This window comes from Rutidosis leptorrhynchoides, chromosome 4 (assembly GCF_046630445.1).
Source record: "Rutidosis leptorrhynchoides isolate AG116_Rl617_1_P2 chromosome 4, CSIRO_AGI_Rlap_v1, whole genome shotgun sequence".
Taxonomy (NCBI): domain Eukaryota; kingdom Viridiplantae; phylum Streptophyta; class Magnoliopsida; order Asterales; family Asteraceae; genus Rutidosis; species Rutidosis leptorrhynchoides.
Genome location: NC_092336.1, coordinates 86,257,988 through 86,330,076, shown reverse-complemented (window position 1 = coordinate 86,330,076; position 72,089 = coordinate 86,257,988). Strand labels below are relative to the sequence as shown.

Here is a 72,089-nt window from a genome sequence, read left to right as displayed (position 1 = left end):
TGAAAAGCCATTTACAATCAACTAGCCTTGAGCCAGCAGGTTGTGTAACAAGTTCCCAAACTTGGTTGTCATACATGGATTGCATCTCAGCGTTCATGGCTTCCTGCCATTTATCTTTATCAATCCTTGATAAAGCATCTTGGTAGTTTATTGGTTCATCCAAATCAACCACATAGCAACCATCCATGAGAAACCCATATCTCTCAGGAGGATTGCTAATCCTACCAGATCTACGAATGCCTTGTGTATTTTGATCATTCATTTGATCACTATCAACATTTTCATGTTGAGTGCTAGTGTCAACCAATTGTGTATCATCTACTTGATCTTGAACCTCTTCAAGATCTATCTTCCTTTCACTATTTCCTTCCATTAGGAACTTAGTTTCAAGGAATTCCGCCTTTCGAGCAACAAATACATTCTGCTCGTATGGATCATAGAAATAGTATCCCATATCATCCTTGGGATATCCTATGAAGATACACTTCGTGGATCGAGCATTCAACTTATTAGGGACGTAACGCTTAGGATAAGCTTCACATCCCCATACCTTTAAGTATGATAGAGAAGGAGGTTTTCCAAACCACATCTCATGAGGAGTTCGTTCCACTTTCTTGGTTGGGGCCATATTTAAAATACGAGCCGCGGAGCTTAGACAATAACCCCAAAATGACAGAGGTAACGAGCTTCTTGCCATCATAGATCGAACCATATCCATTAGGGTTCGGTTCCTCCTTTCGGAAACTCCATTAAGTTGGGGTGTTCCGGGTGGAGTAAGTTGTGAGATAATCCCACAACTCCTAAGATGATCTTGGAAGGCATCGCTTAGGTATTCACCTCCTCTATCGGTACGTAGTACCTTAATTGTCTTATTGAGTTGATTTTGTACTTCGTTTTGATATTCTTTGAATGCTTCAAACGTTTCGTCCTTGTGTCTTAATAAGTAGACATATCCGAAACGACTAAAGTCATCAATGAAAGTAACAAAGTATCTTTCACCTTTCCTAGTCATGGGTTTAAAGGGTCCACATACATCCGAATGTATTAATCCCAATAAATCTTTAGCCCTTTCATAGGTCCCTTTGAAAGGTGCTTTAGTCATCTTGCCTTGTAAACAAGATTCACATACTTCAAACGAATCCATTTCATTTGATTTCAAAAGTCCATTCTTTTGAAGTGTATGTATTCGGTTCTTGTTTATGTGACCAAGGCGACAATGCCATAAGTAGGAATCACTCAAATCCCTTTTGAGTTTCTTGGTGCTTGTATGGTACATTGAGCTACTAGAAGATGTGTCATCATGAACCAATTCATAAATTCCATTTGAAGGCGAAGCCTTGAAATAGAATACATTATCTTTAGAAACATGAATATCATCATCAATAAAATTAACAACGTAACCACATTGTTTTAAGCGAGAAATAGAAATAATGTTTCTACACAAATCCGGAGCATACAAAACATTTTCTAAAATAAGTTCCAATCCGCTTGGAAGCTTCAAAATAAAATCTCCTTGAGCTTTAACATGCACCTTTGCACCATTGCCCATATAGAGACTTGATGTTCCCGCCTTATGATCACTTCTTTTGAACCCCTGCAAAGAATTGCAAATATGAGTTCCACATCCCGTGTCTAATACCCATGTATTAGAAGAAGTAATACTAAGCTCTATATATACCATATATATATTACCTGAGGTTTGCCCTGCATCCCTCTTGTCCTTCAACTCTTTAAGATAGACCGGACAGTTTCGTTTCCAATGACCCATCTCACCGCAACCGAAACATGGGTCTTCCTTGGGGTTTGCCTTCTCGGTGACCTTTTGCTTCTTGGCCTTGTTGATGGTTGGGGTAACCATCTTCCCCTTCCCTTTGCCTTGATAGGCGGGTCCTTTTCTCTTAGCCACCTTTGGCTTAGAGGTGTTACCTTTGGACCCACCTTGATCGATTGCTAACACGGGTAAAGCCCTTTTACCCATGCTAGTTTCCGCCGTTCTAAGCATACCGTGAAGCTCACCTATGCTCTTATCCATCCCATTCATATTGTAATTAATTACAAATTGATCAAATCTTTTTGATAGGGAATTAAGGATAATATCGGTGGCTAACTCATTTGATATGTTTAGGTTAAGACGGTTAGCACGATCAATAAGGCTCTTCATTTTAAGGACATAAGAGGAGACGGATTGGGTGTCATCCATACGACATGCATGTAGCGCTCGAACCGTTTCGAAGCGCTCGACACGTGCTTGTTGAAGGAACATCTCCTTCAATTGCGTAATCATGTCATATGCACTATGATGTTCGAAATCCTTTTGGAGTTCGGGTATCATAGTCCCAAGCATTAGACAAGCGACTTGCACCGAATCGGCGCAATACTTGTCATAATAAGCCATGCCCTCTATATCTTCCTCATCCGGTTGGTCGGGAATAGGGTCCTCCAACACATACGCTTTGTCCTCAAGTTTGAGGACAATCCTAAGATTACGGAACCAATCCATAAAGTTCGTATGGTTGAGTTTGTCTTTCTCGAGGAGAGACCTTAATGATAGGTTGTTTAGGTTAAGTGGTGCGTTTTGCATGTTGTTGTTATTGGCGGCCATCTACAAAATTCAACAAGGTTCTTTTAAGTATCGATTTTAAATTTAATAAACAATACCCTTTTATTTTTAATTGTTTTATTAAATCTTAGAATCCAACGGTAAATCAAATTTCGGTTAGGTGACCTTTATCCCGTCATTTGATTTAGCTAGGTAGTCATTTATGTGACAATTGCAATCCTTTTGCAACTTCTAAGTTATGGGATCATGCAATCCTTTTGCATGGCATATTTATCCCATCAACGCCTATTTGTTCCTCATGCTTCGGTGACCCTAAGTTCATGATTCCTAAATCAAGTCGTCCTACTTGTGTAAACATGTAGACTTAATATACAAGTGGTTAGGTGACCTTTATCCCACATGTATGCGAAGTGTACCTTATTCATATTAGTTCACTCATGACGGTTAGGTGACCTTTATCCCATCAAGAGATTCCTAATATGTCTAAGTGTTTCCACAAAAGGATGGCGTTTAACTTGTTTACCTTGTTTTAGTTAAGGGATTTTAAGTTTTCATAAATTCTAGTTTGAGAAAACTTTTATGCCATACACTAACATGCATTTAGTGTATGGTTCTTATGAAAATCCATTTTCATGTCTATAAACCATTTTATATATATGATCCTAATCATGATCTTAATAACCGTTTATTAATGTCCTTTTAGCCATTTTTAATTTAACCAATTAAATTGTCGTTTTGCATGTTGTTAATTAATGTATAATTTAACCAATTAAATTTCCATTTTGCTTGTTGTTTACTTGTGTGATTAACTTGTAGCATACAAACATACAATCCACATAATCATACAAAACAACCACGCATGCAAAATCATATGTTCACAATCAAGCCATATTGGTAGACATTTGTTTAGCCGAAAACAAATGCCACCGGATAAGGGGTAATTACACAAAGTAGGAGATTTCAAATCTCCCACTTAACCTTGCATCCAAATGCTTCTTCATGTGTTCTTCAAGTCTCCATCATTCTTCATCATTTTACAAAATATATCCTAATACATTTTGTCTAAAAAATGAAATTACAACCTAATCTATTTTACATACCAAATATAAAATAAATTACATAACCAAATGAATTATTACATGCCAAATGAATAAATATTATTACAAACCAATTGAATAAATATCAATCAACCATGCATGCAACCAAACACAAGGTCAAGGCTTAGATTGTGAACATTAACTACACAAGTGATAGGCAATACAGAATCACAAGTGATTGGAAACACAGAATCACAAGGGATTGGCAATACATAATCACAAGTGATCGGCAACACAGAATCACAAGTGATTGGCAGTACAGAATCACAAGTGATTTGCAGTACAGAATCACAAGTGATTCGCAGTACAGAATCACAAGTGATTGGCAGTACAGAATGCAGAATCACAAGTGATTTTGGCCAAAAAGACAAACCACCCAAAACCGAAAATTTTACATTCTACTTCATGCATGTTCATAGAATGCAAAATTATAGTGGGTTTAATAACCATCTCGAAGCATATTTCAACAACTTCGGCTCTAGATACCATTGTTGGGATTTAACAAGTTCAAAATATACTTAAACCATTTTAAGAATCAAATTAAAGCGGAAGCAAGAAAATATTACCAATTAAACTTGTTAATCTTTAACCTTTTAAAGTTAAATCCCAATTAGGATCAAGTTGTGAAACATACTTACAAACTACAAGTAAGAAAGGAGTTTATACCTTCTCCTAGCTTGTTGATAGATGATGATGAAGATGATGATGAATGGAGCTCCAAAACTATGAAACCTCAAGTAGTTATACCCCAAACTTTGCACCAACACCTTGTACTTTGGTTAGGATTTATCAACACTTGAATCAAACTTCCAAAAACCAAGTTTAGAACCCTCTTTTCTCCCCCAACAGCCCACGGCCTGGACAGCTCTTTTAGAGGGTTTTTGTGCAGTTTTTTTTTTGGAGTATCTTGCATGTATCACTTGAAAAAATGAGTCAAATACTTGGTAGAAGTGTTAGTAATGCTCATGTGGTGTTGTGTAGTATTAAAAGTAACAAAACAAGCATGTGTGCCCTTCCTTGGAGTCCCAAATTCTGCACCACATAATGTTTTATAATAATACTTGTAGGTTATTTTTAAAAGTTTATAAACCTTTTATAAACTTATGTATTATTTTGTTACTTATACATTTTATAAAACCTTTTATAAAATATAACACAATATAATCATTTAAACCCATAAATAATTATATATATAAATTATCCAAATAATTTATCTCAAGTGATAATATTTTAGAAACCTGATTTTCTAAAATTCAAGTGTTGCGTATTTGTTTAATGATACAATCGTTAAGATCAAATACGTAAGGTGTCGGTAAGTTTGTTATTGGGTATGACCCGACTTGGATCATAACATGTTAGCCACATTAATTTAATATGTCTCTCGGGCATACAAAATACCTTCAGTTTCATGAATAGAAATGAGGTTCTAGGACAGTTTTGAAGTCAAAGTATAGTTTTGAAAGATGTAGAAATCTAAGAGTGATGATTTCGGTTATATCTTGAATCGAATTCTGAGATTTCAAAATCAGAATATGTAATTAGATTTTGAATGAGTATGGTTGTTTTGATTTCTATAAAAGAATGTATATTGTTGTGAAAGTAGGGAGTATAATGGATGATTTGCTGAATCAGATTCGAAGAATGTAACATATTAATTGTGAATTTATTTATCTCTCGGGTATTACCTACCCGTTAAAAAAAAATTTCACAATTAATATTTTGTACAAAAGAATTTTATTACAGTCTTTATGGAAATATATATGTGTATATTTCTTCAGATGTAATATAGATTTAATGAGTTAATATTAAATTAAACTCATTTGATTTATGGTTAAGGCTAGGATAGATAATTTCTAAACTTTAGAAATTACATAATCGTCGTAGAATATTTCCCCAATGAAGTAATGAATCAATAATTCATCGTTGTGGTATTCCTTGGTATCTACATGGCGTATGACGTCGATGCTCGTGGGACAGATTGTGAAGTTGAGGTTTGCAAAGCAGTTATTGTTGGTGGTGGTAATGGTACTGTTGATGTTGTTGATGGTGGTACTGGTTATGCTGCTGGTGTTTGTAACCTTTGCACCATATTCTCCAAAGCCACTACCCGAGCGCGAAGCTCGTTGACTTCTTCTATTACACCGGGGTGATTGTCGGTTCGGACGAGCGGATAGATAAGATCTAGAATTTGGTGTAGTATATAATCATGACGAGATACTCTGGAAATGAGAGAGAAAATGATGTTTCGGACAGGTTCGCCGGTAAATGCTTCAGGTTCATTGCCAAGAGGGCAATGTGGTGGATGAAAGGGATCACCTTCTTCTTGTCTCCAATGGTTAAGTAGATTACGAACTCATCCCCAATTCATCCAAAATAGATGATGGCTAATTGGTTGATCCATTTCGGTCACGCTGCTTTCAGAGCTCATGTGAAAATCCATATCGGCATAGCTGTCGGAATCCGAGGAACTCGAACTGGTTGAGGGATCCATCTTGTATGATCAGGGAAAGAATTTTTGGTATAAAATAGATTGTAGAATTTAGATTTGGTATTCTTTAATACATAATTTACATATGTATATATAATACCAAAATTCCATAAATTACGGAGGAATCTTTGAAAGATGTCAATCAAAGTTCACAGTAACAGATATGCTAAGATAAGAATTCGTCTATACATTATTATGCAATAAATGTAGGAAAACGCGTCTAGACTTAAGAATGATAAGCAGGTAATTTCCTAAGGATGGTAAGTAGATGATTTCCGACTAAAAATGATAAGCAAAACTTTTGACATGCAGACACGGTCGAAGTCCAGACTCACTAATGCATCTTAACAACTATCAGTTAGACACACTAATGCAAGACCTGGTTCGCTAAGACCACCACTCTGATACCAACTGAAAGGACCCGTTCATATACATTATAAACGATTCATAATAGTTGATTACATCGCGAGGTATTTGACCTCTATATGATACGTTTTACAAACATTGCATTCGTTTTTAAAAGATAAACTTTCTTTACATCTAAAATTGACGGCATGCATACCATTTCATATTACATCCAACTATAATTGACTTAATATTAATCTTGATGAACTCAACGACTCGAATGCAACGTCTTTCAAAGTATGTCATGAATGACTCCAAGTAATATCCTTAAAATGAGCTAATGCACAGCGGAAGATTTCTTTAATACCTGAGAATAAACATGCTTTAAAGTGTCAACCAAAAGGTTGGTGAGTTCATTAGTTTATCATAATCAATCATTTTCGTAATAGTAATAGACCACAAGATTTCTGTTTATAAATATATGTACACTCGCAAGTGTATAAAAGTATTCTATAAGTTGTAGGCACCCGGTAACAAGCCTTAACGTTCATGTTTTACCCTCTGAAGTACACCAGATCGGGTGTGTTTAATATAACCTCGAAGTACTAAAGCATCCCATAGTCAGGATGGGGTTTGTCAGGCCCAATAGATCTATCTTTAGGATTCGCGCCTACCGTACATAGACAAGTAGTTTAATGTTACCAAGCTAAGGGTATATTTCTGGTTTAAACCCACTTAGAATTAGTTTTAGTACTTGTGTCTATTTCGTAAAACATTTATAAAACAACGCATGTATTCTCAGCCCAAAAATATATATTGCAAAAGCAATTAAAAAGGGAGCAAATGAAACTCACAATACTGTATTTCGTAGCAATTATGTATATGACGGAACTAAACAAGTGCAGGGTTTGTCTCGGATTCACGAACCTATATTAAGTATATATATTTATATGTTGGTCAATATCTGTCTAACAATTTAGGTCAAGTCATAGTGTATCACAATCCTAATGCTCGAGACCGACATGCAAAAGTCAACAAAAGTCAACTTGACCCAAAATGACTTCCAAAATCTATACATGTTTATTATATAACTTATATATAGTCATTTTATATATTTAAATATATTTATCAGATCTTATTATACTAAATAATACAAGTCATTTATTAATAAATAAAAATTTATATTTAAATTCATATATGAAAAAAATATACTTTTATATATCTCAAGTAATAAAATTTATAAAATTCACTTGATATCATAAAAATATAGTGGTATGTATTATTAATGTAATTATATTACGTGTGGTAAAAATATCTTTGTACGCATATTTATTTGATTAAATAATATTGATAATAATAATAATGATACAAATAATAAAATGATAGTTTCAATAAAAATATTAATTTTTAGTAATAAAGATAATTTTAGTAATAACATCAACTGATAACAATTATAATAATAGTTTTAATAATAATATTAAAATTAATAATAATTCAGTTGGACATATCTTTTAATCCGTTCATCGAACCCACACGATTTCTAAATGAAAAGTTATTAATTTTTCTTTAGCTTTTTAACGACATGCATATCATATACCTTATCTCAGTAGCATATGTATCAAATTCGTGATTTATCATAAACTATTTAACGACGAAACTAAGCATACAAACATGCATAATCATATATACTCGAGCACTAGTCAGGGATACACTATGAATATAAAAAAAATAAGATATGAATGCTCACGTATCAATATTGTGATTCAATATTGCAGGAAAGTACGTAGACGCAACGAAAATGATAAACGTTAGGTTGACCTCACGAGCAATACCCTCGAACAATACCCATAACCTCCATAGCTATAACCCATAATTTCCTTAGCTCTATCCCGTTTAAAAACTTATTTTGAAATCGTCTGAATATAACTCCGTCGTAGTATTTTATATATACTAATAATATCTTGAAATAATACTAAGTAAATATATATATGTAATTCGATTGAGAGAGTTTAGAGAAATATATTTTCAAGTTTCTATGAAATAATGAAACCTATTGAATTCTATTTATAATAGATTTTTGAATTATTAAAGTGAATTATTAAAGTATGAATTATTAAAGTGAATTATTAAAGTATGAATTATTAAAGTGAATTATTAAAGTATGAATTATTAAAGTGAATTATTAAAGTGAATTATTAAAGTTAAAGTAAAGTAAAAGTAAAGTAAAAGTAAAGTAAAGGTAAAGTTAAAGTATAGTAAAAGTATAAAACTATGTACGTATAATACGCATATAAATATATTTAATATTAATTTAAATCGTTATATCATAAAACATTTTAGAAAAGTAGAATTATATATATTCATAATAGGTTTCAAGTTTTTAAATTACAGTCTGTTGGTGAAGCATGGGATAAAGTCCAAAGGTTTAATAAACGTATGAAATCATCTTAATGAAAAATGTCGAGTTACTTAACTTGTCGATATCCAACATCTAAGTTATTTACACTCCACGTTCTTACTTATAGATCACTTTACCATTTTCCGAATATTGTCAAAAAGAATAGATTTCTTAAATCACAGTGGACCTCATAACATTGACCCATAATCATATCATCATGTATCTGATAATTCAATCATTTGATATTATCTCTTAATTCTGTCGATAAATATATCGAAACAAATACGTTCATGTAAAGTATCATATATATCAAATACTTTGTTAATGTTTTCAGTTATTATATATTATATATACATATCTATATACACATAATTGTTCGTGAATCGTCAAACACGGTCAAAGGGTAATTGATTACATGAATGTAGTTCCAAACTTTTTGAGATTCAACATAACAAATTCTGCTTATCGTGTCGGAAACATATAAAGGTTAGGTTTAAATTTGGTCGGAAATTTTCGGGTCGTCACATATGACTACGATTTCACACGATTGTGGGAAAGAGGGCGTAGTGGTTAAGGTTGTGGGATAGGGTTATGAGATATAAACAGCATAACGACTTGTAAAAATAGCTTAAAGATTTGTGCACTACCAACTACGCCCATCTTTTTGCCCATCTCTTCTTCCATGACGTCAACAATTTTTCAGCCTGTGACACCCCATATTGGGGGCATTACGGGCTTTCTAGTCCAGAATCTGTTATAAATAGGGTATGGTATAATAATCTGCTTTGAATTGGAATAGTGTGAAACACTTTCGTAGTTAAGTATTGGGTTAAAGTCATAAATAGGTCATATACTTTCATTATTGTCCCAATGTAGGCTATATACCCCGAAAAATACCAATGTAGGCTATATACTTTCATAAAGTGTACTAATATGAACGCCGTAGGGGTGGTCAGTATTTGGTTTGAAACCGTTTAACCCGAAAACCAAACCGAAACCAAACCGGAAAAAACCTAAACCGAATTTGAAAAACGGTTTTCGGATCTAGTCAAACCGAAACCGAATTTGAATTCGGTTTTCGGTTCGGTTTTCGGTTTTGATAATTCTGAATTCGGTTTAACCGAAAACCGAATTCAAAACCGAATTCAAAATTTATATAAAATTAATTTGTATATTTATGTTCAAATGTCACTATAATTTAGGTACCAATCAATAAAATATGTTCTCACCCATATGACGATTTGATAGCTCACATTATAATTATGTTACTCAAATTATTATGTTATTCTTTTCAATAACGGAAGCAATAAACGTCATAATTAAGCTGCAAATATTAATAAATCATCGAATTCTTGATAATTTAATAGTACGTCATTGTTTTAGGTTGTATATAACTAAGACATCGGTAACGCCACAATTAAACTACCATCGTTCTCGGCTTTTTCATAATATTCGGTTTTAACCAAAAACCGAACCGAATCCGAATTTGAATTCGGTTTTCGGTTTGGTTCGGTTTCAACTTTGTATTCGGTTTTCGGTTTTGCCCAAAAAAAATTCAAAATCGAATACACCGAACCGATTACACCGAACAAACCGAAAACCGAACCGATGAACACCCCTAATGAACGGACAAAACTTATTAACCAGATAAACAACTAAACGATGACGTGGCATTCTACATGGAGAATGACGTTGGTGATACATCAGAACAAAACTGAAAGTATATAGCCTACATCGGAACAAAACTGAAAGTATATAACCTACATCGGAACAAAACTGAAAGTATATGACCAATTTGTAGCCATATAAAATGCAAAAAAAAATGTTAAATAATTAACTTTACCTGTTCAGCAGGTAACTTGTTAAATTTGTGTACATCGATACAACTTTTAAGAGTATATAACCTACATTGGTAATTTTTGGGGTATATAGCCTACATTGGGACAAAAATGAAAGTATATGGCCTATTTATGGCTTTAACCCTTAAGTATTTCGACCCTATCAAGCCTCGGGTTACACGAAATCTTAACTGGGATAAGACAAGACTTCAATTCGTTTCCGGGCAAGAAGAAATCGAATCAAAAGATTAAAGAGTTTATGTTTATTCTGTATATTCTTGAATGAAAGCAACTCCACCAAATTAATATTCGAATATCAGTTATTTGGCGGTTGAAAACGAAAGGGTACAACCCATCATTTTGGCTGGAAAACTGTTAATCGAACATGTTTAACTTTTGGCGGGAATCATTTTTGGGAAGCCTAACCCTTGGACCCCGCAAAGGGTGGCTACTGTAAAGTGTGCAAACCAAAGTCTCACATCGGATATGGGAGGAAACAAATATATGTATACAAGTCTAGGTAACCTCCCTCTACTACCAATTGGTTTTAAAGTACTAAGGGACTCCTGAGCTTATATTGAAGCACATGTTGTTGGGTAATCGATAAGCTTTCAAAACATTATACGCATAAAACAAATATATTAGTTTTCATACACTTAAACAAAAAATCATGACTGTTCAGAATTTATCATTATTGAGTTATAGTAGTTAAGAAATAAGTGTGTTGATTTTTGGCCATTTGTTTTGGTAGATTTGAATTGAATGCAAGCTAAGTGCAGAGGATCTTGCAGAACAAATTCAGCTCACTTTTTGCTAGTAAGGATTTTTTTCAAATTCTAGGCCTCCATTTATTTTGATGGTGTATCAAGTGTATGTTGGAAGCTTCGACGAGCCCAACACACCCACTATAGAGGACCTAGGTTATACTCACTCACTAGACCAACACTTTGACGTTGGTTAGCCTTTAATTTTATGAATCCTTAGTGCACAATAGTATTTAGGCGACAATGTCGACCATATATCATTCAGGCGGTATAACCGACCATGTATTACTTAGGCGGCAGAGCCGACCATATAATAAAAATAACACAAGTGCACTAAGAACTCAAACACAAACTAAGGCTTGATCGGGAAACTTAACAAAAACACTTATATTAAATTACAATTACAATATTACTTACAAGCTTTATCTTCTCTACTTTCGCTAACTCACACTCTTCTTCTCTTCTTCACAACTCACTTCTTATTTCACTCTCACAACTTCACACACTTTACAAATGAAATCCTCACCCTTATTTATACTACTCCATGGAAGTTTCTAGAAACTAGATATTTCCAAGGATATATATAAATATCTAGATATTTTTATACATATAAATATCTAGATATTTCTTACACACATAAATATCTAGATTTTTCTTTATATTTTAATATCTAGATATTTTTCATATACATATTAATATCTAGATATTTTACCCATATACATATACTAATTCCATATTATTCTAAATTTGCATTGTATTTTAACACTCCCCCTCAATGCAAATTTTCTTCCAACGATGTCTTGCAGACCATTCCAAGTGCTTCTCTGAATTTTGTAAACTTCGGTTTACTTAGGCTCTTGGTGAATATATCTGCAACCTGTTCATCTGTCTTTGTTGGCATCATCTTGATCTCTCCTTCAAGGACCTTCTCGCGAACATAGTGATAGTGTACTTCTATATGTTTTGTTCTTGCGTGAAAGACTGGATTCTCTGCTAGACGTATAGCTGATAGGTTATCGCAGAAAAGCTCTACTTGATAGTCTGTTGATTGATGAAGATCTTCCATTAGTTGTTTCAACCATGTAATTTCTTGTGTTGCTGACGATGCCGATCGATATTCTGCTTCAGTGCTTGACAAGGATACTGTTGGTTGTCTCTTGCTGCACCATGATATTACTCCTGATCCAAGACTAAACATGTATCCAGTTGTTGACCGTCGTGTATCATAGTCTCCAGCGTAATCGGCGTCACAATATCCAGTCACGTGACATTCTTTTGTTTTTTTGTACAAAATGCCAAAGTTAATAGTGCCTTTAACATACCTTAAGATGCGTCGTACAACATCAAGGTGAGGCTTCTTCGGATTGCTCATGTATCGACTAACCACTCCAACTGCATAAGATATGTCTGGCCGGCTTAGTGTGAGATAAATAAGACTTCCGACCATCTTTCGATACATGGTAACATCTTGAAGACTTTTTCCTTCATCTGCTCGTAGTTTTGTATTCGGATCCATCGGAGTTGAGATAGGTTTGCAATTAAGCATTCCGTACTTTTGTAAAAGATCTCGCGCATATTTCTGTTGTCCCAGAAATAATCCTTCTCTTTTCTGCTCTATTTCGAGTCCAAGAAAATGTTTGAGTTCTCCAAGCTCTTTCATATGAAATCTGATAGACAGATTCTCTCTTGTTCTTTGGATCTCCTCATAGTGATCTCCCGTGATGATTAAGTCATCCACATATACTAGCACTATGGCTAGTTTTCCTTGATCTTGTTTCACAAATAAACTAGAATCTGAAGGAGCAACTGTGAAACCACTTTGTACTAAGAACTCGCCAATCTTCCCGTACCAAGCTCTTGGAGCCTGCTTTAAGCCGTATAGTGCTTTCTTTAATTTGCAGACATGGTCAGGATGGAACTTGTTCTCAAAGCCTCTTGGTTGCTCCATATAAATTTCTTTGTCAAGTTCTCCATGTAAGAAAGCGTTCTTGACATCCATCTGCCACAGCTTCCAAGATTTGCTAGTGGCTAAAGCTAGTAGAGCTCGAATTGTTGTGATCTTCGCCACTGGACTAAACGTTTCTTCATAATCCAGCCCATATTGTTGAGAAAAACCTCTAGCAACAAGTCGAGCTTTATACCTTTCAATGGAGCCATCTGATCGAGTCTTCACCTTGTAAACCCATTTACAAGATATTGGTTTTACATCTTTTGGCTTTGGAACTAAACTCCATGTCTGGTTTTCTTTTAATGCATTAATTTCTTCTTCCATTGCTTTCCGCCATTCTTGACTTTGTGTTGCTTCTTCATAATTGGAAGGCTCAATAGGTATTGATTCATCTACATGAGCAGCATTGGCATACCTCGGATTAGGTTGCCTCGGCCTTGTTGATCTCCGTAATTCTTGCACATGCTCCTCGGCATCCATTTGGCTTGGACGAACCTCTTCGGATGTAGATTGATGTACCTCAGTTTTCCATGGACTTGTTTCCTTAGAGTACGATCCATCTCCTTCTTTAATTGGATCCAATACGTGCTCTTCACGTTCTTTTCTTTCTTCTGGGACTTCTTCTAATTCATGAGATTCTGGAAGCTCTATTTTTTGTGGTGACCACCATGAAGAAGCTTCATCAAATACCACATTTCTTGAAGTATGACACTTTCCAGTATTTGGATCACAACATCTCCATCCTTTTCTTGATTCATCATAACCGACAAAAATGCATCGAATTGCCTTCTTATCAAATTTGCTTCGGAGATGATCTGGCACGAAGACGTAGCATACACATCCAAAAACCTTGAGATGATTGACGGTTGGCTCGATCTTCCATAATCTTTCATATGGTGAAATATATCCCAACTTTGTTTGTGGGAGTCTGTTAATCACGTACGATGCCGTCCTCATACATTCGGCCCAAAATTTTCCTGGTACATTCTTACCATAAAGCATACTTCGACAGGTTTCAGCAAGATGACGATTCTTACGTTCTGCCACTCCATTCTGTTGTGGAGTATTAGGGCAAGTTAATTGCCTTCTGATCTTGTGCTTCTTAAGATAGATATTGAACTCGGTTGATAAATATTCTCCTCCATTATCTGTGCGTAAGCATCGAATCTTAGTATTGAGCTCACTTTCTACCTTGTTCTTGAACTCTTTAAACTTCAGAAAAGTCTCCGACTTCTCCTTCATGAAGTAAACCCACACATATCTTGAGAAGTCATCAATGAATGTCACCATATATTTCATACCTCCAAGTGATGTTTGTTTCACTGGGCCGAAAACATCTGAGTGTATGAGCTCTAGTGGTGTCTTGGACTGATGCGCTGACTTCTTGAATGGCAATTGGTGAGCTTTTCCAAATTGACATCCAACACATATTGTATCTGTTCGGATATCAATTTGAGGAAGTCCATTTACTATGTGTTTCACCATCATCTCCTTTAACTTGTTGTAGCCCACATGTCCAAGACGTTCATGCCAAAGATCAGCCGTCTCATTCTTTCGAGTCTTATCCACATATGCTGTTTCAGCAGATAGTACATAGACCGACTCTATTCTTTTTCCTTGCATAATTGGATTGCCAACCACCTTCACTCTCTTGAATACAGACACATCTTCTGGTCCAAAGAGCACATAATTTCCTTCTGCTGTCAATTGTGGTACTGACAGTAAATTCTTCTTTAGGCCAGGGACAAGATACACCTTCTCGAGTTGGAGCTTATGAGAGTCGCCTTCATTTGGAATTATTGTCTTTCCAATGTGAGAAATAGACAACCTTGAATTGTCGGCTGTCAACACGACTCTCTTTCCTTTGTAATCCTCCATTTCTTGCAGCTTCGTCTCATCATTGGTCATATGATTTGAGCACCCAGAATCAATGATCCAATCATCTTTGTAGTTTATTTTTGACTTTAAGGTTGCTGCAAGAGCTTGATCATCCATGTCAGCTTCAACGGAGAGTCCTGCTTCTGCATCCCATATTTCCTCATTAATGGTTGCTTCGAATGTGACCTCTTTCTTCTCATCTCTTGCGGCGGCCACATTTCCTTCGAAAGTTCGCCTTCTGGGGAATCTACATTCTCGAGCAAAATGACCCTTCTTGCCACAATTGAAGCATTCACTATTCTTTCTCTTATCATTTTCCCCGTATTGTTGGCGATGATCTCTTCTTCCTTGTTGAGCTCCCCCTGAAGCGTTGCCTTTTGATTTTGGGTGACCCTTCCACCCATATGTCTTACTTTCTTTCATCGCCTCTTGTCTTCGAGATGTTGCTTTCTTTTTATTGGTGAAGAGTGCATCTTCTCCGTCTTTTACGGTTACTTCATTCATCTGCTTGGCTAATGCCTCTTGATTTGCCAATAGATTCTCCAGCTCTATTAATGATGGTTGAGTAGGCCATCCTCTCACAACGGCTATAAATCCATTATACTCGGATCTTAAGCCGTGGATGATAATTCTCTTCATCCTTGCATCACTCACTTTCTCTTCAGGAGCAAGTTGAGATATCTCACGGCAAATTGAATTCACCTTGGTGAAATACTGAGAAATAGACAGACTTCCTTGTGAGATACCCGCGAGCTCATTTTCCAAGAGCTGGAGGCGTGCTTCATTCTTCTTTGAAAATAATTTTTCAAAAGTTTCCCAAGCTGCCTTTGGTGTTTTCTCGTCACGGATGTGCTCCAATAGATCCTCCTCGATTGTAGTCTTCAATATAAATAAAGCCTTCCCGGCCTTGATGTTCCATTTTCTCAAGGCTTCAGCATTTTCTTTCGGTGGAGGCGTTGTGTCACTGCCAGCAACTATTTCCCATAAATCCTGTCCTTGTAGGTAGAATTCTATGCAAGTCCGCCAATAACCATAGTTGTGGTTATTGAGACTCTTGATTCCACTGCTCGTACTTGCAAGATCTGCCATCATGACGTCCAACGTCCAATAAGCTTGGTCCCAGACCGATGAGCTTTCACAGTTCCTAACTGTGCTCCGACAGAATCTCCCTTAGGGCCTTGGTGTTAACAAGACAATGTAAACGTCCAACGTTTACCGATGAGTACCTCCACTAGCAATGGTCCCGAACGACCAGCTCTGATACCAATTGTTGGAAGCTTCGACGAGCCCAACACACCCACTATAGAGGACCTAGGTTATACTCACTCACTAGACCAACACTTTGACGTTGGTTAGCCTTTAATTTTATGAATCCTTAGTGCACAATAGTATTTAGGCGACAATGTCGACCATATATCATTCAGGCGGTATAACCGACCATGTATTACTTAGGCGGCAGAGCCGACCATATAATAAAAATAACACAAGTGCACTAAGAACTCAAACACAAACTAAGGCTTGATCGGGAAACTTAACAAAAACACTTATATTAAATTACAATTACAATATTACTTACAAGCTTTATCTTCTCTACTTTCGCTAACTCACACTCTTCTTCTCTTCTTCACAACTCACTTCTTATTTCACTCTCACAACTTCACACACTTTACAAATGAAATCCTCACCCTTATTTATACTACTCCATGGAAGTTTCTAGAAACTAGATATTTCCAAGGATATATATAAATATCTAGATATTTTTATACATATAAATATCTAGATATTTCTTACACACATAAATATCTAGATTTTTCTTTATATTTTAATATCTAGATATTTTTCATATACATATTAATATCTAGATATTTTACCCATATACATATACTAATTCCATATTATTCTAAATTTGCATTGTATTTTAACAGTGTAATATATTCGGCATGATGTTTATTGGAGCCAAGTACCATAGTCTAACGAAGAAGAGAAGAGAATGTAAAAGACGTTTAGAAACCTAACGAAATCTATCTCGGTCTATTATAGTAATAACAGACTCGAGTGAGGTTTTTTCTATCCCAGTCATTAATTTTTCAAGGTAATACGGTAACTGTTAATGGGTAAGTTGTGAATTGTATTTCATGTTTGTTAATTAGATTTAAAGTTGTATTAAATATTTTCAACTTTTTAATTTAGTCATTTCGCACTCTTCTAATTGATCTCATGAATCCGCCACTGATTAGCTTTGATATGTCGATCATCTATTTTTTTTTCATACGTCTATTCGGAAGGAGCTAATAATGTATAAAACTAGTAATCGGAAAGGATTGTCTATGCAATTGCAATATTTCTTACAAATCACATTAACTTGTCAGAATGGTCATTCTGATACCACTATTTTTACAATGTGAATCAGATTTTTGGTTAGGTGAAACGTGATATATGATATTATTTCCAGTCATAGAATATTTCATATATTGAGACATTTATGAAAGTTTCCATACTGAAGAGTAAGAAAGTGTAAAATTATTGTTAATTGGCTTGTTCTCTTACGTTTTTTTTTTCTTATCACGTTGTCTTATTTAGTTTTCAAGTAGGGGTTGGTTTTTGTGTGGTGGTTTTTTGTTTCTAGTGTTGTTTTTCGTTGGGTAAATTTCGTGTCTTTTCTTGTAATCGTTTCGTGGCTTCATCTTTTTGATGATTGTCCCGAGTTTAATATAAGTTCTAGTTTTTTTGCAAAAAATAAAAATAAAAAAAAAGTGTAAAATTGTTGTTAATTGGCTCATTAGGCGTCAACCAAAATGTTAGCCGGCAGTTAGAAGTTAGTTACTAGCTTTTGTCTTTTAGCTTGTACAGTACATAAAGCTTCTTGAAATAATTGGTGAGTAATGACACATAATAGATGAATAAATTAAAAAAACAACTTAGATATAGCTTCGTATAATTAAGTCAAGTTGTCGTCATCCTGATCCTTAAACCATCTCAATGTCAGCGGATCGAATTTGAATTTTGAATGGATCTGAAAGAAAACTCTCATCAAGGTCAATCTGGAGCTTCGTATATCAGACAAATTAATTAAGAGGGTGAAGTTGAGCGAGACTCGAACTCGCGATCTCAACCTCAACCTCAAACACAAGGAATGGAGAGATACCCGCATAATATTTTCATGACATTTTTTTTACAATTTTCTACACAATTTTTTTTTACCACATCAATCTTATATATAAGTAGTTTTTATATAATCGAAAGGAAAAAACGTTAAACTTTTGTACGATTTTTTTATTTCTTTACGCAAATTAAATCGTATTTATAAATAGTTAGTATATAATCAAAAGGAAAATACGAAAACGACTTTACGTTTTGTTTACAATTGTAATAGGTGTTTCGTATGTTAAAAACGAGTTATTGTTTCTTAGGTTATGTTATGCTCATCAACTTTAGAGTATTTTTATTAGAAGTATATAGTTGGATACTAAAAATAGTTTTTCGTAAACAGTAGAGGAGTGGCCGCTGCAATGCGCGACTGAGTACCCTGATTGTTAAATTCATTGTGTGATATTGTATAAGCAACTTCTCACTATATAGTTACCATTGATTTGGTAAGATGAAAATGGAAATCATTGTCTTTAACATGGTTTTGTGGATGATCTAATTATATCCTTGTGACCATGTCCCCTGTGTTGATGTTCTGTTCAAGCTTTGAAGATTGTCAAAGACTTCATTTATTGTCGGGCGATTTTTTGGATCGCTGGTGAGACAACGTAGAATGATGGTAGAAAACTCGTACGCTTCTTCCATGCCCAAATCCTTAGATATCCTTTTGTCGATTACATTATGTAATCGTTTTTTGTCACTTAGATATGGTGTGGCCCAATGCGAAAGTTCCTTTATTCGACCGTTTGGATACCTCTTAAGAGCACTGGGAGTGGTGACTGAGGTCACTTGGCATGTCAGGCGTGACTTGCTGAGTCAAAAAAAGTGGGGAGTGGTGACCTATGTCACTTGGGGTATGTCAGTTTTTATTTTTGTAACATAAATTAATATAACATTAATTAATACAGAACAAAAAAGCTGGAATGGGGCCTCAATTTACGTCGCCTACACGACTGACCTAGGGGGAACGCAAGCAAGTGAAGAGGTGGGAGAGTGGGGTGACATGCAACGAGGTCAGGGACGGGGTAGGAGACGAGCTCCACTCCCAGCCCTCTAATCGGTTTTAAACCTGAAAGAATCTCCAACAACACTACACCTAAGCTATACACATCTGTCTTTTGTGTCAAATGACCTATTTCATTGAGAAACAACACTTAGAATATTTTGTAAGCAAGCTTATTTTGTTCATAATGTATAAAATCTATACCTGTTCCAATGTACTCGGGAGCAAAGTAACCCTGACTACCAAGAACTTTGGTAGATAGATGTTTTTTGTCACCTTGTGGACCGAATCTAGATATTCCAAAATCTGCAATCTTTGGAGTGAAGTCCTGCATTTTTCTGTGTTAACTATGTATATATCTGACATAGTTGTAATTTTGAATCAGAAAATGAAATTTAATTGAACTTAACCGACATGGTCAAGAAGAATATTGGCAGACTTAATGTCACGATGTATGATCGGTCTGTCCATCGTGTGCAGATACATTAAACCTCTTGCTATCCCAATCGAGATCTTCATTCGCTTTCTCCAACTTACTTTTCTACTACATTCTGCCAAAAATCAATCAAATATTGCGCAAAAGGTTTTGTTCCAGAAACCTTAGCCGCCCCACACCAGACAGTCTCAGGCCCAACATGTGAGAGTTAAATTGAGCTGACCTGGCAGCAAGGTGACAGTCATGGCCGGCCCATTGGGTGTGCAACCTGTGCAACAGCACAGGGCCCAACTTTTTTGGGGGCCCAAAATATCCAAGTTTCTTATATGAAATCAATATACACTGATTTGTATTTAAGGCAAAGGTTACCGAATGGATCCTTATAAAGGAGTATGGGCCCAATTTCTTTTAAAAGTGTTAATATTTATCTATCTCGGACTCTATGAATATCGGATATCTAATGGCAAAAATTTTGTGTTTCGTATGTTGCTTTTATAAAAAAATATATCTTGTGTTTGGGGCCCATAGTTTAATTTGGCACAGGGCCACTAAAATCATCGGGCCGGCCCTGGTGACATTGTTTTGGAACGAGATTCAAAAACTAGTCATTTGCTTTTGTGCACATACCCAAATGCCCTTAACCAACCAGGATATACGCACGAGGGAAAAATCAATCAATTATTTAGTTAGGCCAAAACATGAAGTTTATGGAGCTAATTACCTCTTGAAAGATTCTCCTCCAAAATTCCCATAGCAATAAACTCAAACATTAGCATTCGATGTACGCCATCAGCGCAAAATCCCAACAATTGCACCACATTTGGATGATAAAAGCTACTTAGAATCCTCAATTCATTCTACAATATAAGACAAGTTTGTGAGATGTTAGTTAGTTATAAAAAGGGAAAGAAAAAAAATGTAATATATGTAGTGATCTAACCCTCCATTCATCTAATCCTTGAGATCCTTCTTTCTTGATCTTTTTAATGGCAACCGCTAATCCATATCCCTGTTTTGCAGACTCTTTGGTTCGATAATCCAGCCAACCTTTATATACATCACCACACCCTCCTTGTCCTACTAAATTTTTGTTACTGAATTTTCTAGTTGCTTCTTTCAATATGTTGTATGTAAAAATCTCTGTTCTACAGGGTTGAAAGTGGTTTAGATACTCTTGACCCCTTGATTTCTCTGCGCAAATCAAAACATCTTGTATGTATATTAATCATAAAACCAACGAAATTGTTACTTATTGCATTAAAAAAAATTTCATCCCAATCAATAATAGAAATACGACCTGTGGAAGGATCGATACGAGTGAGCTTTCCTAAATTGTTGCCCATAACATCCGAACCAAACTTTTTTTGAAACAAGAAGATTTTTTATAGTATCCTTCACTATATTGATGGAGTGAACTAAGAACGTTCTTGTTATGTAGATGATTACAATTACAATGCATATATTATATGCTTGCTTTTGTACACTAGCTAGCTCATTCAGGAAGCATGGAAACTTAATTAATTATAACAATGGAAACTTATTTTGATCTACTAATAACTTAATTAAAGTGTAATGACTTTCGATAATCAGGTATAAAGATATAAGTAGTTGTTTTGATGGATAATCAAGTATAAAGATATAAGTAGAGCAATTTAGTGATAAATAACATGAAGACCAACACCGATAGCTTCCCTTCTCCCAGATATGTCAATTTCAACTTTATCTTCAATCTACTTTTGATTTGATTTTGCTTTATTCGAATTTAGGGTTTTCCAAATCGTTGCTGTTTAAATTGCCTTTATCATCATATTAATAACGTATTTTATTAATTTCATGTTTATTTATCTGCTATCAAAAAGACAGATCCATTATTATATTCATGTATGTGGATAAGGTAATGTTTGTACAGATCCAGATCTGATTCCTTTTTCTCTGATTAGTTCATTTCAATTCCTGTAAAATTCGTATTATTAAAATACAAATGAAATTAAGTTCGCACAATTTCCATTTCATCTTCTGCTAACTTTCATCCCCATTTCCAATTTCTTCTCACCAAATTTCCACCACCGTAAAACCACCCTAATCCACCCAACATCCACCACCAAAGTGTAAAAATGGAGTGTGTGAGAGAGAGTGAGAGGAGAGAGAGTGAGAGGAGAGAGAGTCATGCACACAGGTTTAGTACGACGGGGTAGAGAGATCGCGGAGAGGGAAAGCCTAGGGTTCCGACGACAACAAAGTTTTTCGGGCATCGTTTGACATCATTTATGTTCTTTAATTTCGGTGATCATTGGGCTATTTCTGATCTTTGGCGGGTCTTCAAGCAATTCAGCGATCTTAGGGACATCTACTTGGCAGGCAAACGACTAAGAAATGGACTCAAGTTCGCTTTTGCTAGGTTCCATGGTGTTGGAGATGAAGCACAGTTTCTTCGTCGACTAGAAAGCATAACGTTTGATTCAAGACCAATTAGGGTTTTTAGAGCCGTCAACCGTTCGCAAAACCCTGACTCAAATCGTTTCAATACCAGGCCTGTTTTTCAAGGCAACGGACCAAAAGGTAATACTGGTGGTGCTGTCTGGATACCAAAGGGGTCATCAAAGGTGGGCACTAGTCGTGGAGATGATTTTCCGGCTCTCAATGAGGTATTCGGTGAACCTAAATCTAGGTTATTCGGTGAACCTAAACCTCAGGAGGATTTAAGAACACTGCTGATCAAATCTAGATCGAGAAAGGCCTGGAAATCGGAAGAAGCTGAAAGGTTTCGTACGGTGGAGGTTGAAGATAACTCTCCATTGGTGGGGATGGAAGATTGTATTATTGTTGGTGAACTGAAAAACATTGGTGCACTTAACCTTATTACCACGATAGGGCTGGCTAACGGATACGATGGTATACATATTAAGTACATTGGTGGCCTACATGTGTTATTGATATGTGCCAACAGTGTTACGGCCAAAAATATTGTATGTGATGCTAATTCGCCGGTGAAAAAGTGCTTTAATGAGTTAAAATTGTGGGATGGCCGTTCAGTCAATTCGGGTAGATTAACGTGGGTCGAGATCATAGGGGTTCCGTTTAAATATTGGTCTTGTAGTACCTTTAAATCAATTGCGGAGTGGTGGGGGCCAGCCCTGGATTTCAAGAATTGCTATATTATTCGTGGTAATCAAAATCTAATTTCGGGTAAAGTCTTGATTCATACTAAGAATGACAAACGCATCAATGGAATAGTAAAATTGGTCGCAGGCATCTGGTGCAAACATGTTGGTATTTCAGAATGTGATGATAAAATAGAACTTGATTTGGAAAATATTCCACAGTCGGATTGGGACAGTTCGGAAGATGAGGAAGAAATTCCGGATTCTTTGTCCGGTGATGACGCTTCCGATGAACTTGAAGATGGGGAGATTCGATCGGAAAAAGGTCAGGTGAATGGTGGCGGTCATGGCAGCTTACCATTGCAGGTGGAAGATGATGGGTCTTCCTGCATGGGAATTAGGCAACCTTTTGATAAAGATAATAATGATGATGCTTTTTTGTCCAATGTGCAAGAATCACCTATAGATGCAAATATCTCCAAGTCCAAGACTCCGGATACCAAGGTGAGGTCTGATGTCTCGAATAAAAAAGTAAATCCTGAGGGTTGTTATTCGGGTACTAGTGTTGGGTCAGCTCACTTCAACTTAAATGGGCCCAACTTTCATGTTGATAAATCTGGCCCAGTATCTCGTGATAATCCAGCAAAGGTGCTTAGTGTTGATGGGCCTATTAATCAAAATAAGTTTAATGTCATTAGGTCGGCCGATCCAAGAGATAATGTGGTGATAGAGGATCTCGGTGATACCGATTGCTCATCGGATGAAGAAGAATGTAAAAGTCCAGTTAAGAACTACGGTGGTGACGGGGTGGAGAAGGCTAAGATTTCCGGTGATACATCCTCGTTGAATGTTATGGATACCGCTAACAACTATTTGCCTAAAAAAGCAAGTAAAGGGGTTGTTTATGCTTCTGATTCGTCCAATTGCTGCTGGAATTCCATCGGCAACTGAAAAGCTTCATCGAAAATTTTACATGCGAAAAAATCGTCTAGGAAAGGGAAAGGCGTTGAGGATCCAAGTGGGATTAATTGTGTGACATGTGGTAGTAGAAGATCGAAACTGAGTAAGAAACCATCGTCGTCTAGGAATAGCAAGAAGAAGGAGGTGAGCCAATTGATATCGGAAAACAGTATTGGAGTTGAGGAATTCGGCACCAATCTTGGTCTAAAATGGACCAAGAAAGATATGTAAGTGTCTTCTTTCTCTGTTCGTATCTTCTTTTTATTTATGAAGATTATTTCCTTAAACATTCGTGGGTTCGGGTCCGGGAAAGAAAGTAAGTTTGGTGATGTTAAAAGCTTATGTTTGGTCGAAAGGCCCTCTATTCTAGCATTTCAAGAAACTAAATGTCATAACCTTGTCGACAATTGGATATTCGGGCTTTGGGGTTCTAATGATTGTGGGTATGTTCAAAAAGAAATGATTGGTAAGTCGGGGGGACAATTAATAATTTGGGATAAAAACATCTTCGAGGTTTATAGTGAGCTAATTGGTGACTTTTTTATTGCTATACGGGGGAAATGGAAACAGTCGGGAAATGAATCGATTATTGTCAATGTGTACGGTCCGCATGATGACGCCAATAAATGTAAGTTTTGGGATTCGCTGGACAAGATCTTGTGTATTGATGGTGTGTCGTGGGTCATTTGTGGGGACTTTAATGAGGTTAGAGATAAGTCGGAAAGATTGAATTGTGAATTTTTTTTATAATCGGGCTAGGAGGTTTAACGAGTTTATTGATAGAAATAGTTTAGTGGACATTCCTTTGGGTGGGAGGAAATTTACTAGGGTTAGTGATGATGGGTTGAAAATGAGTAAACTAGATAGATTCTTGGTTTCGGACGACTTTCTTAGCTTTTGGACCGATCTAAAAGTGGTGGCTTTAGATAGAACTGTATCGGATCATTGTCCTATTATGATGTCGGATGGTGAAGTGGATTTTGGGCCTAAACCGTTTAAAATCTTTGATGATTGGTTCGTGGTTGAGGGTATTGACAAGGTTATTGCCGATTCTTGGTCTGGTCCAATGGGGGGTAACCGGAAGGATTGCGTTTTTCGTAACAAGTTAAAAAGACTAAAAGGAGACCTTAAAGAATGGAGTAAAGTTCACTTTGGCAAGCTTGATTGTGAGATTGAGTCGGTTAAAAAGGTGGTAACGGATCTTGAAATGAAAGCAGAAGTAGGTAGTTTAAAGGATGAAGAGCGGACTAAATGGCTAAACTCGAGAAAAACATGGATGGAAAAGGAAAAAATCAAGACAGGGATGCTAAAACAGAAAGCTCGTGTTCGTTGGATGATCGATGGAGACGAAAACTCAAAATATTTTCATAATTCCTTAAAGAGGAAATATAATAAAAACAACATCCGGGGGATTAATGTTAATGGGTCTTGGTGTGAAAATCCTAATACAATCAAAGAAGTTGCTTTCAACCATTTTAAAAGCATATTCGAGGTACATAATTCGGAAGGACCAAGCCTTGAAGGGCTGTTTTCTGAATTGATTACATCAGCGGACAACGAGCTCTTAGAAGCTCCTTTCACGGAAGGGGAAATTTGGGAATCGGTCAAATGTTGTGGTAGTTCGAAGGCCCCGGGACCGGATGGGTTCAACTTTGGTTTTTTCAAAAAGTTTTGGTCCATAATCAAAGATGATTTGGTAGGTGCTATCAACTGGTTTTGGGTTTTTGGCGAGTTTTCAAAGGGTTGCAATGCCTCTTTTGTTTCCCTTATTCCGAAGAAATCGGACCCGCTGAGTTTTAGTGATTATCGCCCGATTAGTCTTATTTGCAGTTATTATAAAATTATCGCGAAGATGTTGTCTTTGAGAATTTGTAAAGTGGTACCTAGTCTTGTAGGGAAGGAACAGAGTGCGTTTCTTGGGGGTAGATATATTCTAGACGGTGCGTTAGTTGCAAATGAAGTGGTCGAAGATCTTAAACGAAACAAAAAGCACGGCCTAATTTTTAAGGTAGACTTCGAGAAAGCCTTTGATTCGATTAATTGGGATTATCTTCTTGAAGTGATGAAATGTATGGGGTTCGGTACCAAATGGTGTAAGTGGATTTACTCGTGTCTTAAATCGGCTACAATCTCCATTCTCATAAACGGGTCTCCGACAAGTGAGTTTAATCTTAAAAGGGGCGTTCGCCAAGGTGATCCCTTATCACCTTTCCTTTTTATTATTGCAGCGGAGGGACTTAATATCCTAACGAAAAAGGCGGTTGAGAGAGGGATGTATAAAGGGGTGGAGGTGGGTAATGATAAAGTCGTCATTTCTCATTTGCAATATGCGGATGATACGATTTTTTTTGGCGAATGGAGTAGACGTAATGCGCGAAATTTATTGTACTTGTTGGAATGTTTTGAACGGGCTTCGGGGTTGAAGGTTAATTATAATAAAAGTCAATTATTTGGGATAGGCATTAGTAATGATAACGTGGAAGCTCTTGCGTCTTGGTGTTCATGTCTTGCAGGTCGGTTGCCTTTCATGTATTTGGGTATTCCCGTGGGTAATAAGATGAAGAAATTGAATGATTGGTCCCCGGTGATCGAGAAATTTAACAAGAGGTTAGCGGACTGGAGAGCAAAAATGATTTCATTCGGTGGACGGTTAACTTTAGTTAAGTCGGTTCTCTCTAGCCTACCTCTCTATTACTTCTCGCTCTTTCGTGCCCCTACTTGTGTGCTAAATTCTCTCGAGAGTGTGAGACGGAAATTTTTTTGGGGCGGGACGGGTTCTAACTCTAAAATGTCATGGGTTAAGTGGGAAAAAATCCTTCTTCCTCACGAAGAAGGAGGTTTAAATATCATGTCCTTAAAAAGTAAAAATTTAGCTCTTCTTTGTAAGTGGTGGTGGAGGTTTAAAACCGAAACTAACACTTTGTGGGTCGCCGTAATTCGTAGCATTTATGGTTCTAATGGAGGTCTTGTGCTTGGAAACGGGCTTGTCCGAAAACCAAACGCTAGCCTTTGGAATTCTATTTGTGTTGCAGGAAATCATGTGGACGGGTTAGGGATTTCTTTCTCTAAGTCTTTCATACGCTTGCTCGGGGACGGGAAAAGCACCTCTTTTTGGAATGACATTTGGGTGGGGAACGCAAGCCTCAAAGACAAATTCAAAAGATTATACAGGCTCGAGATTGACAAAGATATCAACATCAGTAACAAAACCGAAGAATTTAAGGGAGATGGGCTCGGCAATTGGGCCTATCCACCTATGGGACGAACGAATAGTGAACTAACTGAATTGCGAGATACTGTTCGGAACTTGCAGCTGATCGAAGATAAAAAAGACTGTTGGAGCTGGAATCTCAATTCGAAGGGTACATATATGGTCAAGGACTGTTGGGTTCTAGTGGACAAAGTCATCCTACCACGTGCGGTTAATTCAATTGAGTCGTTGCGAAATGGTTTGGTTCCAAAAAAAGTAGAGGTGTTTATTTGGCGGGCGAGATTAGGTCGTATACCGGTAAGGTTCGAGCTAGATAAACGGGGCATCGATTTGAACAGCGTGAGATGTCCGATTTGTGATGGTGACATTGAGACGGTGGAACATATACTTTTTTCTTATCAAATGGCCAAAGACATATGGGCGAAAGTCCTTAAATGGTGGGGGTATAATTCGGCTTTATTCGGGTATGAGGATATTTTTAATGGTACCTTCGGCTGCGTAGCACATGATCAAAAAAGGAACCAATGGCAAGCGGTTTGTTGGGTGGTTTGTTACATTATATGGAAGAATCGAAATGCAAAGGTGTTCAAGAATAAGCTCGAGACGGTCCCATCTTTATTTAGCGAGGTTCAAGTTCTTTCATACGATTGGATTTCACGACGTTGCAAGGGTCATATTATGGATTGGCTTCAATGGTTCTCACAACCTTAGTTTCTCTCTTTTGTTAGTTGCAATCTTTGCAATTAGCTTAGGGCGGTGTAATTTGTTTTCTCTATTTCTTTCGTGATGTATTGTGTTGTTAAGGTTGCTCAGTCAACCATGTACTATTCGTGATTGTTTAATATAAGTCCTTCTTGCTTTTCAAAAAATAAAAATAAAGATATAAGTAGTTGTTTTGATGCATTATCAAGACCGAGTAAAGGTTCAATCAATTACTCCCTTTTTTTATAAACAGTAGTTATGAGTTTGTGACGAGGTCGAACGCGATGTCAGAATCCACCCAGCTGATCATTTCTTGAGATGAATCATTACAGTCATACCGCCCATCAGGAGAAAAACCCACATGACAAATCCATACGCAAGGGCGGAAATATGTGGGGGCAGGGTGGGGCGGCCGCCCCTAGTGAATTTGTAATTTTCAGTGTAAAATTTTTGGATTTTCAATTTTGCCCCCGATGGATTTTTTTACCAAAAAGTCTTCAAATTTAGCCACAAAAGCCTCCATATTCTGCCCTAAAGTTTCCGTATTTTGCCCAAAAACCTCCGTATTTTGCCGAAACACTTCCATATTTTGTCCAAAAACCTCCATATTTTGCCCAATAAAAGAAATTTCGCCCCCGGTGAAAAAAATTCTGCTTCCGCCACTATCCATACGGGCATCATGTGTGGTAAAACCCCTCGGTTGAGACTCGAACGTAAGACGTCCAAGACCTCGAAGGCTTATGAAATGGGCAGGTGACTTAAAAGAAAAATATTTTACAGTTCATGGGGTCAAGCCCCTTAACTCTTTTATAGAAAGTCAGATCATCACTAATACACTTCAAGATTAATTACTCCCAAGTGCACATAATTTTTATCCGTTCATACAAAACTGGTTGATTAATATATTTGCATTATAAGTGCATAAACTTCATTAATAATTATTAGGATTCTGCTAACAAAAACTTTTAGGGGGTAATCGTTAGCAAATCATTTTTATTTTATTATTAGGAGTATTATTATTATTATTATTATTATTATTATTATTATTATTATTACATATTACATATTACATATTTGCTTAAAAAAATGAAAAACTTCCTAACATGTTACAAAAACATTATCTAAAAGAGGAAGCCTCAAATACAACAAAGAGAAAACATGAATAAACATCCAAACTCAACCAAACACTCAAAACCTAACAAGAGCTCAAAACTCAACCCAATCATTGAAAACACAATTGAAACAAACAAATAGCACAACATAAACAAACAAAGAAGCAAACCGAATAGGGTACTCAATCAAAATGTCAACGCAAGATTAATGACCATTTTGAAAGAATTAACCTGACATCCAAACAAGAGAGCTCAAGTAAATCAAGCTCAAATGTTCTTAGCAAATTCCGAAAACTTCCTCATTTCTTCACCTTAAACCGGTCTCCACTTACGAGTTTTCTCATGCTTAACCGAAATATTGGACGGATCACTGGAATTATTGAGAACGTCGTTGACTTTAACGTTTCTCAAATTTCTTCATCATCTCATCAAAGTGACCCAAAAAATATTTTAAAAGTTGAATTTGCCTTAGCAAAATTTGATTCCTCGCTAATAGGTTTTTTGCTATACACTTGTCAAAAACACAAGCATCTGAATCAATAAGAAGCAGTTGATTTTAAACATTATGGCGTTGTTATTCTATGCAAAAAGGACGACTCCTCACGATGAGAGTCTAATGGTGACGATTATTAAATTAAATAAAAATTGAAAATAAGTTCTAAATTTTTTTGTTTTTGAAAAGCAAGGAAGACTTACTAAAAAGAGGCTCAAAACATACATAGTTTATAATAAAGCACCATACAGTAACTTGAATTAAAACAAGTAGCAGACAACTAATTCACCAAACCACAACCCAAGTGTAGGTTATGAATAAGAAAATTAGCTGAATTGGGCAGACTGTAGAGATTACAGCCCAAGGTGCAGACCATGAATGAACTGAGCAAAAAACCTCAAACAAACGCGACCACAGCAGCCCAAACACAAATGCCTCAGCAGCGAATCATGACCCCGAACATGAACTTGGATCAAATAACCACTTTTGCCAATCCAAGTTGATTTTATTGTCTCGATTCAAAATCCATTCTAAACTTTTTAATTGTTTCTCGTTTAAAGTTACGGGACCATTCCACCCCTTCTTTTTTAATACCATTTGGTTACGATTTTTCCAAATCAAGCAACCGGTTGTCCATTTAACCGCTTGCCAAATTTTAACCCGCAAGTCCTTATTACCATTGATAGATCCATCGCCAAACACATCTTCTGAATCCCGCAATATGTAACTACCTTTTTTCCACCATTTGATGACCCTATTCTATACATCATCAGTTATTTACACGTAGGAAAGCGCGTGCTCTACCGATTCCAACTTGTCATTGCATACTGGACACCTTACCGAATCTAAATTTAACCCTCGCTTATCTAGCTCAGTGCGCGTCGCTAACCTTTTCTTTCTTGCTCTCCAACTGAAAATGTCTATCATTTTAGGGATTAGGTTGTTCCGTGTCGTGCTGAAACCATTCAAATAAGTTTTAAATCTTTATACTACTATTTGTAAAGTTATTAAAATATTTTATCAAAGAAAATTATTAAGTTAGTGCTACATGACACCTCGTGATTTTTTATTAAGGGTAAGAAACTTTTGACAAAATATTCAATGAGGATGCTATTACTTGTAACTTGAATAAAATTGTGATCATTATTATTTTTGGACTTTGTTGAATATACTGACATTTCATTCTCGAGATCTATTTGAAAAAGAATAGAAAGAAAAAAAAAACATACGGAAAACATGTAATATAAGATCAGTTATTTGTTCGCTTGTACCACAAAAATTCACCTACGATGATTCTGAACTATCACAAAGCGGTAGTTACACTGAGATTAGTCAGTTCGCAATGCTGATTGAAAACTCCAGCATACTTAAAGAAAGATAAGTAATATGTACTCCCTAAGTTAAAAAGAAAGTAATTGGCCTAGCGATATCTGAATAACTAATCAACTTTAAAGTTGTAGGTTCAAGTTTTGAGGTGGACTATTATTAAATATCCTTAATAGGGCTTATGTATTTTTCTTTTAATAAATAAATAAATAAGAAGACAAAATTTTATTCCTCGTCCATGAACTTTACAGTAAATTTGACTCCTCGTCCTTTTTTTTTTTGTGCATCCATCGTCCCTAATGTATCACAATTCTACATCCCTCGTCCCTAAAAAGGACGAGGGATGTAGAATTGTGATATATTAGGGACGAGGGATGCACACAAAAAAAAGGACGAGAATTCAAATTTGATGTAAAGTTCAGGGACGAGGAATGAAATTTTGTCAAATAAGAATAAATAAAATAATTAGTTATCCCTACATAAGTAAGTGATCGACAGAAAGAATATTGTTAGGACCAACATATTATGTAGGCCTGTGCATGGTACGGTTCTGTTCCAAATTAATTCGGTTCGGTTCCGTCCCGAGTCCCAAATTAATGAAGAAAGTCGTACCGAGGACCGTACCAAATAATTTCGATCCGGTTCGGTTCGGTTCGGTTCCATGATTTTCAGTTCGGTTCTCGGGAAAGAACAGTCCCACTTGAGTACACTCATCATTGACTGTTTGGATTGCGATTGCAGCCAGTCTACTTTTCAAGACAGGTAGTAAAAGCGTCTATTTTCATATGACATGCATAATATATATCATCCTACATGTGTTTTCTTTTAGAAAAAAGCCAGACTATTATTATAAATAATATTAACAGAGTACACAATAAAACACAACTACATAGAGAAATGGAGAAGTATATGCAATGATTTAAAACAAAGATACAAAAGTCGAATGAAAACATCATCTTAAAATATTACTCTTTCTATTTGATGGTTTAGTAAACACAACATGAAAAAATACAATAAGAAGACAATAATAGTAGAGACTATTTGTTAATAAATGTAAATATTTCAGTCCGGTCCGTTTCCCGATTTTTCGGGTTCGGTCCGTCCCGTACCGGGGACCGATAAATATGAAATTTAAGGACCATGGACCATACCGAAACTCCTCGGTCCGGTTCGGTTCTGGTCCGATTCGGTCCGGTCAAATAGCATTTATAAGGAGGCATGTATGAGATATAAATACACACTTCTTCCATTAATCCTTTAAACTTTGAACACAGCTAAGTTAAATCCTCTCAACCCTAAGTACTTGTACACATGAAGCTAATTTGAAATCAATAACATATATAATATATCAAGAAATTTTCGTCAAACGATAAAAGAACCAATCAAAAGTATGTAGCTAAGTTATTTACTCTGTATTTTCTTTAATTTTATTAGAATGATTAAAAATTAATTAAAATTATACGCTATCATATGGTAAATTAATTTGGTTAATGTAATTATATGCAGAAAATGAGTAGTCATTATCAATATACAAACTGTGTATGTGTCCTAAGGTGTTTGAACTTGCATTTTGAAAATTAATTATAAGTATTAGAGCTGTAACAAAACGTGTTATACATCATTGATGTTTAAATTTGATTATGTTATTTGATACCACAATAATCAAAATATTTAATCATGCTGATAAAAAAATTATTTAGTCGAGAGTTTTATGAAAGGACCCGTCCTAATCCATCCGGACAAAGTCCACATCGATTACAAACGATTCACATTAGTTGGTTACATCGCGAGGTACTTGACCTCTATATGATACATTTTACAAACATTGCATTCGTTTTGAAAAGACCAACTTCCTTACATCGAAAATTGACGATATGCATACCATTTCATAATATATCTAATTATAATTATCTTAATAATATTCTTGATGAACTCGACGACTCGAATGCAACGTCTTTTGAAATATGTCATGAATGACTCCAAGTAATATCTTTAAAGTGAGCAAATGCACAGCGAAAGATTTCTTTCATACCTGAGAATAAACATGCTTTAAAGTATCAACCAAAAGGTTGGTGAGTTCATTAGTTTAACATAAATAATCATTTTCATCATTTTAATAGACCACAAGATTTTCATTTCTCATAAACATACGTCTCATACATAGAGACAAAAATATCATTCATATGGATTGAACACCTGGTAACCGACATTCACAATATATATATATATATATATATATATATATATATATATATATATATATATATATATATATATATATATATATATATATATATATAAGAATATCTCCATCATTCCGGGATCCTCCATCGGAGATGATATAAATTTCGAAGTACTAAAGCATCCGGTACTTTAGATGGGGCTTGTTGGGCCCGATAGATCTATCTTTAGAGCTCGCGTCAATTAGGGTGTATGTTCCCTAATTCTTAGATTACCATACTTAATAAAAAGGGGCATATTCGATTTCGATCATTCAACCATATAATATAGTTTCAATTACTTGTGTCTATTTCGTAAAACAGTTATAAAAACAGCGCATGTATTCTCAGTCCCAAAAATATATATTGCAAAAGCATTTAAAAAGGGATTAATGAAACTCACCTAATGTATTTTGTAGTAAAAATACATTGAACGACATTGAACAAGTATAGGGTTGGCCTCGGATTCACGAACCTATATCAGGTATATATATTAACACATATAATAACATTTAAACAAGTTCGCATATTAATATTTATTAATAAATAACTTAGTTACATCTAATTAGATAGTTTAAATAAATGCTTAAAATTTAAATATTAGATTCATATTAAAGTGTTTTAATTAAAATATATAATGTATTAAAGTTTATATATATATGATTATATTAAGATATTTTCATATATTATGTGTAACTTAAATAACAATAATACTTTAGTTTTAAGATATTATTATGTAATATGATATATGTATATAATAAATATAGTTTTGTAAAAACATTATTTGTTTGATAATATAATAATTATAATAATAATAGTAATTCTAATAATAATAATAATAATAATAATAATAATAATAATAATAATAATAATAATAATAATAATAATAATAATAATAATAATAATACCTAATATAAAGAACACGCGTTCTATTAGGGTTTCCCCAAAAACAGATCGAGATAGCAGAAGTACCACAGAGAAGGGTTTCATCAGTTTCATCATCGAGCAATCGTTCAAACAGAAATCATCATCATCCTCATCATCATCTTATCTTCCCTTCCACATCATTATCATCATCATCAACAGAATAATCAATGGGTAATTATCGATGAACATCAGGTCAATCGAATCGTCATCAACCTCGTTCCACTTCATCATCGATCTCCCTCATCGTTCTCCATCAATCGATCAAGTAGTCGATTCATCAATTGATCGAGTAAGTAAATAGTTCATTGATATTTTTTTTTTTCTTGATTTCTTCATATCCCTAAATATATATTTTGTGCTTTATAATTGGATCAAACCTAAATGGTAATAAATGGTGTTCTTGGTGGTTTTGATTTAGTGAAGATGTTTTTCGGTTTATAGAACATAAAAATTCGTGGCAGTAATAGTTTATTCGGATGGTAGAAAGAAACAGGAATGGATCTCGATGATGGTGTATTTGGTTGAAAATAGAACATAACAGGAGTAGTTGCAGGGGTTTGATGGTTCACAAATAAGAAAGAAAGTGGAGAGAGATAGAGAGATTTAGTAGTGGTTGTCGATTGTAGCAAAGAGGTGGCAGCTCTGCAGGTAGTAGTATCCTGACTGAATAGGAGGCAAAGTCAATAGTTGCAGGTTTGTATTGATGTTGTTGTGAATATTTGAATATGGCAGGCGTATTCTGTTAATTCTTACTTCCTGTTACTACTACTACTATATGTTTTTTCGATAAATAAAGATATTGCTAGTCTCAAGTGTTTCTATGATTCTTGAAAACTTATAGATTGTTAATCGATGGCTCCTGATGAGTTGTTTCCATTGTAGGTACATCAGAAAAAAATTTGTGGTTGTTTGGGTGGTTAAAGAGGATCGTGGCAGTGGTGGTGATTTCAATATAGTGGCGATTGAGGTGATGGAGGTGGTCTGTGTTCGATCAAAGGGAAACAGAAATATTCATAGTCAATGGTGGTTGTAGAGGGTGGTTTCATTGACTGTAGTAGCAGCAGAAAGTTGCAGATGGTGTTTGTTTGAATTGGTAACGGGTGTTGGATTAAGGTGGCTCAAGCAGGTAATAAACATGATTTTTCCCACCAATTTAGTTAATAAAGATTGGTTCTGTAATCTAATCTCAATTAATTCTGCAGCAGTATGAAGAAGAAAAAAAATATTACCTTGCAAGTCAATGATGATGGATGATGAAGGTTCTACTGGCAGTGGTGATATAGGTCTAGGATAGCACAACATAAACAATGAAGTAAAGCTTTCTGGTGGCCGGTTTACGAGTAGAAGGTTGGCATCAAACACGAGTAGTTGGTGTTGTGTTGATGATTGAAAAAAAAATTGACATTACAATGTGGTTATGGTTCGATGATGGTTATGATGGTTCAAATATGATAGTAGTGTAACAGTAAGTCTTGATAAATCCTTGGCGTTTATTCAAATTCAAAATAGATTTAGAAATAGCAGTTAGTGTGATCTATTTTTTTCTATGTGTGTATATGTTATATATCTATACATATATATAATAATATGTACTTGTGGATGGAAGGGATTTAAAATAGAAAGCAAGATTTGTGTTGGATTCTTTTGATAATTCAAAAGCGTGAAAGAGATTTGAAACAGAAAGTGAATATAGCCACCAAAGTCTTGCTTGTGATGTTGTTAAACATACATATAGAAATATGATAGTGACATAAAATTCTAAATCGTACCAATTAAGGACTTTGATGTCCAGAAATAATAATACTGATTTAATAATAATTATATTATTAATACAGATTTATAATAATAGAAATAATAATAATAATAACTTAAAATTATAATTTTATTACTAATTATAAAGATATAACAATTTTTGATGTATCAATTCTATATATCATATCAAATAATAATAATACACTAATATTAACATTAATTTTAATACTAATATTAATAATGAAAGTAAATATGATACATTTAATATAACATTATATTTTTTTTAACTTGTAATTAAATATATTAATGTTGCAGTTTATTAATCACGTGATATTTCATAATTACATATTATATATGTATATATATATATATATATCTATATTGAATGTTTAGTATTTATACCTTACGATATAATCATAATCATTTATAGTAACCATATATATAGATTTATAATATTATCATATATATATATTTATATACATTCATATGATAGTAAATTAATTATTCTATTTACTAGTTTACATTTTTAATTCAAATGATTAAGGTGTACTTTATTAATTTAAAATATTGTATATACACTTATATTTATATATATATATATATATATATATATATATATATATATATATATATATATATATATATATATATATATATATATATTTACATATTAGTTTACATACAATCGTTCGTGAATCGTTGGGAATAGTCAAAGGTCAACTGATCCTATTAACATAGTTCATAAATTTTGAGACTCAACATTACATACTTTGCTTATCGTATCGAAATCATATAAAGATTTAGTTTAAGTTTGGTCGAAAATTCCCGGGTCATCACAGTACCTACCCGTTAAAGAAATTTCATCCCGAAATTTGAGTGAGGTGGTCATGGCTAACAATAAAAATGTTTTCGTGACGAATATGAGTTGATAAATTGAGTTTTATCATCATTGAGTAATATGGATAAAAAAAATCAATTATTCGAAGAGTACGAATGAAGCTATCACCAAAGATTGAAACAGGAAAGTAAGGATTCATCTTAACTTTTGACAGAGTCGGGGTTGAATTTAGAAAAATAAGGTGCGTCTTAACTTTTGACGTTGTCTTGGTTGAATTCCGGAATTCAAGGGATTTAGAGAAAATCTTCTAAATCTAAAAGATTTGATTCTTCGGCGAGTAAGGAAATTAAGATCTCTATAATTAAATACGGTGATCTGCCTCGATTACTCTGTCTGATATTTCCATTATAAATGAAGCTCTTCCGTTCCATTATCCTCACCATTCCCATACTCTCTTCCTTAGTTCATACATCCAAAAGATTGTGAAAATGCTTAATCCCGTTCTAATCCTTGATAATTTTTCCTAATTATCATTTCTGTCATCCTTCTTTTCAATCTTCCACCAGAAAAATCTGTTTACTTTTAATATAACCTTGGGGTGATACTATTCTTAATTATGCCGTGTCTTTATATTGTTGTTCCTATTAATATCCATGGGTTGTAACTTATGTGTTGTTATTGGGTTCTATATCTTCCCTTATATTTCAATGTCCCTGCTTCTGTCTCCTATAATTATTGTCATCCACAGTTAATGCGCTTTCTTATTTGCTGCGATATATACTCCCTTTCTATTTAGGAGCTTCATGCTTTGGTTTACTTTTCACAAGTAACGGTCCAGAATTCATAGGTATGGAGTTTCGAATTATCATAATATACAAGGTAGAAAGGAAAGATAGTAGCACGATTTGTTTTGTCAAATTACCTGAATCACTGAGAATAGAATTATCAAGAATATATTTTCTTGATATGTTCAGAAGTTAAGCAGAATGAAAGAATTATGTAACATGGCACATGATGACGTTATAATCTGTGAATCATCATGTTCCATTGGAAACTCAGCATGAATTACTGTAATATAATCACGTTGATCAAGTGTCATTATATTATACTAACCCATGCATCAGTTCCCAACATTACTTCCATAACATTCATATTTTAAGCTCGAAAGTTTACAGAATATAGAAACTAACAGTTTCTATATGATGTAATACTGATAGCACGAAGAGATTAATGGTTTCAGATAAGAATAGTTATAAAAATATCTCCAAAAATATGGAGGATATTTATAATGAAAGATACGATAATATCTCAGAATATCTAAGATCAGCGGATGATAGAAACTATTGTCTGCAAGGGTTTAGAGTAAGGAGCAAGATATTCACTAAAGACTTTAGCAGACATTGAATCATTTGGATTCTTTGAAGTCAAACTTATTCTTTGTGATTTGTCCACGGCATTCTTCTAGTTTCGCATAATCTGCTTTTCGGTACTAAATTTTCTATTGAATGTTTCCAATATAATGATACACAGGAAGCACGAGGAGGTATATAATTTCGGACGAGAATATTTATGAAAATATCCTCAGAAATATAGAAGATATTGATGATGATATTTTGGAATTTCTAAGTTCGATGGTTGATGGAGAAAGATTTTCCACAAGATTTTAACATGACTTCAGAGCAAGATATTCTCTAAAGATTTCAACGGATCCAGAATTATCTGAATCCTTTGAATATAGGGTTTGGTCCTCGTATTTGTCCTTGGTCTCCTTCATGGTTAGCTCAATCCGTTTTCCAGTTCCAACTTTTCTGAGCTTTTCCAACATACTACTCTTTATCATCAAACTTTCGATGATTAAGGTCATTTACAGTTATCTATGGTTTATGCTGCTTCATTCAGCTTTTTCAACATTCAGAGTATTGATTTGTGACTGAGTGCTTTTCAGAATTTCAGAATGAGAGATCATTATTCTAAGAGATAAATGTTATACATATAACTGTTGATGTAGATATGCTGTGAGTTTTCGAAGTACTGATTGCCGATTCCTCTACATTTACTGCTACCCTATCTGAATCATTGGTTATCAATCCGAGGTGATTTCAAGAGAATTGTGTTTTTAGATGATTAAACGCTGACGGTAATATGGTGGAATATAAAAGGTTTCCCGGTAACAATAAAAGAGCATACATATAAATCAAGGTGATAATAAGGTTGTTTCGAATGAAAAGTTGAAGTTGATTTGTTGAAGCTGTGACAAAATTTGCTACTTTGAAAAGGGATCGTAAAGTTATTTTTGCTAATAAATGTCAAAAGATTTGACGCGGCTACGTGTTAAACTTTTACTCAGTTGCCGAGAGTTTCTCAGGTGCATAACTATATGCATAAATCTTTCCTTCCGTTAATGAAGCGCGGTTGATTCATCCTATCGATTGAGGTGTTTTCAAGAATCATGAAAGGTTTGAACGCAGATTGTAATCGTCAAGATACAAATGAGGTTTAAGATGAAATCAAGTGGCAAACTTGAAGACTTGTTTAGTTTCATATGTTATAATCAATATTTTAATTTATTTTAATTGTTTAATGTTATTAGTCCACAGTCGATAGTCCACAGTTGACAGTCCAATAATTCATATATATAGTTTAATATAAAATTTTCGAATTAATTAATACGTGTCGTGACCCGTATACGTCTCAGACTCGATCACAACTCAAAGTATATATATTATTTGAGAATCAACCTCAACCCTGTATAGAGAACTCGATCATTACTGCATATAGAGTGTCTATGGTGATTCCAAATAATATATATAGATGCGTCGATATGATATGTCAAAACCTTGTATACGTGTCCCGATATTTAAAGTGCGTAAAATAAATAACAGAAATTAAATAACGATAAATAAAGTGCGTAAAGTAAATAACAGAAATTAAATGACAATAAATAAAATTGCGAGAATATAAATTGCGATAAAATAAATTGCGATAATTTAATTGCGATAAATAAAATGTAATACGGAATTAACAGTTAGCTAGGAACAGTTAGCTAGGATTTTGTTAGCGTGGTTTCTTAATAAAATTTAATATTATTAATTAGTCTGTTTCTAATCAATTTTTATTGTGTCCATTATTTCTTCATTATGCCACTTGTTGGATTCAGATAGGTCAAAATCCAAATATGAAATTGAATTTGAATGAAAATAGTTATTCTTTGGTGAACGGATACGTATCTCGGTGGTTGTAAATAGGAGAGTGAATAACTGTTGAATCAGATTCGAAGAATATACAGTGTAACTTATTAATGTGAAATTTAAATATTTCTCGGGTATTACCTACCCGTTAAAATATTTTCACCATTAACAGTTTGTACAAAAGAATTTTTAATTACAATCTTTGTGAAAACATATATACATATATATTTTCTTCAGATGTAATCATGGATTTAATGAGTCAATATGATATTAAACTCATTTGATTTATCGTTAGAACAAGAATATATAATCTCTAACATATTAGAGATTACATAATCACCATGTTGAACGAAGATAAATGATGTAGAATGATTCGTAGAACAATAATTATATTCAAGGTACAGAATGAGATGTGGAGGCATGAATTGTTGATGGTACTGGTGTTGTTACTGATGGTTCTGTTGATGTCGGTGATGTTGCTGAAGCTGGTAAGTTTTGCACCATGTTCTCCAAATTGATTACTTGAGCGCGAAGTTCATTGACTTCTTCGATTACTCTGGGGTGATTGTCGGTCGGAATGAGCGGATGAATAAGGTTTAGAATCTGAGTTATGATATAGTCGTGGCGAGATATTTGGGAAATGAGGGTGAATTGGTGTTACGAACAGGTTCGCCGGTAAGTGCTTCAGGTTCTTCTCCAAAAGGTGAATTCGGTTAGTGGATGGGATCGCCTTCTGCGCGTCTCCATTGATTAAGTCGACTATGAATTCATCAGATGAATTGGGGATGGATGATTTGTTGATTCATTCTGGTGTCGTTGCTTCCGGAGCTTAGATGACTATCCATTCTGAATAACTGTCGGGATAGCTATCGGAATAGCTGTCGGAATCCGAGGGACTCAATCTAGTTGAGGGATTCATCTCGTACGATCAGATGAAGGATTTTCGATAAGAAATAGATTATAGGATGTAGATTAGTATCCTGTAATACATAATTTACATATACATATATAATACTAAAATCTCATAAGTTACGGAGGAATCTACGGAAGCTGTCAGGCAAAGATATCAATAACAGATACGCTAAGATATGAATTAGCAGATACGCTAAGATATGAATTTTGTCTATACACTTTTCATGCAGTCAATGCAATAAGATGTGTCTAGACTAAGAATAATGAGCAGGTAATTTACTAAGGATGATAAGCAAATGAATTCCGACTAGAAATGATAAGCAAAACTTATGACATGCAGACAAGGTCGAAGTCCAGACTCACTAATGCCTCCTAACGACTTATCAGTTAGACACACTAATGCAGACCTGGTTCGCTAAGACCACCGCTCTGATACCAACTGAAAGGACCCGTCCTAATCCATCCGGACAAAGTCCACATCGATTACAAACGATTCACATTAGTTGGTTACATCGCGAGGTACTTGACCTCTATATGATACATTTTACAAACATTGCATTCGTTTTGAAAAGACCAACTTCCTTACATCGAAAATTGACGATATGCATACCATTTCATAATATATCTAATTATAATTATCTTAATAATATTCTTGATGAACTCGACGACTCGAATGCAACGTCTTTTGAAATATGTCATGAATGACTCCAAGTAATATCTTTAAAGTGAGCAAATGCACAGCGGAAGATTTCTTTCATACCTGAGAATAAACATGCTTTAAAGAGTCAACCAAAAGGTTGGTGAGTTCATTAGTTTAACATAAATAATCATTTTCATCATTTTAATAGACCACAAGATTTTCATTTCTCATAAACATACGTCCCATACATAGAGACAAAAATATCATTCATATGGATTGAACACCTGGTAACCGACATTCACAATATATATATATATATATATATATATATATATATATATATATATATATATATATATATATATATATATATATATATATATATATATATATATATATATATATATATATATATAAGAATATCCCCATCATTTCGGGATCCTCCATCGGACATGATATAAATTTCGAAGTACTAAAGCATCCGGTACTTTGGATGGGGCTTGTTGGGCCCGATAGATCTATCTTTAGAGTTCGCATCAATTAGGGTGTCTGTTCCCTAATTCTTAGATTACCAGACTTAATAAAAAGGGGCATATTCGATTTCGATCATTCAACCATATAATGTAGTTTCAATTACTTGTGTCTATTTCGTAAAACAGTTATAAAAACAGCGCATGTATTTTCAGTCCCAAAAATATATATTGCAAAAGCATTTAAAAAGGGATTAATGAAACTCACCTAATGTATTTTGTAGTAAAAATACATAGAACGACATTGAACAAGTATAGGGTTGGCCTCGGATTCACGAACCTATATCAGGTATATATATTAACACATATAATAACATTTAAACAAGTTCGCATATTAATATTTATTAATAAATAACTTAGTTACATCTAATTAGATAGTTTAAATAAATGCTTAAAATTTAAATATTAGATTCATATTAAAGTGTTTTAATTAAAATATATAATGTATTAAAGTTTTTATATATATATGATTATATTAAGATATTTTCATATATTATGTGTAACTTAAATAATAATAATACTTTAGTTTTAAGATATTATTATGTAATATGATATATGTATATAATAAATATAGTTTTGTAAAAACATTATTTGTTTGATAATATAATAATTATAATAATAATAGTAATTCTAATAATAATAATAATAATAATAATAATAATAATAATAATAATAATAATAATAATAATAATAATAATACCTAATATAAAGAACACGCGTTCTATTAGGGTTTCCTCAAAAACAGATCGAGATAGCAGAAGTACCACAGAGAAGGGTTTCATCAGTTTCATCATCGAGCAATCGTTCAAACAGAAAATCATCATCATCCTCATCATCATCTTATCTTCCCTTCCACATCATTATCATCATCATCAACAGATTAATCAATGGGTAATTATCGATGAACATCAGGTCAATCGATTCGTCATCAACCTCGTTCCACTTCATCATCGATCTCCCTCATCGTTCTCCATCAATCGATCAAGTAGTCGATTCATCAATTGATCGAGTAAGTAAATAGTTCATTGATATTTTTTTTTCTTGATTTCTTCATATCCCTAAATATATATTCTGTGCTTTATAATTGGATCGAACCTAAATGGTAATAAATGGTGTTCTTGCTGGTTTTGATTTAGTGAAGATGTTTTTCGGTTTATAGAACATAAAAATTTGTGGCAGTAATAGTTTATTCGGATGGTAGAAAGAAACAGGAATGGATCTCGATGATGGTGTATTTGGTTGAAAATAGAACATAACAGGAGTAGTTGCAGGGGTTTGATGGTTCACAAATAAGAAAGAAAGTGGAGAGAGAGAGAGATTTAGTAGTGGTTGTCGATTGTAGCAAAGAGGTGGCAGCCAGCAGCTCTGCAGGTAGTAGTATCCTGACCGAATAGGAGGCAAAGTCAATAGTTGCAGGTTTGTATTGATGTTGTTGTGAATATTTGAATATGGCAGGCGTATTCTGTTAATTCTTACTTCCTGTTACTACTACTACTATATGTGTTTTTCGATAAATAAAGATATTGCTAGTCTCAAGTGTTTCTATGATTCTTGAAAACTTATAGATTGTTAATCGATGGCTCCTGATGAGTTGTTTCCATTGTAGGTACATCAGAAAAAAAAATTGTGGTTGTTTGGGTGGTTAAAGAGGATCGTGGCAGTGGTGGTGATTTCAATATAGTGGCGATTGAGGTGGTGGAGGTGGTCTGTGTTCGATCAAAGGGAAACAGAAATATTCATAGTCAATGGTGGTTGTAGAGGGTGGTTTCATTGACTGTAGTAGCAGCAGAAAGTTGCAGATGGTGTTTGTTTGAATTAGTAACGGGTGTTGGATTAAGGTGGCTCAAGTAGGTAATAAACATGATTTTTCCCACCAATTTAGTTAATAAAGATTGGGTCAGTAATCTAATCTCAATTACTTCTGCAGCAGTATGAAGAAGAAAAAAAATATTACCTTGCAAGTCAATGATGATGGATGATGAAGGTTCTACTGGCAGTGGTGATATAGGTCTAGGATAGCACAACATAAACAATGAAGTAAAGCTGTCTGGTGGCCGGTTTACGAGCAAAAGGTTGGTATCAAACACGAGTAGTTGGTGTTGTGTTGATGATTGAAAAAAAAATTGACATTACAATGTGGTTATGGTTCGATGATGGTTATGATGGTTCAAATATGATAGTAGTGTAACAGTAAGTCTTGATAAATCCTTGGCGTTTATTCAAATTCAAAATAGATTTAGAAATAGCAGTTAGTGTGATCTATTTTTTTCTATGTGTGTATATGTTATATATCTATACATATATATAATAATATGTACTTGTGGATGGAAGGGATTTAAAATAGAAAGCAAGATTTGTGTTGGATTCTTTTGATAATTCAAAAGCGTGAAAGAGATTTGAAACAAAAAGTGAATATAGCCACCAAAGTCTTGCTTGTGATGTTGTTAAACATACATATAGAAATATGATAGTGACATAAAATTCTAAATCGTACCAATTAAGGACTTTGATGTCCAGAAATAATAATACTGATTTAATAATAATTATATTATTAATACAGATTTATAATAATAGAAATAATAATAATAATAACTTAAAATTATAATTTTATTACTAATTATAAAGATATAACAATTTTTGATGTATCAATTCTATATATCATATCAAATAATAATAATACACTAATATTAACATTAATTTTAATACTAATATTAATAGTGAAAGTAAATATGATACATTTAATATAACATTATATTTTTTTAACTTGTAATTAAATATATTAATGTTGCAGTTTATTAATCATGTGATATTTCATAATTACATATTATATATGTATATATATATATATATATATATATATATATCTATATTGAATGTTTAGTATTTATACCTTACGATATAATCATAATCATTTATAGTAACCATATATATAGATTTATAATATTATCATATATATATTTATATACATTCATATGATAGTAACTTAATTATTCTATTTACTAGTTTACATTTTTAATTCAAATGATTAAGGTGTACTTTATTAATTTAAAATATTGTATATACACTTATATATATATATATATATATATATATATATATATATATATATATATATATATATATATATATACATATTAGTTTACATACAATCGTTCGTGAATCGTTGGGAATAGTCAAAGGTCAACTGATCCTATTAACATAGTTCATAAATTTTGAGACTCAACATTACATACTTTGCTTATCGTATCGAAATCATATAAAGATTTAGTTTAAGTTTGGTAGAAAATTCCCGGGTCATCACATTTTATGGCTGTTAAATAAAGTTGTACAAATTTGTTGATAATATCAACTAATTTTAATGAATTTTTAAAACTGTAACTCCTATCCTTAAAACGTACGGAATATATTTATTTATTTTTTTTAGCGAAAACACAATATATTAGATTTTTATTTATCAAGACACTCATCAAGCAATGAAAGAACTTATCAAAAGTATATGTAGCTGAGTTATTTACTCCGTATTTTATTTAATAAAGTCCGAATCTATTTCCAAACCTCTCCATATTGATATTGATATTTGATATCTATTTATCTATCTATCTATTACACTATATAAACAAGGTTTTAATCATTTTACGTGTCAGTCTCAATTAGCCTCTATTTTAAAAATTGATAACGTGTCAATTTATTAGAGAAAATAAATTTTAATAACTTATATTTGGAAGTTTTTAAAATATATTTACATTTTAATTCATCAAATACTACATAACAGAAATAAATATATTTGAAGTCAAAAATTTTGAAAGTACGGCTTTAGAAAGTCAAACATAACACTTATTGTATGACGGAATTGTATGACGGAGCACTTATTATACGACGGAGAGAGTAATAGTTATCCAAAAAAATTACTACAAACCTGCATATTAACGTATTTGTCATCTACTATTCTTTCAGCTAATTACAACTAATATTATAAATAATTTTTTAACAACCACGCATCGCACAAGCGAAAAACCTAGTATATAATATATAAAAACAATTTAATTAAAGTGCATTACTGATTTATACTGTAACTAGTGAAATGACCCGTGGAAATACGGGTTTGTTTAAACGAAACATTTAATGATATGTTTTAGGTATTAAGTGAATGTAAATGTTAAAGTCATTTAGTTTATTGCCCCGTGAAACCACAGATTCCGACAAATAAACTTGTCGTTGATTTTACAAACATGAAGTTCGCTCAAAGTTGAGTATTTATATTTATATTTTTAATAATAATAATAATTAATAATAATAATAATAATTATTAATAATAATAATAAATGTCTTTTAAATTTTTTTAGAAAAATAAAATTACAATTTAGGAGACATTAATATTTCCTTTTATAAAAGATTTCTTATTATTTTTTAATTATATTAATATATAATTACGACATCATCATTATAAAAAGTAAAGGATAATTAACTTAATGATGACATCATCATTTTAGAGCTTTATATATTATTACTAGTGAAATGACCTGTTAAACCACGGATTTGTTTAAATGAAACAGTTTAATGATATGTTTTAGGTATTAAGTGAACGTAAATGCTAAAGTTATTTAGTTTAATGACCCGTGGAACCACATAGTCCGACTAAGAAACTCGTCAGCTGAACATTTCATCAAACACCTAAAATGCATATTAAACAATCCACATCCAATTATAAGAAATAATATTGGTTGTCATTTTATTTTAAAAGTGTAAATTAAAATATAAATGTAGAATTGGTTTCCTTCTGCCTAACTTTTATACTTTCTCGTACTCAATTCAAAATAATTAATTAAAATAATTTAATTTTAATAATTAAAATAATTATTAATAAGATTTAATAATAATAATCAATTAATAAGATTTAATTTTAATTCAAAATTATTTAGATAAATGACATCACCCACCATGCTTAGATTTTTTCTTTTTCTTTTTGATTTTTTCTTAAAAAATGAATTAACCTAATAATGAAATCATCATTTTAGCAATATAATAGAAATCTATAGTTTCTATTATATTGCTAAAATGATGATGTCATTACTAGGCTAATTCGTTTGTTAAGAAAAAATCAAAAAGAAAAAGAAAAAAAATCTAAGCATGGTGGATGATGTCATTAATCTAAATAATTTTTAATTAAAATTTAATCTTATTAATTAATTATTATTATTAAATCTTATTAATAATTATTTTAATTATTAAAATTATATTATTTTAATTGATTATTTATAAAAGTTAGGCAGAAGGAAACCAATTCTACATTTATATTTTAATTTACACTCTTAAAATAAAATGACAACCAATATTATCTCTTATGATTGGATGTGGATTGTTAAATATGCATTTTAGGTGTTTGATGAAATGTTTAGCTGGCGAGTTTCTTAGTCGAACTATGTGGTTCTACGGGTCATTAAACTAAATAACTTTAACATTTACGTTCACTTAATATCTATCATTAAACTGTTTCGTTTAAACAAACCCGTGATTTCACGGGTGATTTCACTAGTATAAATAATAATAGAAATAATAATAATAATAATAATAATAATAATAATAATAATAATAATAATAATAATAATAATAATAATAATAATAATAATAATAATAATAATAATAGATAGATTATATATTATATTTATTATAGATAATTTTATTATATTTATATTTATTTTATTTATAGGAACTCTTATATAGAAAAATTATTTTATTATTTTATTGTATTGGTTTGATTTAACGGACGTGGTGAAGCATGAACCCCGTTAGTTTGACAATCAAATTACCCTACTACTAGTAACTCATCATCGCTGTGGTATCCATCTGCCGACTCCAAATCAACCCCCAATTTCTTTTACTTTCAAACCCTAGTTTTCCGTCTGCAACACATTCTTCATCATCGTCTCTATATCTACAAGGTCTTTTTATCTAATTCAAGTTTCGTAAACTCAGTCGCTTATATGTATCTCACGTATCTGGATCTCATTATACCTATACATACATAAATATTACAGTATATTACATATGTTTGCTCAATTAAAATTTTCGTTGTTTCATCTAATATATTGTGTTTTGGCTGGTGTTTTAATTGTATTTCCAGATTAATATGTTCTTCTTGAGTTCACTGCCAATTACATGGCAGTCTAAGAACTCATAACACAGATTAACTGTTTAAACACGAGTAATTACTATGTTGACATCATCAATTTATCATTGTTATTGTTATTATAATTATAATTTTATTATTTATAACAATAACAATCCTTATTTTGATAGCTGTTATAAATATTACTCATTATCATTTGAAAATATGGTTGAATAGTAGCTTGTGAAACATACATATGTGTTGTTAAGTTAGCTCTAACGGTTTGACGTTAATATGTTATGAAGAGATTGTTATGTTGATTTGATCTTAAAATTAAAGTTTTAGGGGTTTTTATATGTTGATAATTGTGTACCAGTAACTACTCCATATTAAGCTATCTGTTGATTGATCGGTTTGTGTTTTTTTTGCAGAACTAACGTTTTTTTAGTGTGAAATGGCATCTGTTTCAAGTCAACCTCAGTTTCGGTACACACAGACCCCATCGAAGGTTCTTCATTTGAGAAATTTGCCATGGGAGTGCACTGAAGAGGAACTGATTGAACTCGGTAAGCCGTTTGGTAAAGTAGTCAACACCAAGTGTAATGTTGGAGCAAACAGAAATCAAGCCTTCATTGAATTTGTAAGTGTTAATGTGATATTAGAGTTTTGTGGGCATATTATTATGAGTTTTGACTTATTTCTTCTGTTTATAGGTTGATCAAAATCAAGCAATTGCAATGATATCATATTATGCTTCGTCATCAGAACCCGCTCAGGTACGAGGGAAAACCGTCTACCTACAATATTCAAACAGGCATGAAATCGTGAACAACAAAACCTCTGCTGATGTTGCTGGGAATGTACTTTTGGTAACCATTGAGGGCAATGATGCCCGCTCTGTCAGCATTGATGTGTTGCACCTGGTAAGTAGCTTTAATTTTGTACAATGCATGATTTGAGAAGGTAACCTATCCGTAGATGATAGATGCTGTCAAAATAGTATTTGGTTGGTAGGTTGTGGCACATGCTTGTTAAGCTTCATTATTTGACGTTGAATGAAAATGGATCAGCAGGCCCATATCAAGGATTTATCTTCGATGGCAGCTTATTGCTTGGAGAGAAAGAGCGCATGTGTGTTTGTCTCCTTTTCTCCTTTCCCCTTCCTTAACACTGGCTCTTTCTTCCTCCTTCATCCCTTCCTATCCCTACACTTTTAAGACTTTAGGATAGTTTATTCTTTTTTTAAGATTTGTCCTATTTTTACAACACTGTATGTTATGAGTTTTAAATAACGCGAATTGAGAGGATGCTTCATAAAGTATATAAAGAACTAGTCGGCTGTTTACTTAATTATGCATTTAGTTGTTAAGTTGGGGGAGGTGTCGGAATTAGAAGGATTCATGAATTGATAGGAGTCAGAATCAAGTTTTTTTTTAAAACCTTTGATGATATCTTCCATCACCATGTTTACCAGCCTAAGTAGTACCTTAGTAACTTTGTATATATTACATTCTGACAATGATTACTCTTTCAGTGAGATGCCACTCATGTTACTTTTTGGAGTTATCAAATCGAGTAGAAACAAAACTTAACATGCACATATGTTGTTTGTGTGTGATATAGGTAGCCACATAAAGTATATTTGTAACCTGTATAGCTGATCTTATGGTTTGCATATATTATGAGTGTTTGTTTGCAGACAAAGATGCTTTGGATTATATCTGAATGTTTTGTCATTTGATCTCGTTTCTAAGCGTTGAGCTGTCATTTGGCAGTGTACTGGTTTTATATAGATTATAAATAAATGTTTATGCTATATGTTGTCGATATATAGTTTCTTCGTACAAGTTCTAAAATTCCATTCTGTAGGTGTTCTCTGCGTTTGGGTTTGTGCATAAAATTACAACTTTTGAGAAGACAGCTGGATTCCAGGTGTGTGCAGTTGTGTAGGATATCTTATATATCATTTTTTAAAGCATGACATTATTAAGAATCTTTCTTATCATTTATCTGCTTTTTTCAGGCTCTAATCCAGTTTACAGATTCAGAAACTGCTACGTCTGCAAAAGATGCTCTTGACGGAAGGAGTATACCAAGGTGGGTGAATGTAATAATGCAGTTAGTCTACAGATCAGTATAGCAACCGTTTGACAACATTGTATCTACTTTCTAGTGTTTTTTTTTTTTTTTTTTTTTTTTCATACCAACATGTTTGTCCTTAATGAACTCGCAGGTATTTGATTCCAGAGCTAGGGCCTTGTTCTCTAAAGATAACTTATTCTGCACATACAGATTTGAGTGTAAAGTTTCAGAGTCATCGTAGCAGGTAAATATTTATGCTCACATTTGTGGCAGATTGCTTTTAGTGCCCAATTTGCTACTAACTTGCTAATCTCTTTAATGTTTTAGGGACTATACCAACCCTATGCTTCCGGTCGCATCCTCTGCAATAGATGCAAGTGGTCAGGTAAGCCTGTAAACTGTATAATTGTAGTGAAAATTCAGTCTTAAAAGATATTTTTTTTTTTTTTTTTTTTTTTTTTATGTTTTTGTTTTATATCCTCTTACTTTTGACATTTTGTTTTTATTGAAGTTCAATCTGGCTATAGATGGGAAGAAGATTGAATCTGAGAGTAATGTTCTTCTTGCTTCAATCGAGAACATGCAGTATGCAGTCACAATTGATGTGTTACAGACGGTATTTCAAATGTTGTGTATTTATTTTTGGTTCATATACTATCTTCAGCATTGTTATCTTAATTTCTGCTTCCGGTGATCAGGTGTTCTCTTCTTTTGGACCTGTTTTGAAGATTGCCATGTTTGACAAAAATGGAGGAGTCCAAGCTTTGATTCAGTACCCTGGTGAGTTACTTGATTCATAATATACGTTCATTTACTTTATCCATAATCCACATTCATAATTTCTTCTTGAACACTTGCCCTATTTTCGTGACTGATTTGCAGATGTTCAGACAGCTGTGGCTGCCAAGGAAGCCTTGGAAGGTCACTGCATATACGATGGAGGGTTTTGCAAGCTTCACATCTCGTATTCTCGGCACACTGATTTAAGTATTAAGGTAATCTTTGGGTCCAAATGGTCACAATTACCATACATAGTAGTAAGATGAGGACTATAAGAAATGTGTTTGTTTTTTACTGATGTTTTCAGATCAACAATGACCGGAGTAGAGATTACACGATGCCTGCTGTGCCGATGATGAACCCACAGCCTTCGATCTTGGGGCAACAACCACCGTCAGCTGTCCCTCAGTACAACACCGCGCAGTACATGCCGGGTCCAGAAGGATATGCAGCTCCTCAATCCATGCCAATGCAGCAGACACAGGGCTGGGTTCCAGGTCCACCATCAGGACCAGCAGGGCCTCAATCCATGCCAATGCAGCAGGCTCATAATCACCCTTACATGCCGCAGCAGGGCATGCCTCCTCAAATGGGTCCGGGCCCTAATCATTACAATGGTCAGAATGGCTACCCACAAGGTGGTGTCCCACCTCGTTACCATCTATAGAATTCTTCTCTCTTTGGACTTCCTTGCTCTTTCTTGTGTTTTTATTTCATATTGTCGAGATTGGTTTGTTATCTAGTTGTTAAAGCGGGCTGCAAGGGGTACCGTTTGAGACCATATTACAGCTTTATGCCTTTATCTCCATTTTGTCTTCTGAACATTTTGCTTGGACTTCTGAATTCATTGGAGACTGGCTTGGTGATCTATTCATTTTAGTATGTCATCAAAATGCAACATTTTGGTCCACCAACTCCAAACACACAAAAATGTCTGAGCTAAATCTTTTTTTGATTCTTTTTACAATAAAGCAATATATTGTAACTAAAATGGTAATTAACAGAGACTTTCTTCATTCGTTGGCGGTTGTTCGGGTAAATTCTGGGTATAATCATTTTTTATGTCAAAGTTTGCGTTTGAGGCATACTGAATATTCTTTATGGTTAAGTTTATTTTGATGAGTACTCTTTAACTTTTATATGAGTATATTCATGTTCTTCGCTTAAAAAGAATCAGAACGTAGCGTATGTTTCCTTAATTATAGGTTAATAGGTTATTATAATTTAAAGCAACAAAAATGGTTATTTAGAATTAATTAAACATGCTTAAATGCTCGGTTTTTCTTTATCTGTCTGAAACAATTTTTGACATTAGTAGCAACATAGTTAATTATCAAATGCTATAGTAAAAGTTAACTATATCCTTTCTTAAAGCTTCTGAAAAACATCCAACATGTCATGTTTTATTACATCAGACTTTTTGATACTGATTAGTCCCATTTTCTGATATAGCATCATTTCTATTATGAAATCATTTACACATATGAGGTTTGTTTACGTCTAATTTGATCGTTTCTTGGATAAACAAAACTGACATTCGGAATATGGCACCTAAAGAGAAGATGCACAATGTTATAGATATGGAGATATGTGTGATAAACAGAAAAAAAACGGATAAGTTTGTCCCTGTTCAGGCAACCAAATCAAAGCCATAACAAAGGTAATGGGCATATGTTTCGAAAATAATATGGTCTTAAGAATTAAAGCTTTAAACTTGACTAATGGAGAAGCAGCACACAAGTGAAGACCACAAAAAACAGGTCCTCCTGGTGCCATAATATTAGGCTTCTCTTCTTTCATTCTAAAATAACTAACTTTAACTTGAGATCCTACTTCCACTTCCATTCTCTTCAGTAGCGAACGGTTGTTGACATAACATATATATATATACTCCATCATATATGTATATGTACAAGAAGTCAACACGGCTGCTTTTTATTCATGATCCTTGGTGACGTTATTAGAACCCCATCTACTTAGACGATCCAAAAACGTTTGTACCTCTGATGTATTGCGAAGTGAATGCAAAGCTTTTGTGTCTCTTGGTGTTGATGACACTATAATTGGATATCCTCCTCTTTCACGTAAAACCTGCAATCACTCTTACATGTTACTCAGTCCGTGACCCGTTCATTTTGACACCTTTACTTGCTATGAAAACATAAACGAAAAAAGAAAGATATATACCTTGAAAGCATCCTCATCGGTTCGATCATCTCCAATGTATATAGGGAAGACATCACTAGACTTGTTAAGCCCTAACGTTTCCAATAAATACTTAACAGCATCACCTTTGTTCCATTTTATAGACGGTCGAATTTCCAACACTTTTTTGCCTCTAGTCATGTGAAAACCTCGATTTTTCGCTAGGATCAACAAGACTTCCTCTTCCAGCCTTCCATAATCCTGCAATTTTTTATAATATTAATGATGATGATAATAATAATAATGATGATGATGAAATGTTGCATACCTCATTGTTAACATGGCGATAATGAACAGAAAGGCAAAATCTATTATCTTCAATGACCACCCCTTTGATGTTTTGTGTTTTCTCTGTAACTTCATTTAATATCTGTGTCACATTACAATTAAATCCATATGATACTGTTAGTCAAAGTGACAATTTGTACAAAAAATACAAAACAATTCAGTATAGCGATATTAATCGTACCCTCTTAACAGCAGGCAGAAAATCTTGAGCTGGTTGGTAGACAATAAATTCATTACCCTAAGAAACACAATAAGATTTACATTGATTAATGATTTAACGTCCGTTTTTTTTCAAAAAAAAAAAAAAAAAAAAAATTTATAAACAATGTAGCATGAAAAGACCGGTCTGCTACACGTTACCTGATTATCAAAGCGTCTTTGTTGATAATTTATGTCATATGAGTTATTCTTTTGAGCTGGTGCAATAGTATCCATACCATGACTCCCTGAATAGTATAATGTATCTAACTTGACAAAATCATAAACCTGATGATGAATAAGTATTTTTTAAAGGTTAAGCAAACTATTTGGTGCAAATTTATGTATAGAAAACATATAAATGGAGTTATATATAATGGACCTTTTCACGACTTCTGCCGCTTATAATTGCTGTTGGAAAGCAATTAGAGACGTTACGTACTGCTTCACGCATCTGCAAATCGTATCAGACGGAGTATAAGGCAACTTAAAGACTTTAGAACAAGTGGTAATGCATTTGAAACATAAATGGGTTGATTTGAAGCATTAATGTTAATGATATTTTTTGTGAAAGAAAAAAAAAAAAAGTAACTGTAGGCTGACCCAACCCGATCCTTTTATCTACAGTTTTGACCCATTACCCATCCCGTCCATTTCGCAAAATCTGGCTCGTTATAAGTACCTGATCAGACATGAAAGCACACTCGGGATCACTCACGATTGGTGATAATGTTCCATCGTAATCTAAGAAGACAACTATTTGCTTCCCTTTTGCCACATTGATCATTTGGTTAAACGCCGTAAGAGCAGAAGGGTGCTGTCTCTTCACAAAAGGAAAAAAAAAAAAAAAAAAAAAAAAAAGTATTTTAGTTAAGCATGAAATAAAACGGTAAACTGAAAGAAAATTTCCTGTTCAATCTACTCGAGAAAAGGGGCGTATTCTCAGATGTACGTGACTTAACCGCGTTATCCCGTAACTGTTTTTTTTTTTAACAACAGTTCGGGATCACCCAAGGGGATTAAAAATACTCACGCGTACATCACCGCAGTTGTATAACCCGCCCCCAACTGCTGCCCAGGAGGAAACCCGGCTCAATCCAAGGGCATGAGCGGTAAAACCCCCTCTCCCACTGCCCTCGCAATGCGACGTGCGGAAGGTACCCTTGGGTGGATTTCAAGGGTTAAGGGGAAACCTTGTGTGCAATGTTGCACCCCACGTGAGTCGAACTCCTGACCTCTCACTAAGAGAGACAGGCCACTGCCGCATGAGCTACAACACAAGGTTATCTCGTAACTGTTTCTGACCTTTTTCTCTGGCCGCAAGATACGTTGGAAGTGAAGTTTGAACATGTGACCTCACTACTAGGCTTTGTTGAGATTGTTAAACATGGAATAAAACATAGAACAATACGTTTAATCTCAATACGAATTCGATTGCTTACCAACCAAGAGATATAATTTCGATCGATTGTAATTTGGTCACCAGCTTTTGTACTATAGCAGCCATACACATAATCATGTTTGGATTTAGACATGGATTCAGATTGGGATCTTGTGGCTAACCATCTTTGTAATCCCATTATTGCCTCATAAAGCTTTGCTGTTGTGCGTAACATCATCTGTAATTATGCAAACAAACAAACAAATCATATAAAAACATCATTATGGTTATTAGAGTTTTGTCCATATTTTTCATATTGTACTTTAACATAATATGAAACTAAAGGATAAAAACATGAAATGAACAAAAAAATAAATAAAAGAAGATGAAGAAGTGATAGGTACCATGAGCAAGGATTTAGCCATAATTGTCACTTTCTTTGTTAGTCTTTTTGTTGCTGTTTTTCCACAACATCAAATGAAACATAGTGAATAAATAAGCACCCAAGACAAATAAGATGACAAAAAGGTATCAATTACATGCAAAACAAGTTGACTAAGTCAAAATGTATAAAGTAACTAAAAACCAAAACAACATTATGTGGAATCATGTTAGCATTGGAAAGAAGCAAATGGTTTTTAATCAAAGCAGTTTTAGGTACGTACTTCGTGTAAAGCATACCAAACAAAAGGTGTATAGCAACGTGAGAGAATTTGCATATGGACCACTCAACATAATGCAACCATTAACTTATATAGCATTATAAACTATAATTAATCAAGTTATTAATTACTTGCATTTATATTAATAAAGCATTATGATTTTTTTCCTATTTAAATCGTTATACAAAAAAATCGTTAGAGAAAAAAAAATTTCTACATACTTTAATTTTCCTAATGAATTATTTCTATATAAGTAATTTATTTTTTTAAGAGCAGTACATGATCAACTAGGGGACTTAACCATACAAACGTTCATCTTCCGCAGTTGCATACTCCGCCCCCAACTGCTACCAGAAGGAAAATCAGCCCAATTCAAGAGCATGGACGATAAATAATTAGAGAAGATTTACATGTTCATACTATGATACTAATTGAGATTGGGTGATGATATATACACAACCAATTTTTACAAATACACAACCAAACATGCTTTACAGTGTTGTACAGTACAACACTATAAAACATGTTTGGTTGTGTATTTGTAAAAATTGATTGTGTAAATATCACTACACATTGAGATTGAGATGTTTTAAATCAAAGATGATTTTAAATATTTATAGTATTTTAATATTTTAATTTATAGTTATGGACTTTTATATGGTAGTTAATGATATGTCAAAATTTGAATGGAAGGTGTCAAACTGCCCACAGATCCGATCCATCGAATACATCCAACTTTTTGCTATACATAAAATAAGATACAAGCTAATTAAAAAAGGATTAAAGTTAAAATTAAAGATGATATAAATGTTAGTAGAGTCTGCCACGTCAGGTAAAAACAAAATTTATTATGGATTCTTCAATTGTGGAGTGTACACCACGGAAAACATGGTTTCTGCAATTTAAATATCCTCCATTAGAAAATTTTGTGAAAACTAACATGAAATAAACACGTATTTGTTTGGAATCTTTTTATAAAGGCCAAGTATTTTATAACTTAATAAACAATACACCTAGCAAGAAACCATCGAATATTACAATACTACGAATTTAACACAACATTTAAAATAAACTCAAACATAACACAATCGGGATAAAACTATACATAGCCACATTCTAAGACCATTATTTAAGGGCGTGAGCCACACAAAACTAGGGATGGCAAAATGACCCGTATCCGATGGGAAACCCGAAACCCGTTATAATTGAGCCGGGTCTGACCCGAGTCCGTCGGGTCATGGGCCGGGTATGGGGATGGTAACAAAAAAAAAAAAAAAATCGGGTTCGGGTTCGGGTATGGTTTTGGATACAACCCCGTTAACCCTACCCGTATACCCGTCCCGAGAAATTTTAATAATAATTTTTATGTAAAATTAATTTTATTCAATATAAATATATACAACAAGTTTTCGAGATGTGATATTTTATATATACTTTGTGTATCTGAGTATTTTAGAAACTTTTCAAATAACTTTTTGTATGTGATTTTTTATAATACTTTAAATATGAAGTAGTTAAGCTATTTTTTGATATTTTGATTTGGTAACTTATTGAAAAATAGATACATAATGACTAACCGGATATACCCGTTTACCCGTGGGGAAACCCGAAACCCGATAGTATGTATGTAAATGGAGACCTGGCGGGTTTCGGACCGGGTTTGGGGCGGGGTTTCTTAATCGGGTTCGGGTCTGGGATTACCTAAACCCGACCCAAACTCGACCCTATGCCATCCCTACACAAAACTGACTCCCAAAATCTTAGGTGACAAGTGAGGTGGCAGGTGGGTGACGCCCCTAACGCCTTTAAGAGGACGTCGCCTATAAGAGTGTCCAATGGGTGATAAAAAATTTTTAAACGTTAGTTTTGTTGACCAATCAAAATTTTACAAAGCATATATATTAGTATACCTTAGTTTATTTTCTTTATACTTAACTTCTAATTTATATTTTATCACTCAAAAATTTTTCACTCATTTAAATTTAGCACTTACTAATATTTATCATCACTATGTGACATTCAGAACCCATTTTTTCACAAAAAAGATCACCATATGACACCATGTCACGCTCACGATTAATGGTGATCTAAGGATCCCTCTAAACCCCACTCAAATAATCACATAAATATAACGAATAACGACACGTAAAAAATAACAACTCAAAGATTAAATGAACTTCAAACCGTCAATCACACAAAGACTCAACCATAGACTTATACATGTGTGAGGAATCATATCACTTCATCATCATCCTCATATAAATCCTTCGTCATATCACCACCGAAATAACATTTTCATACCATACACTTTTCTTACGGATTTCTCAATATACCAATGGATCAAATGCATTGGTACTATCATTACTTTTCTGTTACATATACTTCGTATAAAATTTCGTAGGTAGTGCCTTAAAATCTCTACAATTAAAACAATCAGTTGATCCGATAACATTTGTAGAAAAAAAAAGAAATTTGAAGGACTTTGATATCAAAACCTTTGTATAATATGCATTTGAGTCTAGAGTTGTATTTTATACGAAGTATTATTTACCCCACACTACTACGTACTCCTTATGTCGTATAGTACCTATAAAAATTGTTTTCGTAAAGTAGAGAATCATAAACATGAAATTGTTTATTTGGAGAGGGAAAAAACGTCCCTACTAACATTTCAATTTATGTTGTCAAATCGTAAATATACGAATACTTTAGAAGCATAGACCACTTAACTTGAACTTATAGACTAGAAAAAGTTGAAAAAAGGTAAGTGACATATATCATTTTTATAAGGAATTTTTGACTCAAACAACAAGTGATTACGTATAAACACTTAACTACAATCAATAAACACGAACAATATAAAAACAAAAAATAAATTGACACAAACAAATTATGTCGTTATATTCAATCTGTGTGATTGGCTTAACCCACGACCAACTAGAATTAAATCACATAGAGATTACTAAATCGTTTCCTAATCTAATACTCCCTCCTTTCCATATTTATTGTCTCCGACAAAATATACACATTTTAAGAAGATCGGCGGTCACATATATTTATTGTTAACTTATTAGTTTATTCCACTTACTTTTTATTCGAATTTTTTGTTTTATATCCATAAAGCAAGGAATAAAAGAATATTAACTTATTATTTTCATCTATTTATGAAAGTAAACAATTAATTTGAAACAACTCCAAAAAGAATAATGAACAATAAATATGATACGGTCTCGTGATCTGTGAGGAGTATCTTGCGATTCGTGAGACATACAACTTAGGCCTCATGATTCGTGAAATGTCTTCGAACAAAGAACCTTGCATTCTTGCGCACGCGATCTGTCTCGCGACTCGTGAGATGCTTCGGCCTTTTTCATATCATTCTCGAGACCCATAACTCTAATGTCTCGATTTGTGAGCCGTTCACAATTCAACCTTAAGTTTGATAATCCGAACTTAATAATCTTCATACATAACGTCGACAAATTGTTCAACCAATTCTTCTAGATTATTCTTTTCACTACTTTTACTATCATATTATTGAGTTGTAATCATGTGAATCCAACAATTTCCTTGTAATCTAAGGGATCAATCAGAGTGCGACATGTGACGCGACAATCACATGTAATTGGAATAATAAAAAATTATAAATTTTTTTTTTCAATTTTTTTTTTCAATCACATGTGATTGAATTTGACATGCAGAATCTCATGTGATTGAATTTTACAATTACATGTGATTTACTGTATGTCAAATTCAATCACATACGATTGGAAAAAAAATTGAATTTTTTTTTTCAAAAAAACAAAAAGAATTTTTTCAGTCACATGTGAATTGTGATTGTCACGCCACATGTCACACTCTAATTAATCCATTGAATCTCAAGGTAAGAGTTTGATTTTAATATTTCTCATCATATTATTTAGAATTCCAGTTAAAACTACAATTAAAAGCTACGTGAATAGTCAATACTCAATTTCCATGAAAAAGAGAAGGGTGTATGGACACGGAAAACGCGTAGAAAAGTGAGAGTTGTCAGTCTGGTCACAAAAACTGACACAAATTTCATGGGACCAGAACAAAATATTAAAACTACTTTATAAACTCTGATTGTTTAATACTAAATAATATATCAATCAGAAACATCAAATCCTAAAGTCGGTGTTCAGATCCCTTTAGGATTTAGCCCCTGTCCCTGCTACTTTTTTTTTTTAATTATCCTACACCTAATTTTCCTAGTATAAAAATAGAGTAGTGATATATACACAACCAATTTTTACAAATACATAACCAAACATGTTTTACAGTGTTGTATTGTACAACACTGTAAAGTGATGTCGTAGGGGGTGTATACAAAATAGTATTAATTTTAGTGCGAAAATACTATTAAATACGATACAATTTTACACAAGATATTTATTTATTTATAGAATGGATATACTTAAACCTTGCTACAACACTTATAGGCAGTGTACCTAATCGTACAGTAGTGTAGTTTTTAGTAAGTCCGGTTCGTTCCACAGGGAATTTTTTTTAAACAAAGCTCAACGATATATTAGCTTACTTTTATAAAAATACAAATATATATATAAGTAATATTATTATTATAAAGGGGGGTTTTTACCGTTTAATGACCGGTTTGTCGATTTTAAAACTTTAGTCGTAGTTAAAATCAAATGTAAAATATTAAAAATAAATACAAGACTTAAATTAAAGCATGAAGTAAATAACGATAAATGAAATTGCGAATAATAAAAGTGCGATAAAATAAACTTGCGATAATTAAAAAGTACGATAATTAAAAGTGCAATTAAATACAATAACAATAAAAATGCGATAATTAGAAGTGCAATTAAATATAAAATAAAGGAAATTAAATATAAAATAAAAGAATTATGCTTATTTAAACTTCCGTAATCATGATGGTTGACGTATTGATTTTAGTTTTATGCCCATGGGTTAATTGTCCTTTGTCCTGGATTATTTAATATGTCCGTCTGGTTTTTGTCCATAACAGTCCATCAGTCATAAATATAAAGTGCGAGTGTCCTCGTCAAATTATCCTTATACCCGAAGTTAAATATTCCAACTAATTGGGGACTTAAACTGTAACAAGATTTTAATACTTTGTTTAATAATTACACCAGGATGTCGACTGAGTGTAACCCAAGGTTTTAATATTTTGTTATCAATTATACCAAGTGTCCTTTGTACATAATTTCACCCCTGTTTTAATTATTCTAGTGGCTATTAATCCATTCCCGTGTCCGGTTAAATGAACGATTATTCGTACATATAAATACTCCGCCCATCGTGTCCGATTGAGTGTATATGGTAATTTATAGGGACGCCCAATTGTAAATCTTTATATTAACATTAACAAACTATCATTTAGTTAAGCAAATATAAAGCCCATTAATAGCTCATAGTCTAATTTCCACAAGTGTCGTTCTTTTGTCTAAACCCCAATTATGGTACAAAGCCCAATTACCCAATTTTAGTAATTAGCCCAACATCATGATTACTTCGGATTAAATAAGCATAATAATAACTTAGCTACGAGACATTAATGTAAAAAGGTTGAACATAACTTACAATGATTAAAAATAGCGTAGCGTTACACGGACATAATTTCGACTTACACCCTTACAATATTCGCTAACATACCCTTATTATTAGAATTATAATTAAAATTAAAATTAAAATATAAATTATATATATATATATATATCGTATGAATGAGGAGAAAAAAGATGATGATTACGATCAGAATGCGCGAGCTTTATAGGGAGTTTCTGAAATTGGGGCTCCGCGACTCGCGGCATTTTTGCCTTCAAACTCCGCGAGTCGCGGAGAATGAAATTACAGCTCACATCTTTGGAGTCTTTCTCCGCCGACGGTTTTTATTTATAAATATAATATATATATAATTAATATAATTAATTATATATTATATTATATTTATATACATAGTTAACTTGTAATTTTTAGTCCGTTGCGTCGAGCGTTAAGAGTTGACTCTGGTTCCGGTTCCGGATTTTCGAACGTCCTTGCGTACAATTTAATATCTTGTACTTTGCGTTTTGAATCTTGTACTCTTGTAATTTCGAGACGTTTCTTATCAATAATTGGAACCTCTTTGATTGTCTTTTGTTCTTTTGAGCTTTTTGGTCGTTTGCGTCTTCAATTCGTCGAATCTGTCTTTTGTCTTCACCTTTTATTATTTAAACGAATATCACTTGTAAATAGAACAATTGCAACTAAAAGCTTGTCTTTCTTGAGGAATAATGCTATGAAATATATGTTCGTTTTTAGCATTATCAAATATTCCCACACTTGAGCGTTGCTTGTCCTCAAGCAATATCGTCTTGAAATACTAGAATCACTTCTTTATTCTTCACACTTTGTACATCAGTGATTTCTATACGGTGGTATAAACAATGGTAGTAACGATATGGTTTACAGTCCCACATGACTATAAAAATTTAGATCCATTAAGGAAACTGGATCTTTATGAAAACATTTGATCTTTTGAAAATTAAATCTAGTTTTTACCCTAGATAAGTTTTCCGGAATAACCCTTTACCGGTGTTTGCAAAATATTTTTGTGGGTTAGGTGGGTTTCAGATTTGAAAATTTTAGCTCAAAACTTGCGGTTTTGTGTCACCCACTTGCTAACCTTGTATTTGGAAAGCAACACGTCCAGTTTACTTGTCCCGTATATTACCTTTCGGTAAACTACCGTCCGGTTGAAAGGAAAGCGTTGAACAAGCAACTGTTAAGGCAATGTCTCCTGACATGCTTTTAATTATGGTCTATAACGTGTCGGACGCAATTACTATCCTTGGTAGGAGCAATAGTAAAGCTCACCCTTATAATTTTTCGGTATGGCACAAGGTCCTGTCTTTGACCACTATGCAACCACCGTTCTTACGGTTGACACCCGATTTAGTTCAGGTGACCTAATGAATTCCAGGTGAATTCCTAGGATTTTACGTTCAATGGTAATGAACGCATTGAAAATAGGGTTTTCAGAAAACAAATCGGTTTGTAATTTTGATCAAAATATTTTCTCGTTCAAGCTCGAGTTTAGATATCATTGAATTCCATGAGTTTGTAATTCTCAATCTTTAAGGTCAATCTATAGGATTGAATAATATCAGTCTTAAAAGCTGATTTTTAATCTTTAAGGAGATTATCCTTTCTGGGGATCTGATTCATTAGTCTTATCCAGCTAATTTGCATGGCGCCCCCCATTGTACGAGATAAATCCTTCTCATGGTTAGGATAAATCTGACCACTTGGCGACCCTGTTTAATGCTGAGGTCCGTGGATTTCCTGCTGATTTTAGTGATGACTTTTCTAGATTTTTCGTCAACCTACAGCTGATCTGGACGACAACTTCATGACCTAAATCAAGAAGCGCGTGTCTTTTTCGGAAGACTTTACTTCCTTTTAATGATGGAATTGATTCATCGTGTAGATCCATCTCTTCTTTTCTCTCATCGGGTAAAACAGTTTAGTTTAGTCCAAAGCAAAAGTATTTTCAGTTATTTGTTACAGATATATGTGACATATGTTTAAGATAACTTGGTAAATTTTCCCACACTTGGCTTTTATTTTCCTTTTTATCGTCCTCTATTCCATTTTAAATGAATTTTAACATTTTGGTTTGTTTCTCAATTTATGTCCTTTCCGAGGTAACAATAATTTCGGTGTTAAAACCTAGTTTTATCGTTCATAAATATGTATAAACATGATTTTGAGTTCATTTAATTGAAAATTTTGAAAAATTTTACTAGAATTGGGTAGTCAGTATATAAGACTAGGGCTGTTCTTTATTATCAGAGAGCACTAGATTCTAATACAACTACTGCTTTACTAGTATTTTTAATGGTAACCAAGTGCATAAAGTAAAAAATTTTAAAATCCGAAAGAATTTAACCCCTTCCCACACTTAAGATCTTGCAATGCCCTCATTTGCAAGAAATCAGGAATAATTTAAATTATTGAGGGTGATTTGTGTGAAAATGATTAAATTTTTACCAAAGTTTCCAAATATATTGGCGTTTGTTTGCTGAATGGTAAATGGTGCACATCATTTGTTCATTCCGTCTTGTTGTTATTTCACATATATTTTGCATCTTGTCGTCAAAATTAGTTGCTTTTGCTGAACTTAATGCCAGTCTTTGAAAATGCGTTGTTTTACCCTGTTGTGTACATAAGATAAACTGCAAACATATATACATATTTTTGAAGTTTGGTATATTACCCCACATTCAAAAATTATTAAAATCTAAGAATAAAAGTTAGATAATTATAAAAATGATTACAATATTAACAAAAGCATTAAACGTATCAATCATTACAAATTACAAAAAAATAAAAAATAAAAATAAATATACTAGGGATGATACTTGTACCAATAGGGGTTCCAGGCATAACCATAGGTGCTATAGAATGCTTCGGCAGGGTCATACGTAGGATACGGTGGCTGCATCTCTATAGACCAGGGGGAAGATGGGTTTCGGTGTAGGAATATAGTTTCTACCTATATGTTGGCAATGAGCTATGATTTGGTTCTGATGAACTTGCCAATCTTCAAATGCTCTTTGTCTAGCATTTTCGTATTCCTGAGAAGCTATAAACCTTTGCATTTCTTGCATCTCATTCCCCCCTCCTACATTACCTTGCTGTTGATTTCTCTCCACCTGTGGATGTCTACCATGGTATCGTACTGCGGCGTTATTTCGCCTCTTCAAAACTTTCGCACCATGGTATACATTTAAACCTATAGTATCGCGGGGTTCTGGTTCTTCTACTAATAATCCCCCCCGACTTATATCCACACCGAGATATTCACCAATCAAAGTAATAAAAATACCACCTCCTATTATGCTATGCGGTCGCATCCCCCGAACCATAGCTGATAAATAATAACCCACACAATATGGTATACTTACAGCGCTTTGTGGGTCTCGAATACACATATGGTAAAACAAATCTTGTTCATTTACTTTTTCCTTGTTCTTACCTCTTTGTGTAATCGAATTAGCTAAAAACCTATGTATCACTCTTAATTCGGCTCTATCTATATCCAAATAAGAGTAATTTCCCCCTTTGAAACGGTGATGGCTTGTCATTTGACTCCACACACCGTGTGTATCAAAATTTTCATCTATCTTTCTACCGTTTAGTATCAACCCTCTACAATCGGCAGATGCTAACTCCTCAGGCGTATATATACGTAAAGCCTGAGCCATGTCTAGTAAAGACATGTGGCGCATCGAACCGCCTAACAAAAATCTAATAAAAGAACGATCGGTTAAACTAGCTACCCGATCATTCAACTCTATACTACACAACAATTCTTCACACCATACTTTATATACAGGTCTACGCATGGTGAATAAACGTACCCAGTCATTAAAAGTAGAATTACCATACCTATGTACAAGTAATTCCCTAATTGGCCCGGCCAATTCTACATCTTCTAAGGGTCCCCATTCTATGACCCTCGGTACCTCAACAACCTTAGAATGAAGAGTATGCAAACCCCTTTGATATTTTGGATAATCTATCCAAAGTCTGTCAAATCTCAGGTTCGGGTGCAACTCTTCCAAGTGCATATCAGAAAAGGTCATGACTGGATGAGGTATATCCTGCTTGTAGTAGTTATCCACCTCCTGTTGTTCCGCATTCTCAGCAGGAGCATTGTGGGCTTGGGATGAAGATTCACCCCTTTCAGTCTGCAAAACACATCAAACACAAATTTTGTGCATCCAAATATGCATTAGTGTCAGCAAAATCATCAATCAAAATAATTACAATGACATGATCAATTTATATCAAACTTAAGCTCATTTTCATATTTTCATCAAATCTACACTTTTTCAAATAAGCATATACGAAAATGTTCGCCTAGTTCATAATCATTCAACTCAAATAACATGTCAAAATAATCATTACTAGCAATTAAACAAGTCTCAAATGGCATTATCTTTCAAAAATCAAGTTCATGAATTTTAGACTTGAAAAAGTCCACTTTAATTCTCAAAATCATGTTTAGGCTCAAAGTTTGGATCATTTAACTACCTAGACATGTTACACTACTCAATTTAGCAACAATTCATGACAAAAATCGGCCATAACCTGTTTATATCAAAAAGCCCCAAATTTGCTCAAGAACACAAACCCTAGATTACTCAAAATTTGAAGTTTAAGGCTTCTAATCATGTTAAACAGCATCAATCTAGGTTATACAAGCATAATACATAAACAATTTAAGCATAATTACACTAAAAAGCATCAAAATCAAATTGGGAAAAAAATAGCTCAAGAACACCAAATTTCGGATTAAATGGTGTTTAGGTGTAGAAATTTACCGTTTTTCTTGAGTAATTCCTAGATAGCATCCTTCTAAACATGATTTTAGTAAAAAATTTGGTGATTAACGGTTAAAAATTGTGATTTTGGGGTGTATTTTTCGGGTTTTTGTGGAGTATGTTCGCAGTTATTTTGCTGTTGGGGGTGTGGACTGATCAGTTTGCAGCTCTTTATTTTTTTTCTGATTTCCGGTCCTCCCGCGACTCGCGGTGAATAACTCTTCAAACTCCGCGAGTCGCGGAGTTTGATATATATATATATATATATATATATATATATATATATATATATATATATATATTTTTTTTATAATCATTAACTTATTAAAATAATTAAGTACTTAATTTTTAAAATTTTGTTTCCCTTGTTATTTAGGACGAGGTTTTTTCGGATCGATGTCCTAGTCCGTCCTTCGACAAAATTTTAAAATTTGTCTTTTTGTAGCGATTGTTTTAAAAGCTAAGATTTTTTGGGTTTTTTTTTTTAATGTTTTTGGCATACTTTAATTCAATGAGATTAAAAATAATGATAATAAAAGTTCTCGTCCCTCTCTCGGGTAAAGCAATTTCGGTTCAAAGATCTAGTCTTCAACTTACGACGAATTTTAAAAATCATATTTTTAACTTAATGAGATAAAGTAAATTTTTGTTTTTAAATTCACACAACTTAAATATAAAATTCAAAATTAATATTAAAAATTCACACCAAACTTAAAATTTGAAATGCATAAAATTAAAAATTCATATTTTAAAAATTAAAAGTTCACATCAAACTTAATTTAAAAATTCATATTATAAATTCACACCAAACTTATATTAATTTTTTCAAATATTTACAATTTTAAAAATATTGATTTTACAAAGTTTACAATATTAATTTAATATTTATATATTAATTTTAAAAACATGGTAAAAATAAAATTAAAAATCTTTTTTTCTTTTTATCCCACTTTAATCAATCAAATATTATCAAAAATATGCGCCCCTCTTTTCGGTAAAGTAATTTCGGTTCCAAGACCTAATTTAACTCATGACGAATTTTTGAAATATTTTGGGTTGATTGATTAAAGATATTTATACCTTAAGAATAAACGTTAAATTTCGCAGTGATGTAATTAATTTTTGAATGGTATCAATAATTTCGGTCGCCAAACCTAATTTTATTCAATACCAATTTAATACTTTTTAGCGAACAAATTAGCGTTTATTATCAAAAGGTTAAAAATAAAAAATAAAAATAAAAACTGTACAGACATACCTGTGAAATAGATTTCTTAGTTATATGATCTATCCCATTCATAAGATAGTCGGTTTAATTGGTTTTCCATGGCTACATAGGCGTAACCTCGAGCATTCAGTGTCTTTTCTTCTAAACATATGAACGGTCCGTCTCTGCATAAAGTAACAAATTCGGTATTTGAATAAGTTTGATTATTTGAACATTTACCTCCATGTGACCATTTTCCGCATTTGTGACATCTTTCTAGGTGTCGTGCTCTTCTTTTTGCTGCGGATTTTGATTTTCCTTTACCAAATTGTAACTTATTATCTTCGCATCTAGATTCTTTTCTAACTCCGTCCATTCTTTCTCTGATTACTGATACTATTTCACTTGGTAGTATGTCATTATTACGTTTAGTGATCAAAGCGTGTAGCATTAGACCATGGTTTAGTTCACAGGCAGTCTTCATTTCGTAAAAACCTAAAAAAAATAAAAATTCAGAATGGGGGGAGAAGACTAGTTCTTTAGGGTCTGCTAGGGAAAGACCATTCGGGTTCCATTTTCGAGAACTACACGAAAACAGACAATCTAACTCTAACAGAAATACATATTATCCTTTAAAGACTTGATTCTCCCCACACTTAGTTAGCTGTGGTGTCGAAATTGTGATTAACTTCGTTGTCGACTTCCATCGGACCATGTATGTAATGTTTAACTCTGTGACCATTAACTTTAAATTCAATCCCATTTGAATTTATCAATTCTATCGTTCCGTATGGGAAAACTCTTTTGACTATGAATGGTCCAGACCATCTTGATTTCAATTTTCCAGGAAATAGCTTGAATCGTGAATTGAAAAGAAGAACTCTGTCTCCTTCTTTAAATTCTTTTGAACTTCTGATTCTTTTATCATGCCATTTCTTCGTTCTTTCTTTATAGATTAACGAATTATCGTATGCTTCATGTCTTAATTCTTCTAATTCATTTAGTTGACTTAATCGTAGACGTCCGGCTTCATGTAAATCAAGATTACATGTTTTCAAAGCCCAAAATGCTTTGTGTTCAATTTCTACTGGAAGATGACATGCTTTTCCATAAACAAGTCTAAAAGGTGTGGTTCCAATTGGAGTTTTGTAGGCTGTTCTAAAAGCCCAGAGTGCATCCTCCAATTTAATGGACCATTCCTTCGGATTTGATCCTACGGTTTTCTCTAGAATACGTTTTAAGGCTCGGTTGGTATTTTCAACTTGTCCATTTGTTTATGGATGATATGCGGTGGAGATTTTATGAGTTACTCCATATCTTTTAAGAACTTTCTCAAGTTGATTATTACAGAAATGAGTACCCCGATCACTTATTAAAGCTTTCGGTGTTCCAAACCTTGCAAAAAGACGTTTTAAAAAGTTGACTACAACTCGTGCATCGTTAGTTGGGAGAGCTTGTGCTTCCGCCCATTTAGATACATAATCAATGGCTACGAGTATATATAGATTATTATGAGATTTTGGAAATGGACCCATAAAGTCAATACCCCAAATGTCAAATACTTCACATACTTGGATGACATTTTGTGGCATTTCATCACGTTGACTTATTTTTCCAGCCCTTTGACATGCATCACAGGATTTGCAAAGAAGGTGTGCGTCTTTGTAAATTGTAGGCCAATAGAATCCAGCTTCATAAACTTTTCTTGCTGTTAGTTGAGGCCCATAATGCCCTCCTGTTGGTCCTGTGTGACAATGGTTTAATATTTTACTAGCTTCATCTCCAAATACACATCGGCGTATTATTCCATCGGGACAACTTTTAAACAGATGTGGATCTTCCCAGAAATAGTGTTTTATATCACTGAAGAATTTCTTTCGTCTTTGGTACGATAATCCTTTTTCAAGGAATCCACAAACTAAGTAGTTTGCATAGTCTGCAAACCATGGGATTTCATTATAATCTATCTTCAATAGATATTCATCAGGAAAGTTGTCTTGTATGGCCGATTCATTTAGAACTTCTAACTCAGGATTTTCAAGACGAGAAAGATGATCAGCGGCGAGATTTTCTGCTCCTCTTTTATCTCGGATTTCAATATCAAACTCTTGTAAGAGTAAGATCCAACGGATTAATCTTGGTTTAGCATCTTGTTTTGAAAATAGGTATCTAAGAGCAGAATGGTCGGTATAGACCACCGTTTTTGCTAGAACGAGATATGATCGAAATTTGTCAAAAGCAAAGACAATAGCAAGGAGTTCTTTTTCAGTAGTTATATAGTTTGTTTGTGCTCCTTGTAACGTCTTACTAGCATAATATATAGGTTGAAATCGTTTTTCAATCCTTTGTCCTAAAACAGCTCCCATTGCAAAATCACTTGCATCGCACATTAGTTCAAATGGTAGATTCCAATTTGGTGTTATCATGATCGGTGCATTAGTGAGTTTCTCTTTAAGAATATTAAAAGATTTGATACACTCATCTGAAAAGATGAATGGAGCATCCTTTTCTAGGAGTTTATTCATAGGAGTGGCAATTTTAGAAAAATCTTTTATGAAACGTCGGTAAAAACCGGCATGCCCTAAAAAACTCCTAACTCCTCTAACATTGGTGGGATGTGGAAGTTTAGCAATTATATCTACTTTAGCTCTATCCACTTCAATTCCTTCTTTTAAAATTTTATGTCCAAGAACGATGCCTTCTTTAACCATGAAATGGCATTTCTCCCAATTAAGTACTAGATTTGATTTTTCGCATCTAAGAAGCATTCGTTCCAGATTAACTAGACATGATTCAAATGTATCACCGAAGACTGAAAAGTCATCCATGAAAACTTCCATGCATTCTTCTATCATGTCGTGAAAAATCGCCATCATGCACCTTTAAAAGGTTGCAGGGGCGTTGCAAAGTCCAAATGGCATGCGTTTGTAAGCAAAAGTACCATAAGGGCACGTGAATGTGGTTTTCTCTTGATCCTCGGGTGCTATTGGAATTTGAAAATATCCGGAAAATCCATCTAGAAAACAATAGTAACTATTTCCGGCTAATCTTTCCAACATTTGATCTATGAAAGGTAAGGGAAAGTGATCTTTTCTGGTGGCGTCATTTAATTTTCTATAATCAATACACACACGCCATCCTGTTACAGTTCTAGTAGGAATAAGCTCATTTTTCTCATTTGTAATGACAGTCATGCCACCCTTCTTAGGCACGCATTGAACTGGGCTTACCCATGGACTATCAGAAATTAGATAAATTAAACCCGCATCTAGCAGTTTAATAATCTCTTTATTAACTACATCTTGCATATTAGGATTTAGTCTTCGTTGGCGTTGCACATACGTTTTATGACCTTCTTCCATAAGGATTTTATGTGTGCAATACGAAGGACTTATTCCTTTAATATCATGAATCTTCCATGCAATGGCTGGTTTATGAGCTTTCAACACAGAAATGAGTTGTGATTTCTCATTTTCAGTAAGAGAAGACGATATTATTACAGGTAATTCAGATTCACCATGTAAATAAGCGTATTCCAAATGGTTTGGAAGTGGCTTTAACTCTAATTTCGGAGGTTCTTCTATCGATGATTTGTATCGATATCTGTCTTCTTCTTTTAGCATTTGAATTTCTTCTGTTGTTGGTTCATATCCATTAGCTATAAGTGTAGCTAACATTTCAGCTTCATCAATTGGTTCATTACCTTCTCCTAAAGAACATTCTTCTATTCCTTGTAATTCTGGAAATTCTTCTAATAATTCTGCATGTGCATCTATAGTTTGAATATAATAACATGTATCATCTGCAAATTGTGGTTGTTGCATTGCTCTATCAACTGAAAAGGTAACACTCTCATCCTCTATACTTAGGGTCAGTTTCTTACCGAACACGTCTATCATTGCTTTAGCCGTGTTTAAGAATGGTCTTCCTAATATGAGAGGAACTTGAGAATCTTCTTCCATGTCCAAAACAACAAAATCTACTGGAAATACTAAAGTACCAACTTTAACTAGCATGTTCTCCATTATCCCTCTAGGATATTTTATTGATCTATCGGCTAGTTGTATGCTTATTCTGGTTGGTTTTAATTCTCCAAGGTCTAGTTTAGCGTATAGTGAATACGGCATTAGATTTATACTAGCACCTAAGTCTGCCAATGCTTCTATTGAACTAAGACTACCCAGAAAACATGGAATTGTGAAACTTCCTGGATCAGATAATTTTTCTGGTATCTTATTCAACAGCACTGCTGAACAATTAGCATTCATAGTAACAGCCGAGAGTTCTTCCATTTTCTTTCTATTTGAGATTAGATCTTTCAAGAATTTAGCATATCTAGGCATTCCTGAAATCACATCAATGAAAGGAAGATTTACATTTATCTGTTTAAACATATCCAAGAATTTGGATTGCTCGGCTTCAAGTTTTTCTTTCTTCATTTTACTCGGATAAGGAAGTGGTGGTTGATATGGTTTAACATAAGGTTTAGCCTTAGCTGTGTTATCTTCATTAACCTTTTCAACTACCGGTTCTTTTTCCTTATCTTGATCAGGTTATGGTTCTTGTGGAGTAGGAATAGTTTCATCAGAAGTTACAGGTATTTCAGGTGGTTTAAGTGTTGTACCACTTCTTGTGGTAATGGCTTTAGCTGTTTCATTCCGGGGGTTAGCATTTGTATCACTAGGTAGACTCCCCGGTTTTCTTTCACCTATTAACCTTGCTAGGTTACTTACTTCTTATTCCAGATTTTGAATAGAAGCTTGTTGATTTCTAAATGCTTGAGCATTTTGTTCATTGGTTTGTTTCTGAGATGTGAAAAACTGTGTTTGAGTTTCAACTAGCTTTGTCATCATATCTTCTAAATTCGGCTTTTTTATCATCGGTTTGTTGTGGTGGTTTGTTTTGAAAATTTGGTCTTTGCTGGTTGTAAGTATTATTGGATACTTGTTGATTGCTAGGACCTTGTTGGTTGTTGTATGGAATAT

At 33.6% G+C, this 72,089-nt stretch overlaps 3 protein-coding genes across 5 annotated transcripts; 1 reads left to right on the top strand and 2 right to left on the bottom strand.

Moving 5' to 3' along the window:
• Positions 1–19,871: 19,871 nt before the first annotated feature.
• LOC139840784 (probable serine/threonine-protein kinase PBL3) lies at positions 19,872–21,245 on the bottom strand. Its single transcript, XM_071831031.1, has 5 exons — positions 21,200–21,245; positions 20,843–21,093; positions 20,624–20,759; positions 20,126–20,170; positions 19,872–20,017 (listed from the first exon to the last, which is right to left on the bottom strand). Exons 1-5 carry the CDS (start codon positions 21,243–21,245, stop codon positions 19,872–19,874), a joined length of 624 nt encoding a protein of 207 aa, XP_071687132.1.
• A 26,355-nt stretch (positions 21,246–47,600) lies between these two features.
• LOC139839889 (polypyrimidine tract-binding protein homolog 2-like) lies at positions 47,601–51,808 on the top strand. Of its 3 annotated transcripts, XM_071830089.1 has the most exons (11): positions 47,601–47,752; positions 48,351–48,559; positions 48,633–48,842; positions 49,789–49,851; positions 49,943–50,016; positions 50,153–50,245; positions 50,329–50,386; positions 50,513–50,617; positions 50,700–50,781; positions 50,884–50,996; positions 51,089–51,807. In XM_071830089.1, the coding sequence occupies exons 2-11, from the start codon at positions 48,374–48,376 to the stop codon at positions 51,446–51,448; spliced, it is 1,344 nt and encodes a 447-aa protein (XP_071686190.1). In that variant the 5' UTR covers positions 47,601–47,752; positions 48,351–48,373; the 3' UTR covers positions 51,449–51,807. The 3 variants fall into 3 exon arrangements, with proteins under 3 accessions (XP_071686190.1, XP_071686192.1, XP_071686191.1); XM_071830091.1 differs by lacking the exons at positions 47,601–47,752; positions 48,351–48,559 and adding an exon at positions 48,993–49,050 and having other exon boundaries at positions 48,656–48,842; positions 51,089–51,808; XM_071830090.1 differs by lacking the exons at positions 47,601–47,752; positions 48,351–48,559 and adding an exon at positions 48,990–49,050 and having other exon boundaries at positions 48,656–48,842; positions 51,089–51,808.
• Positions 51,809–52,391: 583 nt separating this feature from the next.
• On the bottom strand, positions 52,392–55,288 carry LOC139840702 (probable trehalose-phosphate phosphatase C). Its single transcript, XM_071830951.1, has 9 exons — positions 55,258–55,288; positions 54,915–55,091; positions 54,155–54,295; positions 53,855–53,926; positions 53,635–53,760; positions 53,456–53,512; positions 53,255–53,356; positions 52,969–53,187; positions 52,392–52,872 (listed from the first exon to the last, which is right to left on the bottom strand). The coding sequence occupies exons 1-9, from the start codon at positions 55,276–55,278 to the stop codon at positions 52,717–52,719; spliced, it is 1,071 nt and encodes a 356-aa protein (XP_071687052.1). The 5' UTR covers positions 55,279–55,288; the 3' UTR covers positions 52,392–52,716.
• Between the last annotated feature and the right edge of the window lie 16,801 nt (positions 55,289–72,089).

Bases quoted from the DNA above. Each gene is read 5' to 3' on its own strand.
- LOC139840702 (XM_071830951.1), bottom strand. From the start codon at position 55,278: ATGGCTAAATCCTTGCTCATG. The intron at 55,092-55,257 runs GTACCTATCACT...GCATAATTACAG, and splicing joins TGGCTAAATCCTTGCTCATG to ATGATGTTACGCACAACAGC. The intron at 52,873-52,968 runs GTATATATCTTT...GAGTGATTGCAG, and splicing joins CCGATGAGGATGCTTTCAAG to GTTTTACGTGAAAGAGGAGG.
- LOC139840784 (XM_071831031.1), bottom strand. From the start codon at position 21,245: ATGGGCAACAATTTAGGAAAGCTCACTCGTATCGATCCTTCCACAG. The intron at 21,094-21,199 runs GTCGTATTTCTA...TGATTTGCGCAG, and splicing joins TCGTATCGATCCTTCCACAG to AGAAATCAAGGGGTCAAGAG. The intron at 20,018-20,125 runs GTCAGCTCAATT...GATTTTTGGCAG, and splicing joins GACTGTCACCTTGCTGCCAG to AATGTAGTAGAAAAGTAAGT.
- LOC139839889 (XM_071830089.1), top strand. From the start codon at position 48,374: ATGGCATCTGTTTCAAGTCAACCTCAGTTTCGGTACACACAGACCCCA. The intron at 50,387-50,512 runs GTAAGCCTGTAA...TTTTTATTGAAG, and splicing joins CAATAGATGCAAGTGGTCAG to TTCAATCTGGCTATAGATGG. The intron at 50,782-50,883 runs GTGAGTTACTTG...ACTGATTTGCAG, and splicing joins AGCTTTGATTCAGTACCCTG to ATGTTCAGACAGCTGTGGCT.